This window comes from Alligator mississippiensis, chromosome 8 (assembly GCF_030867095.1).
Source record: "Alligator mississippiensis isolate rAllMis1 chromosome 8, rAllMis1, whole genome shotgun sequence".
NCBI classification, from domain to species: Eukaryota; Metazoa; Chordata; order Crocodylia; family Alligatoridae; genus Alligator; species Alligator mississippiensis.
Window position 1 is genome coordinate 58,781,788 of NC_081831.1, and position 72,089 is coordinate 58,853,876.

The 72,089-nt window shown below is 42.1% G+C and overlaps 1 protein-coding gene across 1 annotated transcript; it reads right to left on the minus strand.

Annotated features, from left to right (window-relative positions):
- Nucleotides 1-8,669: 8,669 nt before the first annotated feature.
- TENT5D (terminal nucleotidyltransferase 5D) lies at nt 8,670-35,690 on the minus strand. Its single transcript, XM_059732753.1, has 3 exons — nt 35,566-35,690; nt 27,822-27,944; nt 8,670-13,610 (listed from the first exon to the last, which is right to left on the minus strand). Exon 3 carries the CDS (start codon nt 13,589-13,591, stop codon nt 12,416-12,418), a length of 1,176 nt encoding a protein of 391 aa, XP_059588736.1. The 5' UTR covers nt 13,592-13,610; nt 27,822-27,944; nt 35,566-35,690; the 3' UTR covers nt 8,670-12,415.
- Between the last annotated feature and the right edge of the window lie 36,399 nt (nt 35,691-72,089).

The following is a 72,089-nucleotide window of genomic DNA, read 5'->3' on the forward strand; positions in this document are numbered from 1 at the left end:
AGGCTATTGCAAAGTGCATCTGAATGGTTATTCTGGGATGGTGTAATTGAATAAATTGCAGAAAAGCAGCCAGGCATTCAGCTGTTTACTAATCCCCGATTAGAAGTGTGATGTGTGTACGCACTAATCCCAGGACATTTCTGTTCTGGGACAAACACAGGCACAACTTGTCCAGGGACAAATGCAATGTCTGTTCTTAGTCCTTGGGCTGTTCTTTTCTGGCCTTTAACTCAGTGCTGTAAATGTTAGAATTCCTCTCTTGCTTCCAAATGCAACTTTTCTAGTTGAACAGGGACTCCTTGTAGAACCAACTCCTGCAAACACTTTGGAACAGAGCACTACAGGGAGTTCCATGCATGAAGTTTAATAAAGCAGGCCTTCATTCTCCAATTCATTGGAAGAAGTTGAAATCAAAATTGGAGTAAAGGGGCACCTCCAAACTTGCGTGGATGTTTGGTTCCCCAGGGACAAGTAGCGGCGACGCTGTAATAAGCGGGCACCCCAGGGCTGGTCAGTTGTTGGCCCACCCACTTGTCTCTGGGCTAACTGCCCACCTTCCTCGCCTACCACATCTTGATGATAACGATTAAGAGATGTCAGGCAGAAGGCTGCCCATTTACTTGCCCTGTGACAAGGGCCTATGTGCACGGCTCCAAGCCTCCCCTTATACCATGCCTCATGCCTCGTAGATGGCATCCATGGCCTAACACCTGGCTTACTTGTCTGGCCTAACACCCAGCCACTCAATCACTTGGGCTCCCACTCCTTCACTGTTCCTCAGGCTCCCAGATTGGTTCTACTCCAGGCTCCCAGCCCCTACCAATTCAGGGCTCCCAGCTCCATCCCAGCTTGGGGCTCCAAGCCCCCACTCTCAACTCAGGACTCCAAGCCCCTACCCTTTGCTGGCACTCTGAGCCTGGCTCTGGACCATCCTGATTCCCTCATGCCCCACAGTGGGGCCTCATCCCCTGCCTTACATTGGGCTACAGCCCTTTATTCCCTCACCCCAGGAGCTTCACACATAGCTCTCCGTAGGCTCAGGGTCCCACCCACTGGAGCCTCACTCCCAGCTCCCTTAGTGTGCCTCAGTGCTCACTGTAAGCCTGGGTTGTCTCTGGCCCCTTCACCTGGCCAGGACCCTGCCTCAGCGTTCAGTAAGCCTGGGTCCTTGCTCTGTTCTTCAGGGCATGCTCCCCAAGCCTTTCCCCTCCACAGGGTCACCTGCAAGGCAGCAGGGGCTGAGGCTTCCTGGCACCCCATACTTGCCCTTCACTGGGGGGAGGCCCCAGGTGTTGCATTTCCTGGAGACTGCCCTGCACTGACAGTCCCACCACATCAACCAGTCATAGCAGGGTGTAGTTTTAGGTCATGCCCCAGAACCAGGAGCCTCCAGCCATCCTCATAGCTCCTGCCTTTACCTCCAAGGATGTTCCATGAGCAGCAGCACAGCTGGGTAGTGTACTCCTGGCTCCTAGAAGCAGACTGGTGACTTTGCTTTTCAGGGCCCTGCTCTTATACTGAACAGCTGGCACTTTTCCCAATCATGTAATTAGGCCTGATTGGGGAAAATAGCCAGCTGCAGGCTGCTTTGCTGCTGCCCATGCACATAGGAGTAACAGAGCATTCCCTGCTATCGCTTCTTGTCCCCGGGGAACACCCATGCCATATGCCCTTTGGTGCACAGCAAGTTGCCCCAGGTGATGTAGGGGAGCCTGGGTCCAGCACTGTGCTTTGGTCTTGGAGGCCTGGGGGCCTCTCAGGGGTGCAGCCATGGCAGTCCTGCCAGGCAGAGCCTGGCTGGCAGTTGCAGCATGGCTCTGAGTGGCCCGGCTCTGTTTTTTAGCAGCACATGCTTCCTGAACATGAGCTGCTTTGGAGGAGGGGGGGTCCTGCAGTTTTTTTTCTATCCCTGGATATCCAGGGGTCAAAAAAAGCTGCAGGGGAAAAAAAACCAGCAGTACACACTCAGGCAGCATGCCTTTGCAGTACAGAAAACTCTCGACTGTGCAGTTTGTGGTGCTGCAAATATGTTTGCAGTTCCACATACCACAGAACTGCGCTCGTCTGGACGCAGCCAAAACAATCCAGGTTAAAATAATATTGCTGAAGGGGCTAAATTCTTAAGTTGAAAGCATCTTTCAGTTTAACCTATGAAGTACCAATCCATTTGGGACTCAATTAGGTAAGATCACTTTTTTCTTTGTGCTGCACAAGTGCAGTAGAAGTGCTATGAATCTTTCAATTGTGTTGCAAATGGGAGGGAACCCACCAAACCAGTTTCCATAAAGGCCCTTGATTTCACAGTTCTTTGCCTGAAACATGGTCCCCCAAAGCCTGGATTTGTCAGCCTTCAAAGACTGAGGTTCTGCCACTCCAGGTTTGTGGGGAGCAGGTGGGTTAAATTGGTATATATGATGAGTGAATTATCCTTGAAGGATTACTTGACCATCTTGTGGTAATGCAGTAATGGCAGCTCAAAAGTCAATCTACGATCTTATTTGTGTGCGCTGAATATTATCACTTTAATGTATCAAAGGAGGATAGAAAATAAAGAAAACACCTTTAAAACCCAAATTAAAATATGCGCACAGGCACACATACAGACATGTGTATGATTTGTACCCTGTTCCCCAGAGGCTTATTTTATAATGCATAGGTAAATGTGCCGCTTCAAAATGTATTTATTATGATATTGAATTGCTTTCCATGGCAACTAATTGTGATTTTAGAAGCATGGATTCTGTAATAGTACAAGATGGAATGGAGCTGAATATTGAAGCAGCTAGAAAGAAGACAGTCACTTGCTTATGAAATAAGACTTAGTGGGCATGTCGCAGGAACAGGCTAGCATCTACACCGGCAGGCATTAAAGCGCAGTAATGCTGTGTATGGACTGACTTGGGACTAACGTTAGTCCCAAGTCAGTCCACACACACCGTGTTACTGCACAGTAAGATGTCTACATGTGCATTACTGCCCAGTAACTAATCAGGCCTAAATTTGATACCTGCATGATGCATTTATCAAATGTATGCTCATGTTGGCATAAGTTACCATATTTACTGTGCAGTATGGGCAGGCACGTGCAGACACACACCCGTACTGAGAAATAATTTCAGTTACTATGCAGTAAATGTACACGTGTAGATGTGCCTTTTGGGGAGAAATAATGGAAAATAGTGCAAAAAATAGCCCAAGTTCTATCCTTTAGTTACTTTTCTCATGACACCTGTAGCTCAGATGCGGCAAATTGGTTTCCTCAAAAAGGAAGTTTCTGGGAGGTAGTTTTTTAAACAAATAGCCCTTTTGTAGGCTGCTTTCCAGTTTTCCTAATGCTGTTCTAAATGGTTTTAAACTTAGGGGCAAAGTGGAATGTGAGTAATTCTTAAGAATGGCTAAGATCACATTTGCTGAAGCTGTCCATTTCAAATTGTAGTAAAAAGTGGTTTAAAAACCGAAGTCATGAAATTTTCTTTCCAATTGCTGGCAAAGTATTTTACAATGATTTTTTTTATTTTTTTTTTTTTGATGCATGGCAACACTCCAACTGTACTATTTCTGATCTAACAGTGGGAGAGGAGAGCATTTTACAAAAGCTTTCCATTTTTCTGTTGAAAATAAATGTTTGAAAAAGTCTGATTATACATGTTAAAAATAATCCATGTGGATTTTGGGAAACTTTTACTCCTGTGGACAATGTACAGCTGTTTAAAGCTGAAGGAGTCTTGTGCAAACAATCAAGAGTAGAGTCTAACCCAGTGGACTGAAATTAGAAAATGACCATGAACCCACTTATGTATCTTATGGGAGTGTTGGAATGTTTCTATGCAGTTCACGGTGATTTTATCTGAAATTTCTTTCTGCTCCACAATGCAGTATTTCTAGTATTGACTCCACGCAATGCACAAAATACTTAAAATGAGAATACTAAAAAGATCTATTGTGGATGCTTTAGAAAACTCCAGGAGAGTTAACAACAGCCCAAATCAGGTTTGAAAAAAATGTTTCCACCCAAATGGCCCCTGCTCCTGTGCATATAACATTCCACTTTGTCTGCTAACAGTAAAATAACACTTTCCAAAATCTGAGTTTATTCAGGCCTAATCAAAATGAATGACAAGTATCAATGACAAAACATTAAGGACAATTTTAATGCAAGTTAGGAACAGCACTGAAGCAGGGAGAAGAGTAATATATTTTCCCAAAGAGAATGATCTGATTGGACTTTGGCTGATTTAGAATGTCTTAAAATTGCTGTTGCCAAAGTGGTGCTATGTCTGAATATATCCTCAGATTAGAAAGACAAATGGAAATGAGTCTGCCATAGGTCTAGTACCTGTTTCCAAAAATGGCATTTGTGTGGGATTTTGCATGGGCTTCCATTGTGTGTGGGATTTTGCATGGGCTTCCATTGTGTGCCAGACTGCAAAATAAAGACAGTCAGACACATGGCTTAGGGGCAAATCAGCTACAGTTTTCATTAAATAACTGGTTGAGTCAGATCAATCAGGCCTAAACAAGGCAGGAAGCCCTTGCTGTAGGTGAACCAGGTCAGTGTGCTGGTAAGAATGGAGAGCAAACAATGCAAATAAAACCCAGACTGGAATTTTGAGATCTTGCACTGGGGCCGTGACTTCATGTCATTTAAATTCCATCCCATTGCAAGCCAGCATGAAGCAGAGGAATTAGTAAACAGTTATATTGCCCTTCTGCTGATAACAAACTACTGCAAATGAAGTGTGGGTTCCTGTTCTGAAACTAGCAGGTTTTTCAAAAAATGAACAGTTCAGAGTCCCTGCCAAGCACTGCAGCCCAGTTTTTATCTTCTGCAGAATGGTAGGATAGACAAAAAAGTCAAGTGGAAGGGGCCTCTGAAGAGGCCTTTTTTTTTCCTGACCTGGGCTGTTGTGTTTTGAGCTGTCCCAAGAATAAACCAGGAAAAGGGAAATTTGCTCCGCACTTGCAGCATCTAGTGGCCACAAAACTCCTTGCAGGGGATTATTCCAGTTCATGGACTAAAATAGCTTCTGTGGAGAAGCCTACTTGTAGAGGGTATATGAAAGTCATCCTCCTACCCGAATAAAATTCCCCACACAAAACCTGTGAAGTGATTTTCAGATTAGTTAAATTAGATTGTGCAGTTCTTATGTAACACAGCTTCCAACTAGGTATTGAACTAAGGACCAAACCAAGGATTTATGAACCTAAAAGGACAAGCTTCTACAGGTGGAACAAAGCTGTCATGCTTGAAGCTGGTAATAGTCATCATAAATCTGTTTTTATGTTCCAGCCACTAGGAGGTAACAAAGGCACACTTACTGGCATGCAGACTGGGGTTTAGTCACTTGAGCAGTCCCATTCATGTATTTGCATGAGAAAGTGCTCACAACATGAGGGTTCTATGGTTGGCCCTTGATTTTTTTCAGCAATATCCAGCATTACCCTTTTGTACCATTAGGCCTGGCCAGGGCCTATCAGCAGAATCTCTGAATGCCACGAGCCAAAGATCTGGAAAAACACCCAAGGTCGCCATATTGTAGGCTGAGAATGAAACAACTGCATGCAGGACATGCTAATGGCAGAAATTAGCTTTCCAAGTGTTTTTCTGGAAAGCAACAATGTGCAAGAGGAAGGTACAGCAGCTTACTTCAAACTAATGATCTAATTACACTAAAAAAACAGTGTACAGAGATCAGTATTTTGTAACTCTTCTTGGTTGTACACGGCAATGCTTACAATCATCTTTCAATTCATTACATGGAAAGCCAGCAAGGACATCCAAAAATCAAATGATAGATAGCAAACTATTGCTTGTTTATCCGTATTCCTGCTAATCATTCTTAGCAGGAATGTACATCTGACTAAAAAACTGACATTCTGCTTTATAGCTTTCATGAATTTCATGTATATCAGGTGTGGCTTTAAAAATGCTGAGGATTGGTTTAATTTTTCTCATGTTGAAGTTGACAGGATTTTTTTGATTAGGAAGTCAATTAGGAATTCATTTTTTTTCAGTAGGAAGAGTTAGACCAATACTGAAAGCCTTAGAAAATTGTGCCTGTCGTTTTACAGCAGCTTAAAAAGGATAAACTGTCATGTTCTATAACAATTTCTTATTATAGGGCTTTTAGTCAATTCTTGCAAAGGAAATAATAGTACAATTGTATATTAGTGTAACTGACAACAGAAAACATTTAAGGCATATACATGTTCAGCTAAAGCAGGATTAAGTAGCATTTAGAAACCCAACCTGTTTTGCACTCCCTTTTTAACATCACTGGGAATTGCTACTTGTCTTTGACTGAAACATGACACGGGATACTATGAGCCATATTTCCAGAGGTTTTAACTCCATGGATCTTTTTTGAACCCTTCAGATTAGACTTTGCAGGAACTAGTTGTTTAGGTTCTAGGCCAGTATATTTTTAAATAAATTACTGTGCTTTGTACAAATGTATAGAAACTAAAACATTAAGATAATGGATACCAAAACAGAAAAAAAAATCAACACCCTTTTGCCAAATACTGCTGGACTTTCTCCAAAGCACTCCCAACATCCTCGAGAATGACACAGCCATTCTTTTGCTGGATAAAAGTCTGCAATTTCTGATAAGCCATGCAGCAAAAAATTGAGGCAGATGTAAGTTAAAACAAGGCTGAAATAAATACCAGAGCTAAGGGTGCCCTTTCCCAGTCTAGCAAGTGGTGTTATCTGGAGTGCCTTTGTGATCTGAGCTGCCATGGTATCATACCAGAAGAGATGAGACCTCTGACAGCAACTGTGCTGTCATTCTATGAAACCCAGGAAGACAGCCTTAAAAAATCTGGGAAGGGAATATTAGACCCATCAGAAAAACATAGAAGACTGGAAAGTAACCACCTAAAATAAGCTAAACCAGGAGCATGTCACAGTATGACTCCATTTCATGCATTTATGTGGAAGGAGTAAGGAAGTACTGTCTATTGTTGCCCTGGATTTGTTATAGGATATGACCAAGGGAAATTTATTTTATTTATAGTAAATGTTTGATGAATAAAGGTCCACAATTTGCCTCACATTTTACAATTTAAAAGAATATTGTAGTAGGAGTCCAGCATATGTTGTTGACTGTTCAGAAATTGGACAGATTTTTTGTGAGAGGCCAATATAAACCCAGAGACCTAAAATCCTACACACCTTACAGAAAAACTCATGAATTCTCTCATGGCTTCCAGTGGGATTTTAATTGAGTAAAAATTTAGGGCATGAATAAAGGGAATAAATAAAATAAATAAAAGATTAAAGAAAAATAAGGTTAAATAAAAAAAGGAAATTATGTGTGTTTCTTTTCTCAAGAATGCATATTGTATGTTGTAATGTACAATGAAGTCATGAGGAATTAAATAAGGATTGCTTCTCTGTCAGCACAAATTCAAGTGTCTTGGATAAATGTGTAGTTAAGTATATGTGAATAGGTATTCACAGTAGGTATGGTATCAATCCAAACATATCTGAAGTCAAATACATTATCCATTTAAGTATGTATTTTGACACACGTATCATTTACCCAATAGACAATCACATCTGGAATAGACTGCAGCCCGAGGTGGTTCAAGCACCTACTTTGAACACCATCAAGAGAAATGTGGACGTTTATCTTGCTGGGATCCTATGACCCCTCCTGACTTCCTGCCCCTGGGGCAGGGGGCTGGACTCGATGATCTTCCAAGATCCCTTCCAGCCCTAATGTCTATGAAATCTGTATAAGATAAATATTTATTTAGATACTTAAAATATGAATTGTTGACCTAAGATGTTTTGCATGAGTAGTATAAGGGTTGTTATAATTTAGCATAATTATCATACTTTAAGACCAACTCATTTTGCATGTGGAATTCCTTTAAATAACTATTAATTTTGACTGTGGATCAATGGCAAAATTCAATTTATGGTTTACTGATTTAACTAACCATACTATCCTCTTTAATTGTTCCTGCTACTATAACATGCCAATCTGGAAGTCATGCATCCACAGTATGTGGTCATCATGTTAAAAACAGCATTTTAACAAATAACAAATATATTTGAAGTAAACCAGGCATCTGGAATAACAAGAAGGTTATTTTAATTATTTTTCCCCAAGTACCCAAAGGCACTAGTCAACACTGCGGACTAATGACCTACAAATTTGTCTGGTTAATACAAAGTATTATCATTACAATATTATTTCAACAACTTCAGATGGCACATTAAGTAAAATACTTCCTTATCATAACAGATGTATTCCTGAATATTCATCATTTTTTAATAGAAAAACACACCAAACGGGAGAGGATAGGTAGGATTTCTTGCAATACTGAACTGCCTAAACTTCTTTTGCTGTTCTTTCCAAAAATATTTCTAAATACAAACATAATTTCCAATTCACCACTTTGCTATGCCAGTTTCATGTTGGTATAACTCCACCGACATCAGTAGAGCTACAAAGGTATAAAACTGGAGTAACTCTATGGTAAATCAGATCTATCAGTTTTACTTTTTATACATTTGTAGGATCAGTGTAACACAATAGACAGTATAACATCATGACAGAGGACAGTTTCACACCTTGGTTATCCATTGCAAAAACCTCGTAATGTATTGAGTATAAAGCTCACAAATTACAATTGAAACAAAATACCAGAAAGAATATGCTTCAAATGGACCTTTTACAATATAACACAAAATTCAAATGACATTTTTAAGAAAGCACTTGAAACTTTTACACTTACATCCTGACAACATTAGATTACTTTAAACTGTAAACTTTGAGAACTTTTGAATATGATTAAATAAAATTGGCATTACATTTCCCAATTGTTATAATTATTAAACAGATTGTAACAACAAGTTAATAATGTAAACATGAAGCTCAAGATACTGGTACCGAAAAATGTCTCAGAATTAATTCTTTGTAGAGATTTATATTTGCACATAGTAAAATAGATAAGGACTGGAGAAGAGGTTACAGTATCATATTTTACATGTTGATGTCAATGTTGTTCAAGCAGCAGTCTACATATATGTATATGTCACATCCCTGTCTCTAATATTAATTTACAGAATCAGTACTGTCTTTAAAAATCTCCAGGTTTGATACTGCTGCTAATTATTTATATGATCTGTTCAATGAAACGTTTAAAAAGTTATATTTTTAATTGTTTGTGTATGTATATATAATGTGTGTGTGTATGTGTGTGTATCAAATCATTACCCCCCCAATAGCCTTCATAATTGAATGACTACCTCTACCTAAGAAATACAAGACCTTTTTAATAAATTAAAAGGGTTTATTTATACCTGAGACATTTTTGCATATTGATGTCTTTTATACATTTACCTGTAGGTACTATAAATATGTCCTTTATGTTCCCTTACAATCAAATCCAAAGCCCACTTAAGCCAACTAGATTTATTCCAGTAACTTCAGTGACTTCTGGATCAGTCCCTCATTGTCTAACCTGGATTTAAACAGAGATGTGTCAAGTACTTAAAAAAATCCAGAAAAGAAAATCTGAGCAGTTGCTGTATGATAGCACTAGTTAGTTTATACATATCTGCAGCTATTTCACCATTAGCTGTACTTTTAAACAAGGATTTCTTCACTAACCAAATAAGCGTTATAGTCCTACTACACAGAAATGTTGCATTATGATACTACTACTTGTTAGTACAAACTGATAACATTCTTAAATGTTTCTCCAGTTACTGATGTGTTGGATGTGTAAGGGATGTAAGAAAACCCTCCATCTTTATGGATCTATGCTTTGATTCTTTAGGTCATCAAATTTCTCCACAAAATTCCCATCACAGCTAAGGAAGCTTTACATTTTTTTTTGGTTTCGGTTAGTATAAAATCACCATATCAGTACCCCCAAACCTGTAATCATTTATAATAGTGGGATTGGGATTTTTCAGAAGAACCCTGATCCCACTGACATTCCATGAGATTTGCTCAACTGTCCAGCTTAGGCTCCTTTGAAAATTAGTTGTGCATAACTTTAATAAATAGTCTCATGGAAGTCAATGAGATTGCAGATGCGCTGAAAATTAAGTACAATCATAAGTACCAGAAGAGGCATGGTATAAATGGCATTATGGAGCAGTATACAGCACTATTCCTTTTGGTGGAAAGCAGATGAAAATCACAGGTTCTATTGTTAGAAATGTACTGCACTGTGTATGTGGACCACTATTTTACTAGTGGAATTTTTTTGGAAGTGCTTCAGTTCCATACAGCAGTACAGTAACATAGAAATTAAAAGTGCCTATTTTATTAAGTACAATTGACACAAGTGGTAAGATCATAATCATACTGGTAAAATTGAACTAAATGTGCCCTGAGACATGCAATTGGACATATTTGATAAATCAATAAAAAACCAGATAATGTATTCATGAAAGACATTGCACTGTTCATTTGCCTCCAACTAGATTATTGCACCCTTATTCCTCTTACAATCATTTCATGTACATCATTCCATAGTATGGAGTGGTTTTATATTGCACTACATTATACTGAAAGGAATTCACTCAAGAGGGAAAAATCAACAAAACAGTCTTACAAACAGTTTTTTAATCTACTGGCGAGATCATAAGTGGGCCTCAGTAAAGTTACTTTTCATTGGCAAGCGGATAATTACAGACCATAGATCTTAGAAATATAAATTTGGAAATGTATGATTTAATGTACCAATACATACATTAACTCAAATAAAATGTAGTCAATACTTTGGTTTGCATAACATGATGTAAAATGATGCATCATTTTATCATTAGCTCTAAGGATAAGCAAGTGACATACGAAGCATCAGAACTAGCAATACCTCTTGCTGAATTTTTCAACTGGCTTACAGCTTATATTTTGAAACAAAATCTACTCTAATTATGTTTTTCATTAGTGAGCTTTTCCAATATCCGCTCCTTGCATTGGAGTCAATTGCTGAATTTGGCTTGTTTCAATGGGAGTAGGATTGTGGTGCTAACACATTGAAGTGAATGGTACAATTTCCATTGACTTCAGTGCTGCAGGACTGGACCACTTTTTAATAGAAGAGGATATTTTGTAAGCCAGAGATGGAGTTCCAACCACAATGTTTCAAGTACCCTCATTTCTCTTTCAGGAGCTATCTAGCATGACATATTCTAAAATACATTACACTTTTCATGGAACAACTGGCACAGGGAGGCACTTAAGTGACATGTTTGAAACTTATCTTTGGTAAACACACTAAAAAAAAACTAATGTTTTGTTTTTTTGTATTTCCTGATCATGAGAGAGATTTTGATTTGCTACTATTGTATGTGCACAGACGTCTAAGCATATACAGGACAATTCTAGTATAAAATAGTATATCAAATGCCCCTGCTAAGAACATGGTTTTAAAATCACTTAAAAATCACACAGTCCCTTTTTTTTCCTGATTACCATTTGGTATTCATTTAGCTTATTTTATTTCTGGTCACTATTAAATATCTACGGAAAAAAAAAATCCATGTGCAGAATAGGCACCTTCTCCCTCATGATTTTGGCTTACTTTTCATGACTATTTGAGCAGAATGACTAAATCACCTGCTTAAAAACTTCTATTGTGTGGAATTCAAACCAAGAGGCCAGCCTTGCATTCCTTGGCTACCCGTATCTCTCAATGAAATCAGGGGGAATTTTGGGTGGACCCAGATTGTAGAATTGGGCTACGGTGTTAATTAATCTTGTTAGGTGTTGAGCAGCACACAGGTGAGGAAACTATCCTCAAGTACTAATGTCTTTAATGGGAGTTGAGAGTTGTTTGGCATCTTGCTGGCTTGCACCCAGAAAGCAGAATTTAACCTATTGGGATATTTAACAATGTCAGTCGACCAGTGCAAATTCCAAAATGCACTGCAACTCCAACTGTATTTGAGTTGGGTACAGCTGACAAATTTGGTCCAGTTTGTTTACTATATCTTTAATGCCAATGTTTTTTTAAATCTGTTGACTTCAAAATCAGGTCTTTCTACTGAACAACCTTTTAGCATATTTTTCCAATTACACTGGTTAAATTATAGGGAAGAATTCTTTAGAACCACTGTCTATAGTACTTTGTAAAATTAGAACTGTTTATATCTTTCACTTTTTGGCTCAAAGGAATGTAAAACTCAGTCACAGAGTATTTCTGTTTTAGGAAAATATGAAGAGCATCATGAATTTGTAGAATAGTGACTAGCAATTATACATGTACATAACTTATCTGATGCCGTGTGTAACAATGATTTTACATACTGACTGATCAAGACCGATGGCAATCTGCAAGAAAGTCCTAAAATCAAAAGTGATAGTAAAACTTGCTTTAACGAGGCCTTTATTGTGGAAAGTATTGGAAGGGGGTGGGTGTGCAGTGAGAGGTTAATGTTTTTCTAAACCATGCCACTTTGCATTTGTATGTGAAATGGGTATGGCTGGTAGATGATAGGTGGCTGTCCATGAGCAATGTAGTAATTACTGAAGTTTCTATCACTGATATATGGAGCAGGCTGATAGTAGCATGTAACATTGGCTGCATTTGGGATGATATTTTGTTCTCCTAGTACTTTTAAAGCCAGAATTGTAATCATGTTCAGAGTTTGTCTTCGTTCATGTCCCATGAGACAGACTGTACTCTCATTTACAACTCCACGCAGCGTCATCAGGTAGTCATATTTACTCTTTTCTTCCCCAATGAAGTGGTTGCGCAGGTATGACTCAATTTTCCTTTGCTGCTCAGCCACATCAGGAAAATCAATGAAGAATCTGGAACACATGTAACGTTCCAAAGATTTGATTTCAGCCTCATCTGCTGGCTTAAAATCACGAACCAGGAGATTGCTGTATTTCAGAAGGCCTCCACCTCTGATTTCCTCAGGGTTCCTCGTGGAAATAAGTTTGTATTTTAAATGGTCCATTGCCTCTCTGAAGTCACCATACATGCTCTCTGCAACAACAGTAGGATGCGAGTCTTCTGTCAATTCACAGTCTGTGTCACTGTAAACATTTAATATGGAATCCAGGATAATTTGAAAAGAGTCCACGCTAAATTCAAACTGTCGTCTGAGCGAGTTTACAAATTTTAGTTCTACATTTTTGCCACTGTTGTTTGACAATGAGATAAGGCTCCAGCGATCATGATCAGTGGAGACTTTGACCATCTTCTGCACATATGCATCCTTCATAGTCTGAGCAGTGATTTTTTCTTTATTGACACATTTTGGTAAAAAGTCCAGTAGGCAATTCAGAACAGCCTCCTTAACAACCTGAAATTCATGTTCACTTGGAAGTTCAACACCAAAAATGATATCTAAATCCTTGTAGCTAGTTCCTTTTTGTTTTACAAGGATGTGGCTAGCTGTTGAACCATTCAGGCGGATGTCTCTAACACTGATTTCCTTCTCAATCAGTTGTTCCTTTACAACATGAATAATATCCTTTGGTTTTATTTCTAGTGTTGGAAAATTTCCTCTTCCATGAATAGGTATTACTTCAGTTAGTACTTGATCCAATATTCTAATCTGATCCCAAGTGAGGTTACTCAATCTGGAATCTAAGCCCTCAGTCATCGTGAAGTCAGTTGGTTAACTAAGAAAAAGAAAATAGTTAAGAGGAAAATGTTAGGATCTACTCCAACATTAGAAAGCCTGACATTTTCATACAAACTGACAAATACATCATAGCTATAGAAGGCAAATTTAGGTACAATGACAAATTAATGCATTTTACATGGAACTGTAACATGAGCTGGATATCTGACTAAACCACTGTAATTTCTTATCAAGCAATTTTAATTTATTCATGCTTTAATCCTACCAGGCAACAATTTATTACTGTATAGAGAGACAAAAGACAAAAGACATCTAAAGTCAATTTAGTAAGCCATACATGATTCAGTGCAAAACCACTCGAGATTAGCTGTGCGAGCATCCCAGTTGTTACAGTTAAATTCAATACAGTTTTCAACCTTCAGAATTAAATATTCAAGTTCAGACCTTTCGGTCTTGCAGCCAGATCTCCCATTGTGTTCACTGGGATTTAAATACATAGTACAGTTGGAGGGTCAGGAAATGATATACGAACAACAGAAATAAAGCATCATATTGATCTTGATCTTTAACATTTCTAGTACACCTATCACTTTAGTCTCTGAATGCCATCTAGGTATGCAGAGCATCTAATATTTTTCTTTGTCATTTAAGAGCTGGATACCTAAGAGTCTGTCAAATTGTTCTCATACCATCTCTGAAGCAAAATCTCTCTCTTCTGCCTAACCTAACAACAAGGTTTAGTCTTCAGGGATTGTGATAAACCTATGTCTGTTTACAATGAAGTTTGGCTTTCATGAAGTAAAAACTAGTCAGAAGTGCCTTGTCTCACCTCCACTACACGTGACTAGAAAACTGATATAAAAGGTATTGGGTAAAATTCTGGCTTTAGCACACCTGCATCTAAACTTTTGTTTTTACCTCATCACATTTAGCAGGCAGTTCAGCCATAATGTAGATTAATTGTTTTAATATTATAATCAGAAAAAACTGCAAAGGCCAAAATGTTGGGCTTACAATACTGCTAACTGAACATGTGCAAAACATTATCTTCATGAAGCTTCATAATGGATTTATGTAATTAAATGCTCTAATTTTGTAATTTTAAGTATGTACACTATGAGTATAATTAAAAACAATTATACAATTAGGTAATTAGGTGTAATTACAGTAATTGCATAAGTCACTAAGAATTGCATTCAAGAAGTTACACAAAGTGAAAAAAAATCACAGTCTAGCATTGGTTTCCATTGTGTAAGGAAAGAAGAATTAACTTAATATTACTTATTACTAATCTTTATTGTTGGTATTGAATGAAAAATGCTGTCCAAATTTCTAAACAGTTTTCCCAGAATCTGTTAATGTTCTTTAGTTATGATTCTCTCCTTACCTGCCTAAGCTTCCTCAACTCCTGCATTGCAGGGGATCACCAAATACAGGTTTCCCTCACTTCATGTGGGTTCTGTATGTGTGAATTGCAATGACCCTTTTTATATAAAAAATCTGTTATATGCGAGGTAAATTCACTCTTATGTGATCAGTGTGGTGGGAGCCCACAGTCAGCTGCTTTGTGCACTATATTGTGGGAGTGATGCGCACTCAAATATAGTCCCCTGTGTGGATCTGTGCTCCTCACTTGTAATCTGCAACGTGTTTCTGTAGTTGCCATCCCATTATGATAGTGCTCTGTGCTTGTGTGTACTGTCTGCTGTTGGTGAGTACCAAAATTGTCTTGTAAAAGGGGTAGAAACGGGTCTGGGTTTGGTACAGTGGAGGTCTTGGAACGCATTCCTATTTGTTACATTGTAAAGTGGGTTCCCTTTATGTGAATTCAACTTATGTGCTGTTTTCCAGGAACGCGTGTACAGCATAAAGCGAGGGAAACCTGTACTTAAGGAGTTTCATTGCTGAATCCTATTATAACATTTTCCATCACTCTTCTATAAGTTCCATCACAACAGATACTTTGATTTGTTAACTTTTCAATTAAGTTCAGTGCTTGGTTTCTGTGACTTATAGTGTTGAATGTGAAGCTAAGTTGAAAGGCTGTTTCTTGCTCTGAATGGCTATGTAATGAAAGGAGTGATTATGAAAATGCACGGGCCTTCTTTTTCAGCTCAAGAAGGGAAAAAGTCTCTAGTTAAAGTCATCTTGGAGACTACCAGAAATGTTCAGGAGTGAGCATTCCTCTGGATATGACAGGCTGTTATTTAGACATCTGATAGATACAGTTTTAGACAAGTATGGTACTAAAAATTGGCCTTTGTTAATTGAAAGGGTTGTATTTTCCTATATAAGCCTTATGATTTTTCCCTTTCCTTATTTTACATGAGTTCAAGTCTTATTTTTAGAATATACTTTTCTTGGTTTTGTGTATTAGCTTGTAGAAGTCTCAGTGGAACTAAAGATACTCTTATTTTGAAATTCTTCCTCAAATTGTTTATAAAGAGTGAAGGAGGATTTTTCATGTGATTGCTCTTGAAATGTGCTGTTACAACACTACAGAAGGATCAGGAGAACAGCCCCTAATATACCTGAATGCTGTGCATAGACAAAATGGGTGTTGTTTTGTGGCAGTATTATTTGTTTCTTATCTTCTCTAAAGTAAAATACAAAATTCCCTTGTCACAATGCCTTTTCAGTTAGGATTCCTGATTATAACATGGATGTTTTATTAAAAAGGTATATTAAGTTGCTAAAGGCTTAGAATAAAAAGTCTAGTATTCAGTGGCAGACAGGAAGAATTGAAAGTTTAATTATGAAAAGATTTATTTCGAAATAAAAAGTAAAAAATATATATTTTTTCCCCACCTTGTTATATGATATTCCAACTCAGCCATGATCATTTGGCTATATATAACTGGCACCCCTATTCTTCAGGTCTAATTAATCCCCAAATAAAAAAGCCTTAACTGAATTTAAGAATGTGAATTGTCCTATTTATTTAGTGGGACTACACACTTAAAGTATGAGTGTGTTTGCACAATCAGTTCTTCATTTCACAGAAGGAAACATTTAGGTCCTTTGCCTAGGAGAACTTTGTTTCTCAAATTCTATTTGATATAAAGAGGATCTTGACTGATTGGAGGGAAAAAAGGGACTGGTGGTCTAAAATTCATCATGTGGTTTGCACATGTGATAAAGCGTATATAACTAGCTCTGTAAAGGGAAGAAGTAGCTTTATCATGGTGTTGGACAATTGGATGAGAAAATAATGGATGGATCAAAAAATAAGTCTCTTCATGATATTAAAAAAAAGGAGTTGTGGGGCCATGACAGCAAAGAAAATGAAGTCTTCTCTTCAGGTATCAACAGATCGTAGTAATGTCTTTATAACCTTGTCTAGTTTTATTTTATGTTATAATACATAATAGAAGCATTTATGTGTCATCTCCCCCCCCCCTCCCCCTGCTGTCTTCATTTATATACTGGGGGAATGTGCAGGTGTTTGCTATACCTGATCACTTTAAGCTACATGATCATAGGTTGGAAGTGACTTGTGTGCATGATTGCCAGTGCTGGGAACCATGCTGGAAACCCAGTCTATCTAAGTCAAGGTGGGAAGAGGAGTGGGTGGGTTCAGAGGGGCTAACAGGTCCATGGGGGAATTTGGTGGGTTGAAGGTCTGCAAGAGGGATTGGTGGGTCCACATGGGGGGTTGCCCACCTTGGGTGGGGAGCTGGGGGGTGGGAGGGGCTTTAAATATAAAAAATATCTGTCAGATGGGTAGGAAGAATGTGGCCCTGGGGCTGAAACAGGCAGTTGGGTGTTCCCAGCATCAGGGCTGTGCTTTGACATTGTATAGAAGTTTGCTAGATTGAGCTAACCCATCCCCAGTCTAATTTAGTTCACCACCTTGGTGAACTAATTTAGATCAGGCTGGCCATTTTTTGCCCAGCTTAATCTCCCCAAACATCTGCACAGATGAGCACTTAGATCAGGGGTGGGCAACTATTTTGGCCAAAGGGCCACTTAACAAGTCATGGTGGGCCAGACACAAAATCTTTCAGAAGATATAATTTTAACAAATTAAAGATTTAAAAAAATTCATATACTAAAAATCAAACATCTACTATAACATTTTAAATTTATTTCAAATACTTTTTGTCCATTTTTATGGGGGGGTTTTAGTAGTATATATAGAGGTGATTGCATAATAGCTCAAAATAAAGTCTTACTCTTGTATATTGTGTGCTGGGGCAGAAGCCACTTGGCTGCAGCTTCTCCTCTGCCTGGCTGAGCAGTGGTGCCTGGTGCATGTCACCATGGCCACTGTCTCTTCCGGATACTACCTGCTATGTGGAGCAGTGTAGCGGGAGCTGGAGGAGATGCTGTAGGCAAGGGGAGCTGAGCAGTTCCCAGGGAGCAGCAGCAGTAGTCCCACTGAGAAGCTGGGTGCCCTAGCTGTGGCTGTGACTATGGCCAGGGCCAGGGCCAGGGCCAGGCACAGGTGGGAGCATGGTGAGGGCTGCCCCACGCTAGATACAATCAAGTGTTGGGCACCTGCCTGTGGGCCAGATTCAATCAGTCGGCAGGCCAGATTTGGCCTGTGGGCCATATTTTACCCACCCCTGACTTAGATTTAAATGTAATGACTGCATGTTGAGTGTGTGTTTGTGTGTGTTTGAATAGTCTCAAATATCTTGCAAACTTATAAACAGCTAGGATTGTTACATTTATTTTTAATGTTGAGGATCCAGCTTAACAAGCTATGTAACATACATAACTTTAAGTATATAAGTAGCTCTATAATAATCTATGGAACTAATCATGTCCTTTAAGTTAAACACATGCTTAAATACCTTTCTAAATCATAACCTCAATTCATTTTTAACTGCTGCTAACAAAGTATTTTCAGCAACTTAAGTTTGGTATATTTTCACATTCAGTATATACTCTCATATTCAGCTTATACACTTACATGAATTTACGATGCATATTTATTATATTTGACATGAAAGCAAAACAAATCATTGTTCTTCAGATTCATTCTCCACATGGCTGTCATTGTATGTATATAGTATTTACAAAAAACTACTAAATAAAAAACTGTTATTGCTCCACTACTATAGGTTCATAGATGTTAGGGTTGGAAGGGACCTCAGTAGATCATCGAGTCCGACCCCCAACTATCTTTCTGAAATCCAAGGGGCTAGGGATGGATTTCAGTGGAGTGACTTAGAAATTTCTCACACCACTTGTGAAAAATATTTAAGATGAAAAAACTTGTTTCATCTGGGAAATACAAAAGAGTCTGGTGAATTACTATCATGATGAGGGCTTCCAACTCTAATAGTATATTTACTGAGACTGTAAGTTTGAGAAAGTAGGACACAAAGCCAGAAGAATCCACAAACCCCAAACTACTTTACCTCTGCTCTGCCGTATCAGGGCAAAGATTTTAATTTTGTACAAAGTTCAGTATGAATATCTGAAAGTATCTGTTTCTTGTTCACTGTTTTCCCATTTAAAAGCTCTCAAACGGGTAAATAAAGAGCTAAACAAAGTTAGAAGCATAAAGCTAACAAAAACAAGTTGCCCTGGAAAATTTGTTTTGGAAGTGTTTAATATTTCTCTCAACAGTATTAACAATTCATCTATATCTTTCCTACCAAGATATCTTGGGTCTTCATTTGTGCAACTCTTGAATGTTTATGGAATTTGCAATGTTACCAAATATAGTTGTCAACAGTGAATCCTAAATTCAGTCCTGTCAAATAAAGAAACTAAGGAAAATAGTATTTAGGGCTTTTTTCTTAATTTACTGATTAGCGCTTCACATCCTTGAGTGAATGGGTTCTGCTTAAATTGCCACATGCTGCAACTCCTGCAACATAACACATCAATTCCTTGATTCAAGTTCTGATCTTGAATAGAGTAAATAAGTCATACCAGGTGGTAAAGTGGTTTGTGATGTGGACAAAAAGTTTACTGTGGGTGGAAACTGTAACCACACATTTTTCTAGGTGTATATGCAAGACCTGATCCAAAGTCCATTGAACTCAGTGGACAGATTCCTGTTGACTGAAATGGTCTTTGAACTACACCCTCATTGTAGGTTTGAATTCAGTTTTACCATGGTTAGAGGTTAGTTCACAAATTCTCTGCACTGGGTAGTCCTCTGATACATGTAAATTTCACTGTAAACAATTATGGGATTTATACTTTCAAAGTCAATTCTCAACAAGGAGTGTATTTAATATTACTACAGCTTCCATGGAAACCCAGACATGTAGAATTTAGAAGCCATTCTGGTCTAATGTAGGTCGTATTTTGACCATAAACTATTTAACGTTCTCTTTTCTTATTTTCTTTATCTTGCATTTTGAAAATAGTTTCAAAAGATTCACAATATGCTGTCACTTTCAAACAGAACACATCTAAAACCATTCTGTGCAGATGCTGGCTCTGTTCTGTACTGCTAGCTTTCATTTGCACTCAGATGTTTGTTTTACAAAAAGTAACTGAATATTTTGATGCTCCGATTGTTTTTACTTTTAACTGCATCTGAAACAAGTCACTGTGGAATCTTTCATATATCATATTAAAATGTCTCATAAACTATGTCAATTAGCCCTGTTCCATTTTCTAATTTGAGGATAGACTCCTAAGATGCTCAAGGTAACTCTTCAGCTTCCCCCCCCGCCCCACTGCATTTTTGTTTGCTGTACATGAGTTATGTCCATTGCTAATGATTTCTGTGCTGTGTTTGTGTAAATTTTAATCTAATTTAAAAGAAAATTCTCCACTAGGCATGAAAAATTTTAAGTACATTTTAGATTCAATTAATTCATTACTCCAAAGAGATTGGTAATAGTGACTAATTATCCATGAGCATCTAATAAATTCAGGGACCCTGGTTTTCTCTGTTTAAAAATCACAAATTCTCTTATTAAAAATTTCACAGATTCTCTGATTAAAACCCCCAAATCTACTTTTTTCTGCAATAAAAATGAAATCCCACTATATATATATACATATATATATATATATAGGTATCAGTTGAACCCAATGTTTTATTGATACGTTTACAATTTTAAAGCAATTTGGAAGACTACCAGTGCCTCGATCATTATAAAATAAATTCCAAATACCTACATTTTTTGGCATTTGTTTTTGGTTTTTTATATCATGGAAAATCAGAACTCACCCTGCCCCCTTCATTCACCAGGATGCAGGTCCTGCTCTGGCTGTCATCCCTCGCCCTCCCACTTCTCCCACTTTGTGGCACTGAGCAGCCCTGATATGCCAATGCCCAGCCCATTAGGGCTGTGAGACGCTTCGGCCCCTGATTCAATTCAACAGAGATTTGGCCCAATTCACTGGCCAAATCTCTGAATCCGAATCGATCAGAGGACCCTTTAATTTCTTCAAATCGAATTGGAACCCTCCTAATCGACTCAGAGAGATTCAGAAAGATCCAGAAAGATTCAGAGATTCAGACATAGAGACAGCTTTAAATGTTTTTTCTACATACCTCTAGGTAGCAAGGGCTCATGAATGCTGCAATGCTGGGGTGCATGGAGTATCCCATATGAGCGCAGAGGGCTCCCCAGAGCGCTCAGCAGCAGAACCAGAAGTGGACCAGAAGCACTTCCGGTCCACTTCTGGGTCTGCTGGGGAGTATGCAGGGCCCCCCCCCCCACCCCCGTATCCCTCAGCTGGGTCCCCCTGTGGCCAATTGTGAAGCCGGGGGAGCGCAGGACAACCTCTTGCGCACTCCCCAGCAGACCCAGAAGTGGGCAAGAAGTACTTCTGGTCCACTTCTGGGTTTGCCACCGAGCACATGGAGGGTCCCCCCACGCTCCTGTGGGATGCTCCATCTGCCCCACCATTACAGTGTTCACAAGCATGTGGAGAGCCCCTCACACCCCTGTGGGATGCTCCATGTGCCCCAGCATCACAGCCATGATGAGCCACACCTGCTACCTCAAAGAATGTAGAAAATGTTTTTAAAGCTACGTCTATGCCTGAATCGCTGATTATCTGAATCAGCATCAAATCTTCAGATTCGGATTCAGCCGAATCGAATCAGTGACAGTGATCCAAATCAACTAATTGAATCACTGTCCTTGAATTGGACTGAATCTGAATTGAATAGGACCTACTTCACACACCCCTATTGACCCTCACTCCAGACCCACAGCCCCCCCAACCTTGCTGGTGCCTCACTCCTGACCCACAGGCCCCCACCCCTGCTGGTGCCCCTCACTCCCCATCCACAGCCTCGCCACAACCTAACCCTGCCAGAGGGGGGTTCCAGCTGCCAGAGCTACAGGGCCAGGGACCTGGGTCTGCAGCCCCCTGCCTCCTGCAACATCACTTGACCCCAGCTGCTGCCCATGGGAGGTGGTGGCAGCTGCTTCAGTGGAGCAGAGCACAGCTCTCCCTCCCCAACAGGCAGCACAGCCAGAGCAGAGCCCATCGGGGGGCAGGTGTGGGTGACCCACTGTGGGTGCAGGTTCCTTCCCATTGTCCTTCCACCGGGACCTTTGCAGCCCAGCAGTCAAGACCCAGTGCATCAGGGCAGAGTGGGGCAGAGTGGAACAATGAAACTCAGTGAGCTGCAAGCAAAACACTGCCCTGGTTGAAGTGTGTTCTGCCTGCCCAGCAGGAGCAGAGGTGCCAGCATGGAGTTGTGCTCCTTGCTGCTGCTGGGTAGGCAGGGGGAGCTTCACCATGGTGACTTGGGGCTCATGGCAATGGCACCAAGCTTCCCCACCTGGCCCTGCTCTCCCCTTCCATGCCAGGTTCCACCTGCTCAGCTGCAGAGGCTCCAAGGGGAGGGCAACGGGGAAGGGAGCCTGAGCCCACAGCAGGCAGCCCGCCTCTGCCCTGCACATAAATCTGGGGGGATGTGTCCCCCATTCCCCCCCAGAAGTGTGCACAGAGGTGGGAAGCCAACTCCCCTCCCCACCCCCCCAGATGAGCCACACGCAGCCCCATCCCATCCCCTGCCCAGGCCCTGCAGCTGCGCATTCCTGCCCTAAGCCCCAAGTCCCATATACAACCAAGCTCGGCAGCAGCCCCAGCTCTGACCAGCTCCCTCTCTCCCTCCCTTACTATGGGGGCCTCAATCCCCCGCTCCCCTGACTTACCTGCAGGGAGCTTTATGTACCTGTGTGAGCAAGCATATGCACATGGCGCCCCTGCCTGATTGCCCTTCTCCAGCTCCCCCCAGTCCCTTGCAGGCTGGAACTCTGCCAACTGGCAAGGGGAAACCCACCATTTCCCACAGCTTTTTCTCCTTTAAAAAAGAAAATCTAGGTTTTTTTCCTTAAAATGAGAAAATCCACATTTTTCTCCTTAAAATGAGAAAATCTGCATTTTACCACATTTTTCCATCACAAACAGAAAACCCAGATCCCTGAAAAGCTGAAGAAAAGTGGATGCTTTATTAACAATGGGTTGGCTTCACACATGCTATGGAGAATATAGGCCAGTGACTTTTAAGCCATCTAATTATCAGGAGTCAATTCCATTGAAATTCAATATCCCTCTCTATTTGGAAATGACTATGCATTGACATATGATGAATTTCCCAAAGTGTTTTATGTACAATTCAGTAGGATTCTGGCAGAGTCAGTGTACTGGCTAATTAAAACTAGTGATGAGTTATCCCAGTCTAGGGACAGACATTCAAAAAGCCTGAGCCTGAATTGATTCAATCTTTGCATGTTAGTCTAACCTGCAAAGCTTGAACCAATTTGGAGGTGGACAGACATTCCCTTTTCATTCCAGACATGCAGGCACATGCCTGCAGTGGCTCAGGCTAGAAGCTGGGGGGCACTAGAGCAGCCCTCCCTTCGCTTCTACAGGGCTGAGCTGAGGGGGTGTGGCCAGGCCCAGAAGGATGCTCTTATTATCCCCCACCCCCTTAAGCAGCCCAGCAGGGAATGTTTATAACCCCTAATTCAGTGTTTATCAACCCATTAAGAAAACAAAGTCTCTCTCCATTAACTAATGGAGCTCTTCTTAAACAGCTTTTCCAAGGAAGAACATTAAGCTACCTGTTGATTAACTCCAAAAAGCCTGCCTGCCCCACAGCACAGACCATAGTCAGCGTGTGGTCTGCTAGCTAATGCTGAGGTGTCTGCATTAAAGCAGAGGGGAGAGGGGAATAATCCCTGCTTAGAAGCGAGAAGCCAGGCAGATGCTCTGTGCCTGCAAGTCTCTGCAGAGCTGCAGCCAGGGAGCAGAGGGGAGGGGCCAGCCCTGCTGTGGGGCAGCCCCTCCCAGCACACAAAGCATGCTGGGATGCTGGGAGAGTCTGATTTATCTTAAACCACCAAGGGGTCTGGAACAGACATTACATAAACCAGTTTGACCCAAATTAGTTAAGTCTGATACTACATTAAACTAGGTTTATCTCAAACTGTTTTCAGCCATTTTCAAAGTGTTTTATGTGCATTGAACATCTGTCAGGTTACAGGTTTAAACCAGTTGATCACTTAAACCACTTTATGTGTAATGTCTGTCCCTAGCCCCAGTGATGGGTTAACCAGGTTTTGCTGTACTCTGCATGCTCATCAGCTTCGTAAACTTCAACCACCACTGGTTCTATAAGCAGAAATAGCAATTGTCCAAGGATTTCTGCTCACAGTTCTAGTGTGCAAGAAAGAAGTAGTGTTGGGGCAGAAGGCATCTGAATTAAGAAAATATTCTGACCAGCTAGAAAGATCTTGGTTTTCAAGACCCCCACATCAAGGGGAAGAAATAGATTTGAGGCTCCTGAGGCAACTCTCAGAGACCATAAAAGCTAAAGAGGCGGTAGTCATGGGGGACCTAAACTACCTGGACATCTGCTGGGAGTCACAGACAGCAAAGTCCCACCGCTCACGCAGGTTTCTAACCTGTGTACAGGACCTCCACCTGACACAGGAGGTACACGGTCCCATTAGGGGGAATGCCATACTGGATCTGGTATTGGCAATGGGGGATGACATGGTAGGGGACCTACAGATCGGTAGCCATCTGGGGGACAGTGATCACCTAATAATACAATTCACCATAAGACATCGAGTGGGTAAGGTAACTAGTAGGGTGAAAGTGCTAGACTTTAGGAAAGCTGATCTCAATGAACTCAGGCGATTAGTCAAGGACGCACTGCAGAGTAGGAGTTTTGAAGTGATGGGAGCCCAAGAAGGGTGGCTGTGCCTTAAGGAAACGACCCTTCGGGCACAAAGCAAGACGATCCCTGTGCGAGGTAAAAGAGGGAAAGGGGCCAGGAGGCTTCCCTGGCTGACCAGAGAAATCCAGGGCAGCCTAAAGGCCAAAAGGGGAGCACATAAAAAGTGGAAACAGGGAGAGATCACCAAAGACGAATATACCTCCTCTGCTCGTGCTTGTAGGGAGGCAGTTAAACGGGCCAAAGCTACCATGGAGCTGAGGATGGCAGCCCAAGTAAAAGACAACAAGAAATTGTTTTTTAGATATATAGGGAGTAAAAGGAAGGCCCAGGGAGGAATAGGACCCCTGCTAAATGGGCAGAAACAATTGGTGACGGACAGGGGGGACAAGGCTGAACTCCTCAACAAGTTTTTTGCCTCAGTGTTCCTAAGCGAGGGGCACGACAAGTCTCTCACTGGGGTTGTAGAGAGGCAGCAGCAAGGTGCCAGACTTCCATGCGTAGACCCTGAGATGGTGCAGAGTCACTTGGAAGAACTGGATGCCTTTAAGTCGGCAGGCCTGGATGAGCTCCATCCGAGGGTGCTGAAGGCACTGGCCGACATCATTGCAGAGCCACTGGCGGGAATATTTGAACGCTCGTGGCGCACGGGCCAAGTCCCGGAGGACTGGAAAAGGGCCAATGTGGTCCCCATTTTCAAGAAGGGGAGGAAGGAGGACCCGGGCAACTATAGGCCAGTCAGTCTCACCTCCATCCTTGCCAAAGTCTTTGAAAAAATTATCAAGGCTCACATTTGTGAGAGCCTGGCAGGACAAATTATGCTGAGGGGAAACCAGCACAGGTTCATGGCAGGCAGATCGTGCCTGACAAATCTAGTCTCTTTTTATGACCAGGTTATGAAACGCCTGGACACAGGAGGAGGGGTGGATGTCGTATACTTGGACTTCAGGAAGGCCTTCGATACGATATCCCACCCCATACTGCTGAACAAGTTAAGAGGCTGTGACTTGGATGACTACATAGTCCGGTGGGTGGCGAATTGGCTGGAGGGTCGCACCCAGAGTGTCGTGGTAGATGGGTTGGTTTCGACCTGGAAGGGTGTGGGCAGTGGGGTCCCGCAGGGCTCGGTCCTTGGACTGATACTCTTTAATGTCTTCATCAGTGACTTGGACGAGGGAGTGAAATGTACTCTGTCCAAGTTTGCAGATGACACAAAGCTATGGGGAGAAGTGGACACGCCGGAGGGCAGGGAACAGCTGCAAGCAGAGCTGGACAGGTTGGACAAATGGGCAGAAAACAACAGAATGCAATTCAACAAGGAGAAATGCAAAGTGCTGCACCTAGGGAGGAAAAATGTCCAGCACACCTACAGCCTAGTAAATGACCTGCTAGGTGGCACGGAAGTGGAAAGGGATCTTGGAGTCCTAGTGGACTCCAAGATGAACATGAGTCGGCAGTGTGACGAAGCCATCAGAAAAGCCAATGGCACTTTATCGTGCATCAGCAGATGCATGACAAATAGGTCCAAGGAGGTGATACTTCCCCTCTATCGGCCACTGGTCAGACCACAGTTGGAGTACTGCGTGCAGTTCTGGACACCACACTTCAAGAAGGATGTGGATAACCTGGAGAGGGTCGAGAGAAGGGCCACTCGTATGGTTAAGGGCCTGAAGACCAAGCCCTACGAGGAGAGACTAGAGAAACTGGACCTTTTCATCCTCCGCAAGAGAAGGTTGAGAGGCGACCTTGTGGCTGCCTATAAGTTCATCACGGGGGCACAGAAGGGAATAGGTGAGTATTTATTCACCAAGGTGCCCCTGGGGGTTACAAGAAATAATGGCCACAAGCTAGCAGAAAGCAGATTTAGATTGGACATTAGGAAGAACTTCTTCACAGTTCGAGTGGCCAAGGTCTGGAACGGGCTCCCAAGGGAGGTGGTGCTCTCCCCTACCCTGGGGGTCTTCAAGAGGAGGTTAGATGAGTATCTAGCTGGCGTCATCTAGACCCAGCACTCTTTCCTGCTTATGCAGGGGGTCGGACTCGATGATCTGTTGAGGTCCCTTCCGACCCTAGCATCTATGAATCTATGTTTCCCATTAAGCTAAGGTTTAATGCATACAGTTCAGCGATTATTTATTTACTTTGTTAACCTGAGATAATGCTTGATTTGCCATGAGTTGTCAGTACAGTTACCATCTAGTTACCTTGAAATAACAAATAGTAACTCCAGCCCATATGTTCTTTTGTGAGAAAAGACTGCCTGCAATGTGTGCAAATAAATCTAAGCAGAAAGCAAATGGTTTGGACTCTCCTAGCACACGTCATCCCTCAGGACAGGACAAGTAAGTATTCAAAGAAAAGCAGGGTCATGGTCAGAGAAAACATGTTATGTCTTTTCCCCCAGCTAAACCAGAGCCATGGAGAAAAAGCAGCACTGTCACAAACTAACCACACATCAGTTTGCATAACTGGGAAAAATGCAAGCAGCCATAATATTCCATCATGCACAGCTGTGGATTTGAGAAAGAAACCCAAAAGTATATAATATTAGCATAATTTTTAGCCTCTAACAAAACAGATGAACTGGTAGCTTTCAGAGGGGTAGGATGCAGAGGAGTTCATATTTAAGCAGCTAGCTTTATATGTGCAGTACTACACATAATTCATCATACAGCCCATTCTTTTTACCCTCTAAATCTTTCCACTAAGTCTCAGAATTATACCATGTTTCAGATGCTTGTGGAGCCATCACATGGCAACTACTTTTCAGGCCCATATATTGCAGGACATTATACCAAGCAATCTCCTTCATGTAACACATGGAGTTTTACTATTTATCTTTTTCCATATCAATACAGGCAGTACACAAAACATAATGTCCCATGTAAATAACAAGGCTCTCACAATATTTCATTTTGCAAAATAACATCCACGGCTCTAAAAGATTGTTATAAATGTTAAAAAATAGAGTGAAATGCACAATATGTGATCTACTTTTGACTGTTGCCATTTGTATTAATTTACTACATTTTGCAAAGAAAAATGCTTTTACACTTGAATGCATACTACATTTTACTAATTCCTAAATTATATTTCCAGGGAGAATAAAAAAATATAGATTACCGTGGTAGGAGTGTTGCCAAGCATGTATTTCAGTAGAGTTAATAAGATGACTCACTGGATCTTTTGGTAAGAATATGAATTGTCATCTTGTCACTGATACAAACATGCACCTCCCAGGGAAAGCTGCAGGAAAAAACAAACAATTACATTCTTTTTGAGATAAATGTTAACTACCAGTCACCTGCTGTACATAATAAATCATACATTATGGCTTGGCAGTGCTACAATCATGACAATAGCCTTTTTAATCAGAAATGATAAGGTGAGAGCTATGAATGGGAAGACAGCAGTACTTAAAAAGAATCTTGGCTTCAGGTCATAGTTTTCTGCCAATGTACTTGGAAGATGTTAATGTCTTGCTAGATCTTTAAGGGATTAAAGCATTTTTAATACTTTTAGATAAGTAAATTAGCAAGACTGTAGTAGAATTGTGCAAGAGAAAAATTAGAATAAGAACCCAGCAAAAATTAAATATTAACTTTACATAAATGCAAAGATGGTCTTGCACTTTCCAAAACCGTCTTGCTTTAGCAAGTTAGGCAATTCTCAAATTAATTTATGATAATTATAGATGGTGCAAAGAGTGTATAAATCGAATGGGTCTTTGACCAGCTATGCATAAATTATAAGGATTTTTTTATTAATATTACACACATACGTTGTCACACCAGTCTTCATTTCTATGCCGTATTCAGTTCAAAGGTCTGCTGACAATCAGAAAAGCTATTTTCATCTTCCCTCTAGCATTAAATTACCCCTGCCTCAATGTGTGGCGATTCTAAAAGCAAGGACCCTTAAAACATCACAAGCAGGGGCCCATATTTATTTGTAACCACAGAATTTACTCTTTGCTGCAGAACTGCATTCCATAGTCTCTTCCTTTATGTTTCAACTATTTATGTTTCTGGTCTTTGTGGTTGCAAGGTATAAGCTTAAAAATACAACGTGTCTGATATCTACATACAGTGAGTCTGCAGAGTCCCTAAAACAGCTCTGTGAGGTGTGAACTGTTTTATTCATTTCCATTAGGACCTTGTGACTTTTTTCAAAATGCCACAGGATTCACATTTTTGTAGCAAAATATTCCATTTTTCTACAGCCAGGAGCCTGATATTTTATTTGCTGTCTCTGCCCTGCCAGGACCTGTCTGCAGCTGTCTTTTGCTTAGCTCTTCACAATGAACAGCTAATTGGATTACAGCGCATGCTCCCTGCATTGTTCTGTGGAACCAAGCAGCAGGGGTTCAGGAGCCAGTGTTGAAGTCCATTTTGCAACCAGAGAATGGAGGAAGAATGTTTAGGCTGGGAGTGGCTGAGGCCTGGGGAACCTTCTAGGTGAGATGCAGCTCAAAAGGGTTTTGTGGATGGTTTGGCAGGAAAAAGAGGTTCTGGAGCTCCAGAGTTTGAAAATGATGTCAGATCATTTGGAGAGCATAGAAAGTAAAATAAAACAAAAATACTTAAGTAATTATTCTCAAACCAAAAAAAATCATAAGTTTTACATTGTGTGGGTTTTTATTAACAGTGAGCTGTAGCTGTGTATGTTTGTGAGGGTGGGGGATGATGGCTATTAAGTATTTCATGGTGATGGAATAAATTAACATGGCAACAACATTTATGGTTTGTCCTTGTGACATTTAGGGAAGGAGAGGGAATCTGTATTTTTTCTAGGAAAAAATACCTATTATTATGTAGCAAGCTCATAAAACAGCATTAGAGACTGATTAAATGCTTCAGCTGTTCTTTGGATATTAATCTCAGTGGTTGTACTTTGTTGATTCATAACTTACAGAGAAAGATAGTGTATCTCAATTACTCTATACTCAGATTGTATCCAATTTTTTTTCAATTTGAAATAAAACATGAATTTAAAACCTCTTATGGTTTATATTTTTATTTCTTAAGAGAATATTTTGGCTGTGCCTATTTTGGAATAGAAATATATGCGTATTAGAGCAAATTCCAGTCATATTGGTGTTGTTACATATAATGACTGATAGTAGGGGGCAAACCTGTTTGGCAGACATATCACAAATTAGCCTTCAGCCTCCCCAAGGCCCATTCCAATCGCCTTCCCCTGCCCAATCTACTCCTCTGCTTTCTGCTCCCCACCCTGCATTCCCTATCTGATCTACTGCTCTGCTTTCTGTCCTATCCGCTGCTATGTTGCCTGTCCCCTCCCTGATCTTCTGTGTGCCACACACCAAGGCTGATCATGCCACTTGTGATATCCATACAGCTGGTTGGCTACCCCTGCTCTAGGACATGGGTTGGATTAGTAACGCTCTACCTATGACTCACACAGATTGTCAAAAGCAGCTGCTGTTTTGAGATGTCTCCATTTCTGGTTGTCTGACTTGAGGCATTTTGGGGCTGATATTCAGAACTGCTGTGCACTAGCAGCAGTTGGGCACTTCAGAACTTCAGGCCCAAAACTTGCAGCATCTCAAAATCAGTGGCCCCTTCTGAAAATGCTGGATTTTACGTTTCTATCCCTGTTTCTAAATGCAACTTATTATTATTTATCACTGTATTTACTTATTTTAATGGAAAGTCAAACTTACCCCTTCATCTAAGCATCCATGACAACTTTAAAATCAAACATGAAAAATCCCCATCATTATAGCTGAACTGCAGAAAGAGCAGGCAAGCTAAAGACTGAAACAATCCTCTTTTTCTATCTTTTGTCATCCTCATACTTATCTCTGTTTTTTGGGTTCATGCAGAAAAAAGAGGAGCTTCATAGTGTACTATGAAGGTCATTGAATGTGGGCTATTTCAGATCAAGGATGGAGAGAGTTATGAAGTCAGGGGGCACCTACTGAGAACACCCTGCCAGCTGCTCATTTATTCCATCTTGAGTGTCTATGCTGATCACAAACTTTGGCAGGATGGCTCAAAGAGACAAACAACCACCCACATAGTTTGGTATTATGCAGTGAAAATACCATGGCTTGAACTGGCTTGCAGTTATAGTTCCATTTTTTGAGATTGTAGTACATCACATAAGGTGAACTGAATTGGATGGATTTTGTGCTTGCATAAGTGAACTCTGATGAATACCTGTGTGCTATAGGAGGTTGTATCTCATGATTCAGTAGGTAGTACACTTTTTCCTGAATAAGGAGTGAACTAATAAGTCAGATTCTGTTAGGATGTATGCTTCCTTTGGAAGCTTCTCCTTTGTCTGGGATCTAAAGTTAAGGATACACCTGCTTGCTATCCCTAAAAATGTCTTGATATTATTTGTAAGAGTGGTGTTTTTTAAATGGGTGGCTCTGGCTAACTTCCAGTTTAGGAAATGCTGTACTGTACTCTATTTAATTTTTAGTGGCATGAAATCTAGCCTTATTCCACGTTTATGGGTTAACTGGGCTAAGCATTCGGTATATGTAAGTAGGTGCCTGGTTCTTTGAGTTGGGGGTGTCAAAGGCAGCCAGAAGCTACTGTCTCATGTGCCACTGGCTACAGAAGCTGGTGCACTTTTAACCACATTAGCCTGTTGGGCCACTTTGTCTGAAGTAAGCTCTGAGCTTTTATGTCAAAGACTTGCATAACTGATTACATATACCTGAGATGTTTGTTCATGAATGACTTTTCCTTTAATCTGTAATAATATTAAGCTAGTATTAAGTAGTGATTTTTAAAAAATTCAAAATTAAAATAAGTATTCCAATGACTGAAAAATATACTAATGAACTTTCATTTTTTGGGATATATTTATTTTAGTTTATAAAATAGATTTTGGGCTATTTTATTTTATACTTATTTTATGAGCTACATTTTTTAAGTTGGGGAAATGTACGAAATATTTACTAATTTAAGTACCAGCTTAGTAAGAGTCTTAATTTTCTTCAGGAAGACTTAGAGTTCCTCTAGAGCAGGGGTGGCCAACCTGCCACAAGTGGCACAGGTAGCCCTTGTGTGTGGCAGATCAAGTAGGGGGCAGGCAGCACAGCAATGGGCAGTACAGGAAGCAGTGTAGTGGATCAGGCAGGGAGGGCAGGGCAGAAAGCAGAGCATCAGATTGGTCCAGGATCACAGGGCAGGAGGCAGATCAGCAGAGGAAGGGGACTGGAGTGGTACTCAGAGGGTTGGAAACTTATTTGTGGCACACTTGCCAATAAGGTTAGTCCCCATTGATCTAGAGCACTTCCGCAAACATAGTTTTTGTGTAATTAAAAAGATTTCCTTCAGAATTTGACCAAATATTTTTAGGGTCCTGTGATAAAGCAAGCTGCCTTATTTTACTTAAGATGTATTAGTAAGAAAGCGACCTCAGTATTGCTATTGTTCATCCATATTGAAAGTAGAATGAAATGTCACTGCCGGTATTGCCACGCAGTTGAAAGAAAGTAAAACAATGATGAAGCAAGGCAAAGTGTGAGACCTAGCACAGATGTCTGTATTCATGGCTTTCCCATTGCCATCAATAATGCATGTCAAATGGCATGTGGTTAATGACACTAACTGCTAAGATGGCTTTAGTCAAACTTTTAATCACCCAAAGCTGTGAAAAGAGATTTATCACCATGGCATTTGGATATCAAAAAACTAAATGCTGCCAGACAAGTAAAGATATAGAAAAAGGGAATTAATGAGAAGATCAGCACACAGACAAAAGCAATGCCCGATATGGAGATCTACAGTGTTGCATGGAAAAAAGGCCATCCGTTTGTTGGTATTTGCTGGAGACCACAGCAATAGCAGCAAATCCTAATGTATCGGTGCAACACAATTATCTTGATAGTTCAATATGCAGACATCTTCATTTTACAGTTGTGGCTACATTCTCATGTTATATGCTACAACATTCTAATTTTGTACATCAGTAGCTCATGTGTAAATTGCTGACATCCTGTGCTAGTGCTGATCCTTGGCCTAGTTTTCTTTGTAGTTATGGACCCACACAAGCTAAAGAAGAGAAGTCAGTTAAGTGCTGAGTATGAACAGTGAGGCAGTATGATCTTTAAAAGGATAGATTTTTATTTTCTGAACCCAAGAAGATAAATTCTATACTGGCTTATCCCCATGGCACTTTTTTGATGTCAGAGGGATTGCCTAATTGTAAATTAACAGAATTTCACCATACTTGGACAAATTCTGTTCTCATGTATACTGTGTGAATTTTGATGAAACCAGGTATGTCAGGTTGCCCCTCATGTAATGGCTAAAGTTGTCCATATGTAGTTCTAGATTTTGTAAATGCTCAGTGAGCTTGGTGTTGTACCATTAAAATCCATGCAGGTTATTTTATTGATTTCAGTGGAAGCAATATCCAACCCCATATGCAGTACTCCCAGTGAAATTAATGAGTTCCACACACATAAGGATGTCTAGACCAAACACTGGAATTGTTTTAGGAGAAAACAGAAACAAAAAAATTATAGTACTAGCATTAATTTGCCACAAGTCCAATCCTGTAATCATGATATAGACGTTGATTCTGCAAAAGTCAACGAGAGGGGTTTTATTTTCAAGTCAAAGCTATGAAAATAGGTCCGGTCTTTTTTGTTATCATGTGTTATAGAAATATGCCTGAAATTAATGTTTTCTGAAAGCTGCTGAATTGTTTGGCTTCTGTGTACATTGCGTTTAAAGGGCAAACTTGTAAGCACCCTGAAACTGGACTCACAAAGGAACCTAACTAGGCCACCCTTTTGTGTGCTGGGTATTACTGACTTCTGCAAATAGTGCCAATGGAATCACTGGGATATGCAAAGAAAGGGGCTACTCAACATTTAGTAGTAGTGCAGTATGGCACACAGTATTTGTCAGTTCTCTTAATACACAGCACCTCCTTTTACCTGAACACTTTTACCCATGAGCCCAAATTCATCCCCCAGTTGCATTAGGGCAGCTTCCTTTACTGCAGGCCTATAAGTATAGCTAAGGAGAGAACTGGACTGTCTGCTCAGAGATTTACAAGCTGGTGATGGATTTACACCACTTTACCTGAAGAAAGAGTATGATACTGATTCCCTTAGTGATAAGGGAATTAAGCCTTATTGTGGATCAGGTTTAGAGAATCATTTAAACCAGCTGCTCTGAATGATCTTTCCTTACTCACAAAAAAAAAAGCAATTTTAATATGATTGCTCATGTATTTTAATCCACTTTACCCCCTCTAGTGGCTGGTCCTTAAAGTACCTGAGGCCAATACAGTTACAGGTTAGAGGTGTAGGTGTTTATGCTTTTAGTGCTGGAAGTGCTAGGGTCAGCTCTGAATTATAATTACAGCTCATACAGTACTTATATCATGTTGTATGACTTATGTTACTAAGAGACAGTGGGACAAATCCATTCTAAAGTTGTTTTCAGGTACAGAGCTGAGCAAAGATAGTTGGTAAGTTATACCATGCCACAACTCTCTCTGTGCAGCTTTTGGAGACCCATGTTTCTCCAAGGCCCAATTCCTTTTCCTGCTGTCAGAGGTTCTACAGCAGTATTAGTTATAGCCACCCTAATGTGCTGGACGTAGCATGGTGGGGTAGGTCACCATGGCTCAACCCGTTCCCTACCTTTCTGTACTAACTCCTTACCTATTTTGGTTCAGACTCCGTGTGCACTCCACACATTTTGGTAGCTATCCAGACCTAGAGGTGTGGTAGGAGTCCCCATCTAGTTCTAAAGCTTAGGGAGACGGACAGTTTAAACAGTGGACAGGGAAGTCCACTACCAAGTCTTTCAGTCATTCCTCAACGTTTGCTTTTAACAGTGGTCCACCTCCCTACTGACATCTTCATTGGTCCTTTCCAAATGGGGCATTGCAAGGACTATCCCTGGGCATAAAACACACAGGCAGCATCATGAATAGCCCTGGTTAGTCAGCCATGTTCTTTTGGATGCAATTAGTTCGTTTAGTTGAGAAATTTTCAATGGTTTGAAAACTGTACTAGAGAGAGACGTGGGTGGGGCAGAGAAGGGGCTGTGAAGAAATCACACAGTCTTTTTTTCCTCTCCTTCCCTCGTTGACAAGTTGTTTGGGAGCCGGTGCTGATTTCCAGAAATGCCTTCATTGTTTGCAAGTCATCACTAAAGGATGCGTTGCCCTTTATCTGCCCGTCTACAAGCTCCATTCACTTTGGGGGGGGGGGGGGGGGGAGCCCGTGTCTGGAAAGGCCAGCCGTGCTCGGGCTCCCCCGGACAGGACTTGCCACTTCAACTGTTCGCAGCTCGGTTTTGGCGGAGGCTGATTTGTCCTCGGAGCCACGTGGCCCCGTTTTACTCCCCGGCAGGAGGGAGAGCGAGCGAGCGAGCTCCCAGGGAGAAGCGCTCCTTCGCCCTCAAACGCCCCAAACTCCCGCCCGGGCACTTGTGCCGGCGCCCAGCCCAGCCCAGCGCCGTCCTTCCCGGCCGTGCCGGCCCTCGTGCGGGGGGAGGCCGGGGAGGCTGTCGGGGATCCCCCGAGCAGCGGCTTTCCCGCCGCGGCGCCCGCGAGCAACAACGGGCCGCGCCGTCCCGGCTGCTCCCGCCGGGGCTCCGGCACGGCCCTGAGCGCAGCGAGGGCAGGCGCCGGGGGGTCCCGCGGGCCGCGAAGCATGTCCCGGGGCGGCGGGGACCCCGAGCCGGGGCTGGCCGGGCTGTGCGAGCGCTTGCCGGGCGGCGCCGCCCGGGTCCTGGCGTCACAGTGAAGTTGGTGCCAAGTGCGGCCGCCCCCGCCCCCCAGCCGCGCCGCGCCGAGAGGGCACCGGCGGCCCCCGTGGCGCTGCCCCCCGCCCCGAGCCCCGCGCGGCCGCACTCACCGCCGGACTGGCGCGGGCGCCGCCTCCTCCCTGCCCTGCGGGCGGGCGCCGGGCGCGGCGGGTGTCTCGGAGCCGCAGGCAGCCGCCAGTGCCCCCGAGCCGCGGAGCCGGGGTGGCCGCTGCTGTCCGCGGCCAGGCGGGTGCTGAAATGGTCCCTCCCCGCGCCTCCCCCGCCAGCCCTTGTAGCGTAAACCCGTGGTCATGGCAACCCGGCGTCACACCGCTTAAGGTGGTGCCGCGCCCGCCGCGGGCTCCCGCGGCCGCCAGGCTGGGCGGCCCGCCTCGGCACCGAGGGGAAACAAGCCTTCCCCGGGCAGCCTGTGCCCCACCGCGGCACCCGCTCCCCCGACCTCTCCCTCAGCCGTAGCGGGCTCCCTTCCCTCCAGCGCCCTCGTGCCAGCCCCGCATGAAGCCACAGCTTTCTCCTCTCGCCCGCAGCTGTTCGCCTCCCTAAACCCCCTCCCTGCCCCCTGATCTCAAGAAGGTCCCATATTCCTCGTGCCCTGGGATCCCCCCCTCCGCAGGATCGAGGCGGGAGGGGGGAGCAGGCTGCAAAACAGTGAATGAAAAACCCTCCTCTGGCAGTCCTTCCTCAGCCCAAACCCCTTTTGGAGGCGGGAGAATAAAGGAGGACCGCTAGAGTTAGAGCCCCTTTCAAACCTGCTTCCGACAGATTTTATTTTTGCCCCAATCCAAAAACCAAATCAAGTTCTCGGCTAAGTTTCTCCATGCAGAATCATCTGGCATTATCCCACCTCTGTCCTGACCCCACGTAGGGGATGAGCGGGATGGGGAATCACCAATACAATTCTTGATCTGGTTTCTTATGTGGGGAGGGGGAAAAGGTCGGGGGGGGGGTGTCAAAAGAAAGGAGGAGAGCTTAAAACAGGTAAGTTTTCTTTGGCAGCTCTTGCAACTTTGATAGTCAAAGGACTTTCTAATTCCCCTGTTTTCTCAACATTAGCTCACTGTGTAATATTAATTTTTTTTAAATGAAATATTTGTCTCCTTAGCTGCCATTCGAGCACAGGGCCCTCACAATGCTTTTTGCATCACTCAAGGCCCCGTAGCTGTAAAAGCTGAGTACAGGTTTCCCTCGCTTTATGCTGTACATGCATTCCTGGGAAACTGTGTATATATAAACCAATTCACATTCACTTTACAATGTAACAAATAGGGATAGGTCCCAAGGTCCCAAGACCTCAACTGTACTGACCCCAGACCCATTTCTACCACTTTTACAAGGCAGTGTTGGTACTTCCCAACAGTAGATGGTACACACAAGCACAGGGCGCTCTCATAATGGGATGGCAACTACAGAAACGCATGTCACAGACAACAAGCGAGGAGCACAGATACACACAGGAGACTATATTTTGGTGCACATCACTCCCACAATGCTTTGTACAAAGCAGCTGACTGTGGGTTTCCACCACACCGATCACATAAGAGTGAATTTACCTTGCATATAGCAATTTTTTGGTATAAAAAGGGTCGTTGTATAAGAGCAAATTTGCACATATAGAACCTACATAAAGCGAGGGAAACCTATATACTAAAGGGGTGAATTTCAGTGTGTGCAATGGGCCAGCACAAGGACTGTGTGCCAAATAAGTCCCAGGGAAGTCTCACATACACCTGAAACAGGACTGACCTGTTTGTTCTCTGCACTGGGACTGATTTTTACATTTTCTTACCACAGTGCCCAGCACAAGCAATTACACCGAGCATTGGGAATCTTCCCAAAGGGAGGGGCAAAAGAATGCTACACAAGTCACAAAATGGGAGTCACTCAGTAGAGACATTTAACAGCAACTATTTCAGCCTGATGCCTTTAGTAGTAGCCTCAGTAGACTCAGTACCTAGCAGGTAGGAACGCAATGAAACATCCATTTGGTAGGGGATACTCCTGTCTTCTCTTGCCCATTCTTTGTCCTCGTCTCCCTGCACAATGCCATTCACAGCTCCCAAGGCCTTAAGATGTGCTCACTGTGCAGACAGGTTCAAAGTTTGTTTTTTATTATGTAGCATCTAGAAGCTCCAACCAGAGTCAGAGCCCCACTCGGCTAGTTATTGGGCATACACATAGCAAGGGAGTGATTGTCTCAGATAGAAAACAGACAGCAAGTTGGAAAAAGGAAATACTGTTATCGCCATTTTGCAGATGGAGAACAGATTAGTGTCACACAGATTAAGTGACATGTCCAAGAAATTCTGTGGCAGAGTCAAGAACTGAATGCAGGTCTCCTGAGTCTCAATGCAGTGACTGACACACAAGACAATCCTTTCTCTCAAAGAAGAGATGTTCACCTTCCTGGGCTTCAAAATCTTACTCCCTAGGTTGTACTGGATTTTTGCCCACTTTAACTTCACTGTAATATGGCCCCTTTATGTAGGAAGCGCATGCTCCATAATGTATCATTATCATATGTGATTTCACTTGTTTGGCTTCAGTTTTAAATGGTAAATTATAAAAATCAGCCTTCCTGCTGTGAGCTTTAAGATTGTATTATTATCGATCAATTACTTAATCGACTGGATGGAATAACAGCTACACAGTATGTGAGCTTTTTTAGTCATCTGCATTTGCCATTGTAATATTAAATGCTTTAATATAGTTGTTTTATATTTTAGTTTGCTTGTTGAACTACAGGCAGCTAAAATGGGAAATAGCTTATTTAGATTTAGTACTGCAATGACTCATGAATGAGTATATTTTGAAGAAAACATTACATCAATATTTTAAACTAGATTTTACCATACCTATTTAAAATAAATCTATTTAAAATAGATTAAATCAATCTAATAAATCTATCTAAATAAATAAATATCTATCTAAACAAATCTATTTAAAATACATCTGTGATATATATTGGACTACATATATATTGATAGACCCTCTATCCACTCTTTGGCTGGATCTTAGTATATTCACTTAGTTTCATTTTACATTTCAGGAACTCTACAGTCCATTGCAATGGTTTTTGGCATGTTATTCATAAAATCTCCACATCAGCTGCTTACTCTTTAGAACCCTTAACAAAAAGGATCATTGTCTCCTTCCTCTTAAGAAACAATATTGCTCATCTAGTGATAAGTGCTGTTGTAACAGTTCTTCAGAAGAGTTCAGCTATTTTAAACTCCTCAGTGATTCTTTAAATTAATTTTTAGCTATTCCAAGTAAGTAATAAATACCTCAGTTTACATTTTGGAATCATCCCAATAAAGGCAAGTTAGAATGGAGATTCTTTTATTATTACCTGCAGATATTCTTAAAAGTGAAAATGAAAATAATTTTCAATTTTAACAACTTTATTTTCCAATGTAATGGGTCTCTAGTATAACTGATCTGTATTAGCCTGTTGTGGCCTATTGTTGGAAGAAAGCAGGGTAGATTTGAACTCATCGACTGACTTAATTAGAGATGTGTAGCATGAGCTTCCGTGAGCCGAGCTTACTTCGTCTGATGCTGTGAAAGCTTTCCGTGACTTGAGACTAACACAGCTAACTACCTCTCACTCTTGTTGGAAGCCAAGTATCCCTAAATCAGTGATTCTCAACCAGATAGGGTGCCTTGATGGGGATGATTCAAGGTGCATGCAATATTAGCACTATTATGTGTGCAAACATGATTCACAAGATAAACCCAGAGAATTCAAACAGGAATCCAAAGTATTAAAAACACATTGTGGTCTTTCTGAGGTCTTTACAACAAAAGAATTGCTCTTTTATTTTTCTGTAGTCCAAAAATGAGTGAAAAGTAAGAGTTGGTCATTTCTGAGGGGTACCTCAACTCTAATGAAGGGTGCCGCAAGCTGAATGAGGAATGTCTTGAATCTAAAAAAGTCGAGAATCACTTTCTTAAATAAACAAAACATTTCAGTACTGATGAATACCTCTGTAGTTCTCTCACATACCTCCTTGAAATCCAACCCTTAGAGTAAAGCCTGTAGCGCCAAATAAACCAGCTGTTTTACAGAGCAATCAAGTAATTAATCAAGCAGATTAATCAGCTAATAGTTTTACTGCAGATGGAAATAAGGAAGTGTTAAGTGCTATTATTTATTTTATGCCTGTATTTATTTATTATTTAAATATCATTAGGCAATTGCCAGAAATGTCAGATGGCTACAATGGAGAGCTCCATTCAGTGCAGAGAAGTAAACATTGTCTTGGATGCCTGGGCAGTTGTAATTATAAGATCAGTCAGGGAGATCTGTAAGTCTTGGAAATACACCTCTATCTCTTTAAGCATTTTAGAAGAGGCAGGTATACTGCCATGCAACTTTGATGTCACCATGAATGGACTCTGTCAGGTAGGCAGCAGAGATTTTCAGAAGAACGACAGCAGGAAACATACCTGTATTTTTTTAATAAATTTAAAAAATCCACTGGAAGTATGAAATTAAGGGAAACACACCCATATAACGAAATCCTGGAACCACTGAAGATAGTGAAGTTTTGTTAAAGATTTGAATGGAGCCAGAATTTCACCCATAATGTTTTATGTCTGTTTTGGAAATGAGGCTTTTAAATACAGTTCCTCATATGTATGTCAAATGTATCCCCTTTTGCATGGGCGATTGGTGCCTCCTGAGTCAGGGGGGGCACTTGTTCTCCCAGCAGCCAGTCAGCGACCAGGGTGGGGGAATCCCCTGCAGCTGAGCGCGCCAACCAGGGGGGAGTCCCCCCAGCTGGTCATGCACACCAACCCGGAAGTGCCAGCAGTGTACCCACAAGGGCCACAAGCGTGCCCAGAAGTGCCAGCGGCGCTTCTCTTGGTGCTCCCCACTCTCTGGCCAGTTGTCTCAGGGGGGGCACCAGCACTCCCACCTGCCCCCCTGCCCATCACCTAAGCGAGCAACGTTGGCTGTCAGGTGGTGCACCAGTGCTTTAAGGGGGTGCACGTGCACCCCCATGTACCCCTTACACATCACCACTACCCTTTTGCAACAATATTCAGCACCACATTGCTGAATAGTGTAATGAGAAAGAAATGTGATTTTAGATCAGATGTTTTATATTCTCTCACTTTGTCCCTGATTTTGGAAAAGAATTAGCATGTGCTTAAATCCATTTCTATTCAGTGTAATGTTGAGGAGATACTCAGGTTTAAGCATGTGCTTAACTCCAAATGACTTGAGCTTAAGAGGGGGATGATTTAGCTCTAAATCCTTATTGTTTATATCAGTTATTGCAACCCTAGCTTAGTCATCATTTGGCCAAATGACACAGTGCTGTTAATTTCTTGCTGAATAAAATGTTGGGTACATAGCCAATTTCTCTCAAAATCCTGGACCTGTGCCTTTTAACTGCTTTTATAAACACACTCAAAGCCTATAACATATTAAAGATATTATCTTTACTGAAATAATAGCATGTCATGTTGTGCTAAAGACATTCCCTTGCTGCCAAGTTTGGATCTAGTTCTAAATTTTGACAAATTTCATGGATAGTCAGATGTAGAGATTTGCTTTGATTGCTGCAGAGATGGGGTCCTCTTGTCAAACAATAAAGATATAAATGGTTAGAGAAAGGACTCAGTTATAAAGTTCAGATCCTAATCTGGACTTTCCTGGTGCTTGGGTATCTTTAGATGCTCATTACAATACAAGCCTGTCTTTGAATGATGCATAACTAGAGTGGAAGAAAATAGTTAATCTAGTTAACTTTTAAAAATTCCATCCCAGGAGGAGCAGAATCTTATTCAAGCACTCCAGTGCTCAGCGTAATATGATCCATAAACTGCACCAAAGGTAGTCATAAAAGAAAATAAACTATGACCTAAATGCTAAGTAAGTATTTTTTAGATGACATAAAGAAAAATCAAGTATCCTTTCCAAACTGCAATTTTAGACGTAAACTTTGCTGCTGCACAAAATACTGTCAAGCAGAAGTCCAGGAGCTCTTCCTGCTTGACTACCACTGCGATGCTGCCATCAGCACATTTCCATGTTTCCCTGTTGCCATGGGCCCTGTTGAATTCCAAAGGAGAATGCTCACTGCCCTGCCCTGCTCTGCTGAAGACCTGTCCTTCCCTTCAGTAGTAATTGTGCAATAATCACATCTCGCCGAGGAACAGATAGTGGCAAGGGAACAGATGAATGTGCACACCACTCTGAAACAGGAAGAAGCGCTATTAGGTTTAGGACGTTTATAGTTCCTCTTCCTTGGTTGGATTTATGTGAGGAATTGCTCTAAATGTAGATAAGAGGGGATTTGGGATTTACTTATTTAAAGTTTGGCATTTATTTATTGTAAAGGCTTCAGGTGGGAGAAGGGGTAGATTAGGTTTATTTTTCAGTTTGTTTTAAAAACATGGTTTTTTAAAAATTGTATTCAGGTTGCATTTTTTCCTGTTGCTGATGTCCAGAACAATAAAAAGCATGAGGAATATAAGTTCAAACAGCAGAAATTTAAGATATCAAAGTGTGTTAAACTTTTTTAGACTCAAGGCACCCTTTGGAAAATGCCAGCTCTTAGCTTTCACTCTTTTTTTTTTTCTTTTTCTTTTACTATGGAAACAGAGCAATTTTTCTATTACAAAGAAAATCCACAACAAGTCAGAATGTTTTTGACACTATGGATTCCTACTTGAAATCCTTTGGTTTTTCTTTGCACACCTGGTTTGGTGCTGTGGCACCCTGGTTAAGAATCACTGTGCTAAAGAAAAAAAAAATCAGTCATTATACCTTTTTCCTCAGGAAATTATGGTTAAACGTTGATGTAATTTGTGATGGTAACAATTTCAGTTTGAAATGTCTTCTTAATTATAAGAAAGGGAGGCAATATAGCTATAGCCATCTAGACAGCAGGTTTTGCAGATATGATGGACAATATGCTCCAAGACAATATTAAAGGACATATCTGTAAGGTTTAATTTGGTAGACTTATCAGGGAAAACATTAATGCGTTATGCTCCTCTTCGAAGATGTGCTTTATTCAGTCTTCTCCAATTTAAAAATCAGTGAAATCCTGAAAAATACTGTTTGAAAAGGGCAAAGTGCTCACAGTGTGCAACTAGAAATGATTCCCCAAGACCTCATTATTCCAAAAATAAATGAACAACATGGTATAAGTACTTCCATACTATACTTGAAATGAGGAAACCGAGATGAAGGAAAGCTTCTGGGATATTTAGCTCACTCTGTCCCAGCTCCTTTTTCATAGAAGCCCACATAATAGCCTTTAAGTCTTTAACAGTAGGTCTGTTTTGTAGCTGCATGGTATTGAGAATCAGCTTAGTCTTATTACTGTGTAGACTCTAGGAAAGTGAAAGGAAGCTTATAATTCAGAGCACAGTGGTCAAAGTGAATTCAGGTCTGCCTCATCCACGCTCGGAAGGCTTAAGAAACAGGGAGAATGCTGGGGTCATGAATATGATTACGTGGTCATAAACATAATTATTCTAAATATAGGTCATAGCAACATTAGTACTGAAAGCACACGTAATTCAGTGCAATGTGGAACACAGCATCTTGACCTAATTATATGAGTACATGCCAAAAGAATATCCTGAGTCATGTTTGATTAAACTATTGTGATGAGTCAGCAAATTACCGGTTTGCTTCCTCACATTTCAATAGTGCTGAAATGTGAAGCAATTTACATTAACCTGACTGACTGTCTAAATAGAAGAAAGACAAGGTTCTTTGGGTAAATCTGATATATTTATTAGACCAACTAAAATAGTTGGAAAAATTCTTCTTTACAAGCTTACAGGTACAAACACCCTTCTTCAGGCAGAGGGAGCATCTGCAGTTCCGTCTGCCTGGAAAAGGGTGTTTGTACCCAAAAGTTTGCAAATAAGAATTTTTCCAACTGTTTTAGTTGGTCTTATAAAACAAAAGAACCTGGTCTGCCTATGTCCGTATACCAACATGACTACAAACAACGTATCTAAATAGAATGCATGCTGAATGGCTGAGTTTGGGTTCAGTGAAGTCTATTGCTCACTTCTGATGAGACAATTGGAGAACTACGGGCAAACTTCTGCTTCCTGGTTGTGCTATCAGAGGCAAAGATTAGAAATGTGTGTTTAGCAGGGGTGCTTAACTCTTGGCCCGCAGGCCAGATCTGGCCCACAGAGCCTTATCTGCCCTGCAGGACTCCCCAAGGTTCTGGAAATTTGGCAGCAGTGGAAGCACTAAGAGCTTCTCCCCTCCTGCCAAATTTCCAGACTCATGGGGAGTCTCATGGACTGGATAACAAGCACCTATGCACCAGATTGCACCGGTGTGACCAGATCCAGCAGGCAGCCATTGCATGGCCAGACTGGGCAGGCATGCAGCTGGATCAGAGCAGCAGACAGCATGGGGCCAGATCAGGGCGGCTCAGGACCCAGCCCATGGACCAAACCTGCGCCAGTTATCCAGGCCACAGGGCCAAAAGTTTGGCCACTCCTGCTCTAAATTATGCCAGGAAGGGGACTGGCCTAGAAATGGATTCTTTAATTTTGTGATAAACACAACTCAGCCAAACTAGGGAAGCTGGTAGATTTGTACAGTTTCCCTTGCTATACCTTTGCTTCTCAGCAGTGCCCTCTCTTCCATTCTTGCTTTCCCCTCTCCCTATTTGTGGTATTTAAATTACTGTATTCCTTTCAATTCAATGCCCCTGCTTGCTATAAATCCATACCTAGCATGTGAGGAATGATGCTTTTCTGAACGAGTTAGTCTCCAAGGTGCCAACCTGCCCTGCTTTCTGTCTGACTTTAAACTAAAACGACTAACTTCCTCTCCTTGGTACGCTAAAAACTTGCAAATTATTAATAATCCTGAATTTTCTTTTAAAAGTATTAAACATTAGGGTGAAAAAATTAAACCAAATGGCCTTATTTTGGAGAGAGACACTTCACTTATGACATTGTGCTTATTAAGGGCTTTGATTTGGTCTTATTCATTTGCTTCGTAGTGTAAATTTTAAGCAGATATTGACTTCTGTCGAAGAAAACATCAAGATTTGTTGACCTGAGAGATATTGACCAAGGTTAAATGGAAGTCAGTGTTTACCTTGGGAAACAAATCGTGTTGTCCACTGAAATACAATGTCAGTATAGGCAGTCCTCGGACTTACAACACAGTTGGTTCCTGAAAACCGCATCTTAAGTAAAAAACTTGTAACTCAGAACCAATTTTCTCATAAGAAACAAGGTTATAAATGGGGGACTGGTTCCTGAACCAAGACCCAATACCCTATTTTCACCAAAAATACCCCAGAATTTTGTACTTGATCAATTATAGATGGGTAGTATAGCTACATTAATGTATTTATATTGTAAATAGCAATCAAATTGATTTGGAAGGACTTCTCTGTGGTGACTTTGCTGGACTTTTTGAAAGGCTCTCATTTGGGCTTTTTGAAGGGTTCTTGGCTGGAGTCTTCTCAGGAGTCTTGGCTGCAGGTTTTTCTGGAGTCTTGTCTGCTTTCTTAAAGAAAGTGTCCAAGGAAGTTTGGACAGATGTTCTCTAGGGAGATGAGTGACGCAGCGAACTTGTTCACTGATGTGGTGTCGCATCGGATCAAGCGCTGTAAGTCAAAACTAACATCATAAAGTTGGAACAGGGTGTCAATTTATAAATGTTGTAAGTGCGAACCGTTGTAACTCGAAACATTGTAAGTCGAGGACTGCCTGTATCCGGTATTTAGTTGTATGTGCAAAAATTCTGAGGGACAAATGTTTCTTAGTCATACACAGAAATCTTTATAAATCAGCCAGAATAGATAGGTATACATGAGGAAAAAATTTGGTCTGAAATACATTTCCAATAGTGATATCAGTTAAAAAGTGTCGAAGCCTCCCAGAAATCATTAAGAGGTATGGCCAGAAGGGACCTCAGGAGTTCATTGTGTCCATCCATGTGCTTTAAGGTATGCTGAGTCAACCTACACCACTCCTGTCAGATGTTCTTAAAAAATTCTGAAGAAAGAGATTTCAAAGCCTTCCTGGGTAACATGCTTAATTGTTCCTGTAGCTGTATAGAATCATCATCATCTTCAAAAGTACGGTTTACAAATTGGAGGACTGCCTGCTGTCATGTTCCCCGTTGGTTTTCCCTTTGCTAAACTAAACAAACACTGTTCCTTCAGTGTCTCCTCTCAGCCCATGTTCTGAATCATTCTTGTCTCTTTTCTGGACTCTGTTTACAAATTGGCCCATGATTTTGTTGGTGTGGTGCCCAAAATGGCCATCAGGGCTCCAGCTGAGGCCTCCCAACAGCCAAGCAGAACAATTACATCTTTTATCTTATGTACACAGCCCAGAATGAGCTTAGCCTTTTTTTTTTTACATAACAGCAACATATTCCTGACTTGTATACAGGTTGTTGTCCATTATAACCTCCAGGTTCTTTTCTGCGGTAGAGCTGCCTAGTTAATCTGTTGATTTCAGACCATTCCTCCAGTTTTTTAAGATCATTTTGAATTCTCACCCTGTCCTCCAAAGTGTTGGTAACCCCTCCCAGCTTGGTGCCAACCACAAATTCTGTAAGTGTTCTCTGTATTCTGTCATCCAACTTGTTAAGGAAAAGATTGAATAAAACTTGGCCTCCACATTGCCTCATTTGAAATGTTCTCCTTGTTTGACAGCAAATCTTTAATAATTACTCATGGAGAGTGTTTTTTTCAACCAGTTGTGCACCTGGCTTATAGTGATTTAATCTAAACCATATTTTCTGAGTGTGCCTACGGGAATCTCATGTGGGACAATGTCAAAAGCCTTGCTCAAGTCAAGAAATAACACATGGCTTCCCCTTCATCCACTAGGCTATTTAAACTGTCAAAAAGGGAAATTATATTTTGACATGTTTTTTTTCCCCCTTGACAAATCTATGTTGGCTGTTTTTGTTACCTTATTAACCTCCAAATGCCAATATATTCATTACTAGCCAAAGTACCCAGCTTTGCACAGGTTGCAGTAATCAAATTTTAATTTTTTATAAATAAAATATTTTCATTCTATCTTATTTCCCTCTACTAATAAGCTGTGTGTATGTGTTTAGTATTATACCCTATTTTACTTGTGTGATGCAGCTTGACACTGTGAGCTTTTGGTCATACCAAAAACCTATAAAAGTTGAACATTTAAATGTATTAAACAACTGAATTGTGAGGTAGAATTATTTATTTACTTTGTAAGACTTTAGCATAGCACTGAGGATTTCACATCACATTTTTCTATCCCAGTTTATGACAGTGTTTGACACTTTTTTATCCATGTAGAGCTTCAGGATAGACAATGTCGCACATTTTGCCATCTGGTGCCAAGATGAAAAGTTTTTTGCCATTGCCAACTCTGGAACAATCAACATAGAGTTGACCATGAGAAAAGCATGGGCTTTGCAGGTTGAGGCCAACAACTTCAATTTTGGCATGCATGTCCACAGCAAGTTGGTGGAAGAGATCTTTGCATTGCAAGATGTGATTGAAACTTCTAGCTTGCAGCATTATCCTGTAGGCATAAAAGTCCATGGCAGAAATTTTTTGAGTTGGCAGCCCCGTTGCTGGGTTTGTTTGCCGCAGTTCAAAATGGTAGCCATCATCACCCTGCCAGAAAATTAGTGGATACTGAAGTGCATCATATGATTGGTGTGTCTCAGCAATTCTCTGGAGGGAGTTGTTCCTGAGTTGCAACACAATGTCTTAATTGCCATGTTGTTCACCAGCCAGAATGACAGTCGCTTCTGATGTTGTGGGTGCATTGAAGCACCGCTCATGCTCAACAGCTGGAGTTTTGTCTGCATGAATGACAACATTATACTCTGGAGTCATCTTCTCCATGGCACACTTGAAACTGTGAACATAGTTGTTTTCCTTGTGGAGCATGTCTTGCAATTGCAACACCACCTGCAGGTTGGTTTGAATGACATTGTTGCAACGCTGTTCAGCCTGCTTTGTATTGTCACCCATGAAGTAAATCTGCAGGAATTTGGATTCTTCATTTGGGAGTGGCATCAGACTGCCAATCTGATGATAAACCTGGCCCTGCACTTTAAATGTGGGCAGGTAGCCAGATTCTCTGATGTCTTTTGTGGTGCCAAAATATGTCATTTGGAAGCATGAGTTGTATCTTCTAATGTTGCTTTGGAAATGACGTGCATCTGAAGTGTTGCCTGTCACCAATGTATGAAGGGGTTCAGGAGGATCATTCATTTGGGGCATTTGAACCTTGCCACTGTTGCACCATATCCCTGGAGCTTCTCCTTTCCATCTCATTGCAAGGCAGTAGGCGCAAAAAGTTGCCATTGAGCCAATTGCAACTAATGGATCAGAACCGTAATCCAAGGCTGGATTGTAGAAGATTGCAGAGTTTTCTTTTTCCCTCCAGGGCCGGTTCCTGGCTGCAGCCATTGCTGCTCTGTTTGCAACTTGCTGTGCAGGAGTCTCAGTTGCTCTGGCTGCAGCTTTTGCAAGTTGATTTTTGGCAGGTTTGCTTCTTGTAAGTTGCCTTACAGGGAAGGCCTCTCATAAGCTCCTAATTAGTACCTGAGAAGGCCCGGTACGGTTTTCTCCCTGGACCTTCCTTAAGCCCTCACTTCGCCTGCGGGTGCTTCCAGGTCCTGTTAACCAGTCCCAACCACAGCCCTTAGGGGAATACTCCTAAATGTGGAGCCTTCTCCAGCTGTACCTGTTGACCTTGGCCAGGAGCTTTGAGCTTTTCTAAAGAATGTTTTGCATACGCAAATTTATTCTGCTTCCTGGAGCTGACCTGTCACAGGGGGTTATACAGTATAGATCAAAAAATAGGCAATTTTTTTTTAGCCAAATCAAAAAAATAGCACCCAGGTGCATGCCCCTGTGTCTCCTTAGTATGCATGCAACATTTCAGGTCTCTAGGTATCATGGTCTTGGAGCTATGGTGTTGACACACACAAAGACACACAGGCCCTTTTATTAATATAGATTTGTTCCAGTATGTTTCCACATATCAGAATTAGACTGACTACTCCTCAGGTTTTTCTTTTTTCTTCTTTTTAAAGGTAGCTACAGTACTTGCCCTTCTTTTGTCCTTTGGACCTCCTCTGTTCTCCATGAGTACCCAAAAACGATTGCTAATAGTTCAGAGATTGCTTCAGCTGGTTCCTTAAGTATTATAGGATGAGTTTATCAGGCCCTGCCAACTGGGACAGTCTAACTTTTCTAAATATTTTTTGACTTATTCCAGCATATACTCCTGTCCTTTTGTTACCCATCCTAAATATCCAGTCACGCTTAACTTTTTTATTTTTGTGAAGACAGAGGCACTTACTACTTCAATTTTCTCTCTGTTGTTCATTTCTTCTCTTTTTCCCAGTAGACAAAGGACCTATACTTTCTTTTGTTTTCCTCTTACTTTCAATACATTTCTAGAACATTTTCTTGTTGCCTTTTTCATCTCTTGCTAGTCATAACTCATTTTTTCCCTTGGCCCTCATGGCAGGGCTTATGCATTTTCTGAGGCAAATAATGAACAATTTTGAGAGCAGGCAGTAGAAATCCCTTTTCACTGCAATCACCTGCTTTTCAGGTGAAGGCATTGTATTTATATCCAAAATGTTAGTTGTCCTGAAGTTGTATGAATGCTAGGCTACTGTCATTTACTCACCGATCAAACAAAGCTTTGCTGTTTAGGATTGGGTTTGTACTGAAAAAATTATACACGGACCCAACACATGTGGCTCTTTTGCTCTAGTAATGCCCTTTGAGCCTGAGAATGTGATTTCATTCCTCCAAGATAACCATTTCACATTTAAAGTATCTTATGATGTATTACTGTAAAACCATTGATATGCTTTCCTTCCCTGGCTTCTGGAAAGTAGCTGCCAATGGTCCTGTAGCCATGATTTGACTTAAATGTCTGCCAAGATAAACACAACATATTTTATGAAAGCAAGATGCTTTAAAAGAGTATTGATGTTCCTGATCATTATAATAAATCAAATGCCATTTTATATATGTTGTGAAATCACATGTGTTTCATCAACTCAAAATTAAAGTTGTTAAATGACAGTAATAATATGTAACAATCCTGTAGTGCTTTTTCAGCCACAGATCTCAAATCACCTTCCAAAGGTGAGTAACTATTATTCTACCCACTTTCACAGGGAGAGAAGCTTGGGCACAGACTGCCTCAAAGTCACTAAATAAATTAGCAATTCTTGGTTCTAAGACCTTTGTCATACCCACTAGACCACAGAAGATCTATTAGGCAATCTAAGACATCACTTTGTCACACATTCTGTAGTATTAGGCCCAATCTATTTTAAATTAAAATAAATGCTTTACTTGCAGCTTGTCTACTCACAAAAACTAATTATTCCAGAATAATACAACTTCCTTACTGTAGGCTCAATAATATCAGTATAAAGATGCTTTATAACCATTTAGCTTGTTCCCATAAGGGAAGGGGAAGAAGACAAAATAATGGTCCTTCATACCAATAAAACTATATCCATGCAATGCCATAGCAACAAAGTTTGGCGCCCGGGGCAAACCCCGCAGCAGCAGCCTACCCTCGCCACGCGCACAGATCCAGAGGGCACATGTCCCACCATGCTTGCCTGAGAGTACTTGCAGCAGAGGGAGCCACCCGTCCCCCACCCTCCATGTCCCCCCAAACGAGCTGCTTGCAGCTCTGTCCTATGCCCTGCCCCAGCTGGGTAGCACCTGTTGGCACCCCTAAGCTTCAGTGCCCAGGGTGGTCACCCTGCTCACCCCCACTCTCCCTTGCTATGGCATTACATCCATGCTAATTATATAGGTGTGAAGGAGCATTATTTTGTCTTCTTCCCCTTCCCTTCTGGATAGAACTATATTGACATAAAAATCATACCCAGGACCAACATAGTTAGTTATACCAGGCAAAAACTGTGTGGGGACCAGACCTTCCTTCCTTATCATGGGCTATATTCTGTAATCCTTACACAAACAAAACTGCCACTGAAATTTGATGTTGACAAAATGTTTTTAAAATGTTCAAAATGATTAGACATTAAAGATTTTCAGTGACTGATGGGGACAAAACCAACAGTTCACCCAGCTGACAGAAACTGCCCTTCAGGCATCTCTCTTCTTTATACAGATGCAGCTCAGAGCAGATCTGTTCAGTCACACTGATACACACATTTGTTGTATAGCATGATGCACATCTATTCAGCATGGATAGGGAATGTCCCATAGTCACTGTCTGAGAACTAATCATCCTTTTAGTTGCTGGGTGAAAATATTTTGCAAAATACGTTGCATGTGTGTCATCATCAGAAAACACAATGTTTATTCAAATGTTTTATTGTGAGTTAGTTTTGCCATTAGTTATGTTTATTACCAGAGAGTTCACTGTAACCAAGTAACAGAAGGAAAAGGAAGGAGAACCCAGGCTGGCAGGTGAAATAACTCTGTGCATTCCTCTGTACCATTTTTCTCCTTCAGAAGTGATTGCGAGAGGGAAGATGGTGCAAGATAAGTTTTGGAAAGGAAGCAATCCCAAAGTTGTAAGACAAAGTCCTTGCTTATACACATCAAAAGAAGTGGGGGAAAGCTGCTTTTAGAAAACATTTTTAAAAAATTAAAGGACTTTTTAGAAGTGTTTATTTGGGAAAATTGGAAAAAAAGTAAAAAGAATTAATGCTTGACCTACTCTATGGCTGCATCTATACAATGCCCTTGACTGCAGAGTAGGCTAATTAGCTGTGGAGTAAAGCATCACTGTCTACACATGTGATGGTATTAGGCCGCAGTAAACTAATTAATGCTGCAGTAAGATAGTATCTTATGCTGGGGTAATTTACTGCAATTAAACACACACGTTTAATTGCAGTAAACATCACGGGTGTAAATTGTACTCACTCAGCCCAGCGAGCCGGGGGACCAGACTCCTGCCTGCCACCTAGCCACATGGATATATACTTTTAGTACCCTCATGCCCCTGCCTGCCCCTCCACTGCTCAATGTTGCCACCCAGAGCTGAGCAGCGCTGGCTCAAATTGCTGCTGTCCCAGGTGCATGCATAGGTGTTGCACCTGAGAGTAGTTTACTCTGGCTCAAACTGCTATGGAGTTTATTGTTTCAAATTAATTGCACCCTTTATTTCCCATTCTTTGACACAGATTTCTGAGTCCATACTTCCAAGAGAAGGATATTCTGATATCTCTGGAGATAAGGTTATTATACTAACTGATCTGAGAAAGGTTTTTCCTGTCAAGAAATTTCTTCTTACCTCACTGATAAAAATGCTGAAGATTCTGTCTTGAAAAGAGAACTGATCTCTTCTTTGCTTAAGAACTGGTCCACATTACTCATTAGAGGTTTTTAGATCCTTTATTCTCTAGCTGTGCTTGGGACCCATCCCTTCCTAGGTCTTCACTAAGCAAGAAGGAAAAATGGCCACATTTGGAAATAGATTGATAAACTCAACTGTCAGCACAGCTCCGCTGGTCCAAGCAATCTCTACTATAACAAAATAATAATAGTACGTAGTTCTTATGTAGTGTGTTTTTTATTGGTAGATCTCAAGGCATTTCACAAAGCAGGTCAATGTAATTGTTCTCATTTTACTTATCTGGCAAATCATGGAACAGGTAGAGAAGTGACTTCCCAAATTTACCGAGGAAAGCAATGGAAGGGCCAAGGAATTAATCCAGGTCTCCTGAGTGCCAGCCCAGTGCCTGATGTACATTAGGCCTTGATTTGCTTTATAAGCCACAGGTTTTCCAGTTTTATGTGTGAAAGAAGATGTGTAAGTAGTGCCCCTCAATTGTACCAGAGCGAACAGTATATTCTGCATTGCAGCCCCTTCTCACTGAACTGGAGAGGGACGTCAGGAAAGAAGCTTCCAGCTGACTTCCTCTTACAGCTCTGTGAATCAAGGCTTAAAGGAGTAGAGGGAGGCTGGTGGAGGTAGAGGTGAGATAGACAGAGACTAACAGGGTTTTCAGGTAGATGATAAGTGAAGAAAGAAATGAAACTGGCCTGATACATTTTTCACCTGAGGGAAAGGGAAAAGAATAAGTTGATTTAGCTCTGAAATGCTGGGTTCCTTCTGCTCCCTCCTCCTGTGCCCATTCTTCTGAATAGTATGTCAGACCAAGCAGGCTGTGCACATCCTGAAAACTCCAGATAGTTGACAGGGAGTTCTGCTCTTGCTCTCTCCAAAGCTTCTCCATGCACCTTGGTAGGAAGAAGAACTATGTCCTAAAATGGCAAAATAACTTGCCTGTTTGTCATGCATTTTGATGGTTTACATCACATTTGTAGGTTCCAGGGTTGGGAGAGATGAGTACAAAGCTTCAACTAGCTCCCCTCCTACTTCTGCATATACACAAATCCTAGTAGCCCTGAAATACCTTTCCAGGCTCTAGCAGTTCTCCATCTACTTGTGAGGTTTCAGATCTTCCCGAGACTTCCTATATGTGCACACAATATATGAGTGCCTGTAACATTTTGCCATCCCCAGTGGCTTTCTAGCAGTCTGTGAGGAACACCCTTGAAGTCCTTTAATGCCTCACTCCTGTGTTTTGTCCTGTATCCCGCCTTTGCTCGCCTGCCACATCTTGATGTAAATATTGTTTATTTGTTCTTACAAGCAGGAGACTACCTATCGTACACCCAATGGCTAGGGTTGTCCTTGCATGCTCTGACCACTTGTACGTGCCCCACACCTCACAGGTGTTGTCTGTACTTCTGTGTTGGGGTTCTCAGCCACCACGAGCTTCTCTGTCCCCTGACTTTCTGTAGCTAGGCCTACCAGCCTAAACATACCAGGTAGGGTTTGACTCTGAGGCTGTAGCTCCTTAATACTCTCTGGGCCCATGGCCCTCCTTTTGTGCTCGCTACAGCACCAGACCTTCTGGCCTCCCTTTCACGCTGTGCCCCTGAGCACTGAGTTGTTAGGTTTTCTGCCTCCTCAAGCTTGGGCCCTTTCTTATAGCTTGCGCTACTAGCCAAGATCCACCCACTAGTACCCTATTTTCCTGGTCCAGCTCTGGACCCCTGGCCCTGTACAGCTGCACCCACTAACACACTGGGCCCTTTGGCCTTTTATGATTGTACCCCAAGTCATTAATGAGGTCTCCTCCTTCCCTACAGCCTCAACCACAAACCACCGGTTCACCAGTCAAACACAAACAGTATACCCATGGGCTATAACCAAAATAAAGTTAAGGACAGCAGTTTGCCAGCTCACATTTTCCATGGCTCTGTGCTTCTGCTTCCCACCATCTGCTGTGCTTCTTTTTGTGGGGCTGCCACAGTTTCTCTGGGAGTCATTAGAAGTCCACACCCTCTGCAGTCAAAACCCGCTTTAGCCTGCTCAGCCCAGGGTTCTTATAGTCCTGGTCGGCTCCCTTCCGGTCACCTGACTAGCCAGCAAGGCTCAGCTTTTAACCCCTACCCTGCCAGCAGGCTGTGCCCGGAAAGGTCTGGTCTTAAAGGGGCTAGCCTGCTTTCTGGTAACAGGGCTAGGGTTCCCTATCCCAGTGCCCTACAAGTGTTTGAAGAAACACAGGAACATAAGAAATGCGAGACAACAGGTCAGACCTTAAGTATATCTAGTCCCATATCCTGTCTCTGACAGTGACCAGGATCATTTCCCTGAGAGAAAAGGGTAAGAAGCCCACAGTAGGTAGATATCAAACTTACTATGTCCTCCTTTCCCCCACACATAAAACTTGGGTTTTATCTTGCTGTCTAATGAGAGAACTACAGTAGGGTTAAATCAAATGATTTACCAGTAACATGAAGACAGGAAAACTGAAGATAAGGAAGTCACTCCTGTGAGGGATCCTGTGAACCAATTTCCTATACACAATATGGTACATGAGAGTCTGTTTTACAGCCAACTGTGAAGTGTTCTGTGGTCCAGCTTATATGTGCTATCTAAAAATAATTTGCAGTTCTTTTACAAGTCTGGAATGGAAAAAGAACAACTTACGTTCATTTATGAAATAGCTAAATCAAATTCACACATTTGGCTCAACCTAATGTTTGCAGGCACAAAGAGAAAGCCAAGAAGCAAATTTTTGTAAAGCTTAAGCATGAGGAATTCTTAGACTATGTGGTGTAATTGGCACCAGGGTGTACTCTAACTCATGAAACCACCACTAAAAACTCACGGTGGTTGGAGGAGGTTCTGGACAATTGGAACTGGGCAAATATAGAGCCCATCTTTAAGAAAGGGAAGAAGGAGGATCTGGGGAACTACAGACCAGTCAGCCTCACCTCAGTCCCTGGAAAAATCATGGAGCAGGTCCTCAAGGAATCCATTTCCAAGGACTTGGAGGAGAAGGTGATTAGTAGGGCCTGGTTTGCAATTTCACATTTTTCATGAAAATCACAAAATTAAGTGACTTTCACCAAAAATGTGATTTGCAATGAAATGCCACAATATGGCTGCTTGATAGGGAGTTCCCCAGCAAGTGGCCATATCATGACATCTTGTTGCAACAAGATGGAGTTGTACAACATGATGGAGTTGCAACAAGATGGAGTTGTGCACCACTGTGCAGGTACCCCCACAACTGCCCCCACTTACCCCAGCCAGTGGGAGTAGCGGCAGTACATTGCTGCGAGGGGGGAGGGGAGCAGTGGCTGGGAAGAGCCCCAGTGGGGCTCCTATGTGCCATGTGGAGTTGGGGCAAGGGGACAGGGGCAGAGGCAGGGTCAGCACTGGGTGAAACTGAGGAGCAGTGGCTGCTGCATATGAGTGGTGCCATGTCCAGCCCCTCCCTCCCATCACCCACCTTGCAACCTTTTGTTGTCTGCAGACTTCAGGCACTGCTGAGCTGTTGCCACCTAGATGCCAGGTAAATTCGGCTAGGTTGGGGTCTGCCAGGCACTGGGCATGCTGCCAGGTGAGTCTTCCCCACTCTGGCAGCCAGGTGGGTCCCCCCCACCCCTTCCAGTGCAGGGGCTCCATGCCTCAGGGGGAGATTTGGAGCATTCTGCCCAGAGGTTTTATTCCCTGTCCATCTCCACTCAACACTGCTGATCCCTGTCCGCAGCCTGGCACTGGGGGCTGGGCTCAGCCAGCCAGATGGCCCTAAACCTGCCCCCTCAGCCAATCAAAGGGCATGGGGGGGTGCCACAATTTGGGCTTGAAAATAGCAGCCCCTGCCATGATCAAGCCATGATATTAGCAAGCTGGGCCTGCAATTTAAACCAGGCTCTAATGATTAGGAACAGTCAGCATGGATTTACCAAGGGCAAGTCATTCCTGACCAACCTGATGATGGGATGACCAACCTGACCATCCTTCTATGATGAGATGACTGGCTTTGTGGCTGCAAGAAGAGCAGTGGAAATTATATACCTTAACTTTAGAAAGACTTTTCATATGGTCTTCCACAATATTCTCACAGGCAAGCTAAGGAAGTACAGGTAGGATGAATGGACTATAAGGCGGATGGAAACTTGGTCAGATTGTCAGGCTCAGAAGGTATTAGTCAATGGCTCAATGTCTAGTTGGAAGCTGGTGTCAAGTTGAGTGCCCCAGGGATCAGTCTCAGGGCTGGTTTTGTTCAATGTCTTCATCAACAACCTGGAAGGTGGCATAAAGTGCACCCTCAGCAAGTTTGTGGATGACACCAAGCTGGTGGGGAATAGCGGATAGACTGAAGGGTAGAGCTAGGATTTAGAGAGACCTTGAAAAATTGGAGGATTGGACCAAAAGAAAGCTCATGAGGTTCAATAAGAACAAGTGCAAAGTCCTGCATTTAAGATGGAATAATCCCATATACTGGTACAGGCTGGGGACTGACTGGTTAAGCAGCAGCTCTGCAAAAAAGGAATTGAGGGTTACAGTGGAAAATAAGTTGAATATGACACAACAGTGTGCCCTTGTTGCAAAGAAGACTACCAGCTTACTGGGCTACATTAGTAGGGGCGTTGCCAGAAGATCAACAGAAGTGATTATTCCCCTCTGTTCAGCACTGGTGAGGCCAGATCTGGAGTACTGTGTCCAGTTTTGGGCCCCCCACTACAGAAAGGATGTAGACAAATTGGAGAGAGTCCAGCAGAGGGAAAAGAAAATGATGAGGGGGCTGGGGCACATGACTTAAGAAGAGAGGCTGAGGGAACTAGACTTATTTAGTCTGGAGAGAAAAGTAAGGGAGGATTTAATAGCAACCTTCAACTACCTGCAGGGTGGTTCCAAAGAGGATGGAGCTAGACTGCTCTCAGTGGTGGCAGATGACAGAACAAGGGAAAATGGTCTCAAGTTGCTGCAAGGGAAGTGTAGGTTAGATATTAGGGGGAAAAATCTCTCACTAGAAGGGTAGTAAAGCACCAAAACAGGCTAGCTACAGAGTTGGTGGAATCTCCATTCTTAATGGTTTTTAAGACCCAGCTAGACAAAGCTTTCGAAATAGCCCTGCTTTGAGCCAGGAGTTGGACTAGATGACCTCCTGAGAACCCTTCCAACTCTCATTTTCTATTATTCTATTTTGTTTATTGGAGGCACATGCAGATGTGACATGTAGATCCCCTTCTTCACACAGCTTCCAGCAAAATATGGGTTATTCATAAAGTTATTGCAAAGCCTCAGTTTGTCAGATCTAATTTCCATCATTACTGACAGCTTCCAAGTCTTCCTCTAATAAAGTGACTTATGGCCAGGTTTTGGGTCCTTAGTATTGGTATACAGAGGAGAAGGCTGGTGCAGCAAGACCTCAACTTTTGGAACTTCATAGAATCTTTTTTTTTTTCTGGGAAGAAGGCATGAGAATTGTTTGAGTGATGAGGTGTGCTATAAACCTTCCTGGTTGGCTAAGCTAGGGTTGTATCAGGAGCAGAGGATTTAGTGAGCACATACTGCATCTCAGAACTGATATGTAATGTCCACAAAAACATTCTCTCTCTCTCTCAGTAGCCTGTGGCAGCATGACTCTAAGAAGGCTGGGTAGATATGCACCTTTATTGTTGGCAGCTGTCTGCCTTGCAAGATAATAGAATTGCACCAAGTGAGACATCAGTTCACTTAACATAAACCTTGTTTGAAAGATAAAATGAATCTGGAGTGACCTTTCCAGGGCACAAAAGCCAGGACAGTGTATATGGAGATACTGAGTTGCCCACACACCAGTGTCCACCTCTTGGCCTTGCTCGTTTAATCCAAAGAAAAGGCAGATGCCAGTACATTTGGAACCAACTTGGATGCAGAAGCTGCCAAAGGAAAGGAAAGCATCCATTTACCCATCTATCAGGGCTCCAATTCTAGACTGGCTACCAACCAGGGTTAAAGAGCACTGTTTACCCTATCATTGTGTGGCTTTGTGCAGAAGAGCACCCTAGAGGGGCATACCAGTTTTACCCCAGCAGAGGAAATGCCACCAAAAGGTTGTACTATATATACATAAATACAAAAGTGACACTTAAAAGTGTGTTCATGGAGTATCTTCATTAAAACTTGCAGCATATTCAAAAGAAACATAAACTGTATCAGTTGTGGCTGAAATCATTCTGTGGGTGCTACATGCAAATTACTGCAGCCATGTTTGTTTCAAGGTCAGTGTTTTCAAATTTGATCCTCACTTCTGTGTGGTCAGAGAAAGCAGGGTCTGACAGTAAGGAGAAGGGAAGAGGCTGCAAAGGGGAAGAAGTTGAGAGGAAGCAGTGAGCAAGGGGCTACCTGATTTATTTTCCCTGCTGTAGCAGTGAAGGGGGACAAATTCAAAGCAAGCCTCCAATAATTAGATTCTATATCTGAAAAAATATTTTAAAAATATAAATTTTCCATATACAGAATCGAATTATGCGGGGGGGGGGGGAAGTTATCTTACAATCAGAGTTGTTTTCTATTTTAATAAATACAGAAACAAATATGTTATTGCAACAAACCTCAAACCACGCTGCAAAGGCCTCGGATGAATGCAGTGTCTAGGTGCTTGTCGCCAGTGCGAGGGTAAATGTTGTTTTGCTGACCCCAGAGGGTAGAGGTGTTGCCACACTTTTGATTGTGAGAATTCAACAGAGTTAAGTGTTTTTTCAGCACTGAAACCATGGATGCTGGAGGCGCAGATGGTGCCTGGGATGGATACCCAGGCTTACTGCACTGCATTTGTTTGTGGCCTTCACACTGTAGTCCGGAAAGTGGGAAATAAAATTATTGAAAACACTGGGTCACATGTTCCTATGGCTTGTGCACTAAAAGCTGGGTATATTTACTAAAAACAACTTCTTCATGTTATGCACAAGCTGACCTCTCCAACTTAGGTTGCCATTCTAATTTATTTCGCAAAAATGGTTCCCAGACACAAAAATAGAAAACTCCAAAAAAAAAAAAGAAAAGGGGGTGCACAGTCTGCACTTATTAACGAAGAACCTCAGCAAATCCAAAGCACCAAATATGCCAAAACAAACATCAATTACTACAAAAAATGGTTACTGATATACCATTTTGAGCAACAATAGCTTTCTAAAAACGCCACAGAATCCAGGATGTCAGTGAGACCAAATAGAAAGACAGCAGTGGAGTTCAGAACTAAAAACACTCATAGGCTGCAGAATGGGGTGGGCCACCCGGGCCATGGCCCGACTGTTGCCCTGGGGGGTCGGGCCAACTCTCAGGATCTCAATATTGTGCTGTTAGACAGAAGGGTATGACACAATTATACATATACAAAACACACACAAATCAGTTAGGTGCATACACACACACTACCAGCTCAGGCACATACACATCCAAACCAGCCTAGGCACATGCATACCTATCACCAATTCAAGCACATACACTATACACCCCAAAAGTTAGACACCAATCACTAATTCGTATATCATGCACACAATGCCATTATAGATAGATAGATGTATACGTGTGTGTGTGTGTATACATACACACACACGTATACATATATATATATATATATATATATATACATACACGCACACACACACACTCACACTAGCAACTCAGAAACACACACGTTCAAAATAGCCAGTCTAGGTTCATGCACACCTATCACCAGTTTAAGCCCATACACGCTACACACACCAAATTTAGACAGAATTAGTTACCAGTTACCAACACCTGCACATCCAATACACATATGTGGATTATTAATTCATATACTACACACAAACACGTGCACACACACACACAATTATATCTATATATGTATATATATGGGTATTCACTAATTCACACGCATACCACCCACCTACACATGCACACAGGTGAGTTGCTAAGTTGGGTGTCGTGATGTGTATGCATGTATGTGCTTGGTGTACTTGGGATACCTGGGGAAAGGTTAAGGTAAGAAAGTAGAAGTGTAGGGAGTTAAAGTTACCAGGACCAGGATTAGAACTGGTAGACAGGGGCCTGGGCTGAAGAACTGAGGCTCGGGAGTAACTTTAGGTTAATTGATCTTAACTGATTAAAAGACAACGCCCAAAGCCTGCAGAACAGGGAAGCAAGCTGGCAGAGTTGGGACTGGAGCCAGAGCTATGGGGGAGCTGAAAAGGTAGGTAGGGAGAGGGAAAAATGGGACTAAGGGAAAGTGTGGGTGTTAAAAGAGGGGCTCTGGGTGTGGGGAGCAAGAGGATGGCTCTGGGGCAGCTAGAGAAGTTGCAGGGAGTGGCAGTAGGTGCTGGAAGCTGGAGCAAGGCTCCAGCTGCTGGAGCAAACTACAGGACAGTTAATAGGAACTGGGAAGTTGCAGGGGCGGGGGGGGGAGGATTACAGAAGGTGTGGGGAATGCCTAAAAACAGAGAGACGGACAGCAGAAAATCACAGGAAAAGCAGCAGGCAGCAGAGCAGCAGGAAAGCAAGGAGAGACTGAGAGGTGGCAGAAAAGGGGAGATGGAATTGGGAGGAGATCGGGAAACTAGCAGAGAGGGTGGGAGCTGGAGCTGAGAGAGAGAGAGAGAATGAGGCTGGAATTTAAGATAGGGAAGGGACTGGGATTCAGTAAGACATGACCCGACTTGGGGTTGCAAATGACAGTGGTTTTATTGAACAGGGGAGATGATGACACAATGCCAAATTGGTTCCCTTGCACCCACCCACCCACAATGGCAGCAGGGGTTAAAGAGGCTTGGTGCAGGGGCTGAAGTCCACTAAAGTCTGGGAGAAGAGAGACAGAGACAGAGAGAGAGAGATTCCAAATTGTAGGAGGAGGTGTGCAGGTAACCTATCCAGGCTGGAAGGGGTCCTTGTCCAGTAGGTGTTGTCCAGAGGGGGGTTGCCAGCAGGGCCTCTGGGTGGATAGGTGGTGTGGCATGGTGCTGGTCCAGATGGAAATGACATTTCCACTGGGTCTGTTTTCACTGCCCCTTTTTATAGGGGCAGACCTTGTGTGACCCTAGTGACAGGAGGCATGCCCAGGCAAGGGTCAGCCCCTGGCATACTGAGCGTGTGTGCTCCATGCAAGGATGTGCAGTTTCAGGTGTCTGTAATGGTGAGATTTGCTGGTTTTGCAGGGTCCTTTGTCTTTCAAATGCTGGTCTTGTCTCTGTTCCTGGGTGAGGTCCGTGGTTCCTAGGTGAATCAATGCGAGGTGATGGCCCAGTCATTACAGGCCATTCAGTAGAGGCCTGCTACCATTGTATTTCAATCATTCCCAATCACACTCATTCATCGGGGAACCAATTTACATGGGAGGGGTATGTGACTCATACAGTTGCAACATGGGATGCCCGGACAGAGGACAGAAGATGGAGGCTTGACATATAAAATGGAAACTTGACATGACTTCGGTTCACTTACAAACACAGGCCTAAACCATACAATATCCATATGAAACAATAAAGTCAATACGAAAATGATAATAATACAATATGCAACAGTAAAAATTAATACAAACCTAATAATAATACAATATAAAACAGAGGATATCCAAAACCAAAAACTTGCTACCAAAATAAAAATGTTTAAAGCTTATCCTAAGTCTGAGCTCACTTATATTTATCTATAGGGAATAGAGAGGGAGAGAAAAAGTCAGAAATGGTTGGGGAAAGCGGAGGGAATGCATTTTAAAATAAAATTAAAAGAAAGAAAAACTGGGGGTTTTGCTACACGACCAACTTTTAGCACATTAATTTAGCTAGCTATGCAGTTACAAAAATAGCTATGCAGTTTTAACCAGAATGACAATTGTGCATTTGTGGGTTATAGAAATTAATGTGCTAAAAGCTGGTCGGGCCATGGCCCAGGTAGCCCATCCCATTCCTCAGCCTATGAAAACACTTGTCTGCAAATAGGGTGTATTTATATTACTTGTCTCTTTGTAAAGAGTTAGAAAGGGTTCTCTTAATATGTTCTTAGAACACAGTTTATTACTACATACCTAGTATCTGCAGATTCCTTTCTATTTATTAAATTCACACCATATATTTTTAACTGAGGAACCCACTGAACACTGCATGGAACAAAACTTAAGCACATCTGAACTGTATTTGTGCACTCCTTGATTTTGTCCTCCGTATTCTTTTTGTGTTGTACTCTCCCTTATTTCAAATCTCTCCTCAATTAGACAGCTCTTTGCAGCAAGCTCCACAGCTATTTGCCAGTTCAGCACCTAGCTCACTGACAGTGCTGCATGAGGAAATAATGATTTTTAATCTCTCCAACCGGTGTTTGTAGTTTCTAGTTATTCTCACTACAGCTACTCCATTCTTTTATTTATTTATGTACTTTGAGGTTTAAATAGCAAGAGAAGCATTAGCTTAGGCAGCTCAATTTATTAGTAAATATTTGAGGATCATGCAAATTCCCATGGCTTGTTATTACAAAGAGGAGCCTACTGTTCTCTGTCATTAAACCGGGGTTTCAGGGTATGTGTTTTGTATAGTTGTGGCTTTATATAACCACAGCAGTGGTAAATGCAGACTGATCTGCTATAGTACACTGATGCAACAAGATACAGACACAACAGATTCCTCTCTTTATTTAAGAGGTGCTTTCAAAAACTTAGCTTTGAGAGTCTCTGTTGGGAGATTCCTTGAATACTGTGTAGCAAGCACTCCAGAAATTCTAAGATGAAGGATGTGTCTTTTTAAGATGTCAGGTATGGAACAGACATGAAAATCTGATAAGGAAGAGTTTTAGAAAAGTAACAGATACTGTCAAAAGAAACATTTAAGTCCTAAAGCCCTCTAGCCAAATTGGAGTTTCACCAGGATAAGTATTAGAAGTCCTTTTGGACAATAGCCCACTTGGCCCCAAACATGCCAGAGAATTACACCTGTTCTTTATAGACTAACTAAATAAAAGATATACAGAAAAAGAGCACTGGCCTTTGTGAACCCTATTTCATTTCATCAGATGGTGTGAAAGGACATGAAGAAAACAGAGAATAATAAGAAGAGAGAAATTAGAATACAAACGACAAGGTGCAGGGAGGAAGAGAGAGCGAGAGGGATAGGGAAGAGGGGGGCAGTGCTAGGAGATAAAAGCAAACAAGTTTGCCCTTTAAACAAGGAGCCGTTTAACAAGTTTGTTCAACATCTTCATTAATGATGTGGACATTGGAGTCAGAAGCGGACTGGCCAAGTTTGCCAATGATACCAAACTCTGGGGCAAAGCATCCACACCAGAAGACGGGGGCGATCCAGGCTGACCTGGACAGGCTCAGCAAATGGACAAAGGAGAACCTGATGGTGTTTAACACTGAAAAATGCAAGGTTCTCCACCTTGGGAGGAAAAACCTACAGCATCCTTATAGGCTCAGCACTGCTATGTTGGCTAGCACTACGAAAGAAAGAGACTGGGGGTCATGATTGACCACAAGATGAACATGAGTCTTCAATGTGATGCTGCGGCTAGTAAAGCAACCAAAATGCTGGCTTGTACCCATAGATGCTTCTCAAGCAAATCCTGGGACGTCATTCTCCCCCTGTACTCGGCCTTGGTGAGGTCACAGCTGGAGTACTGCGTCCAGTTTTGGGCCCCACAATTCAAAAAGGATATGGAGAAGCTTGAGAGAGTCCAGAGGAGAGTCATGCGCATGATCAGAGGTCAGGAAAACAGACCTTACGACAACAGGCTGAGAGCTATGAGGCTCTTTAGCCTGGAAAAGCGCAGGCTCAGGGGTGATCTGATGGCCACCTAAAAGTTTATCGGGGTGACCACCAGTATCTGGGGGAACGCTTGTTCACCAGAGCACCCCAAGGGATGACGAGGTCAAACGGTTATAAACTACTGCAAGACCATTTCAGGCAGGACATAAGGAAGAATTTCTTTACTATTCGAGCCCCCAAGGTCTGGAATAGCCTGCCATCGGAGGTGGTTCAAGCACCTACATTGAACACCTTCAAGAGTAAATTGAATGCTTATCTTGCTGGGATCCTATGACCCCAGCTGACTTCCTGCCCTTCGGGCGGGGGGCTGGACTCAATGATCTTCTGAGGTCCCTTCCAGCCCTAATGTCTATTAAATCTATGAAATCTATGAAGTAGTAAACTCATAAGAATAACTCTAGCCACATCACAGATGCAATACAGTTCATGCTAAACATGTTGCAATTTAACATTTAGTAATATTTTAAAGATTAATTTTAATTTCCACAGTTTTTAAATTCTGCTTCCAGAGTTCTTCAGGGTTTTTCAATAATATTTCTGGTACTAAGAATGACATCAATAGAAACAGGTGAGCAAATAATTTGAACCAAATAACTGATTTGACCACTTAGTACCCTTTTTTTCTTTATATGCAACTAGTTTATGATTTTTTTTAAAACTTATTTCCTAGAATTAAAGTCTGCAAACAATTTTCAGCATATAGGTTGTGAGCACTTCCCTGAAGTTGTTTAATTGTCAAACCTTAGCATTTGAGCTGCTGGTTCTAATCCTGGTACCAAATAGTTTGTTAAAAGTGATTTTTATTTAGAATTTCCCAACGCTTTTATTACAGAATTTGGTAGTACTAACATTCTCATAGCTTGAGAAAAATTAAAAATTACTTAAAAATTCAGAACTCAATCAGCAGGTTAGTTGAAATGTTCACAAGAATCTCATGCCTATATAAATTTCACACCAAGATCAGGTGAATTTTGGGTGTTTTCAAGTTTTACTTGCGGAGGTTTTTGAGTTTTGTGAGACTTAAACTCAGAATAAAATTCAGAGTATTATGATCCTGGGCAAAACAGAAGCCAAGAGACTCATACGAGCCCCAGAAAGTCAAACTACCCACATACTGAATTATCTCTTGGTTTACAAATAAATGGCAAAATACTTGACACTGGCTCTAGCAGTTAATGGTACTTGTTCTGGTTCCAAGTAAAAATATTCTGCTTCTTAGAATGGCCTAATAATCACTTCCCAAAATATGGTTTTAGTCTTTCTTTCTCGTTCATAAGAATAAGTAATAATTTTGGTAACATACATGAATTATTAATAGATGATTTTACATCTTGTCTATGCAATATGCTGTCTGATATACTGGAAGAGGACTATGTTGCTCTTCCTTTCATTTTGAAAGTAAGTTATCTTTGTCACTGGGTAGAAATGGTCATGGAGTTATTAGTGCCATGTGGTTACTTTCTCACTCAGATTGTTTGAGACTGCCAAAATGCTCATTGTATCATCCATCACATTCGTTACCTAGATTTTCATGAATGCATTCCACTATGTATCTAAGTGAGTTGGTGGAAAGGTCCACTTTCTTAGCATATCTGTTAGATTAAAAAAGAAAAAAAATGCTAAAACTGACAACTAAGCATTTAGGAAATGCCAGAATACAACCCAAGTTCAGCTTTTTTGTACAGAGCACAGTAGGTAAGCATAAGGGAGCCAAAATAACTTTTCATGGACAGCCTCAGTTCTGGCTTTTGTGTGCTGGATTTACACTGTTAACATTCCTTTAACATAGGAATTATTATTTACTGTTTTAATAATAGTAAATAGCAGTAAATATTTACTGTTTATTTGATTTTTAAATTTAAAAGGTTCATATGGAACATTTTGATCACCACATGTGATGTCTTGAGGGTTATCTGTAGGTCCACAGCACATTCCTCTACCACTAAAACTAACAGTGACTGGTAGCAGCAGAAGGTTATCCTCTTCTAGGCAGGTCTTTCACCAGATGGTTCCTCGGGCACACATTTTGTCAGTGGGTATCACAGCCATTTGCTAGACAGCAGTAGAATGGTGAAACTCTGTGTGCTGAGTTCAGTCCTAGGTTCTGAGTACAGTGAGTCCTCACAGTTACGGATCTTTCTGCCCTCTCCATTTCTGAGTCTTTCCCTGTTATCCCTCCAGTTCTTTTCTATGAACCCCTTTGACTTTAGGCTCTGTCCCCAGCCTATGTCTCCTTGTAGATTTCTTTTCCCCACAACTCCTGCTATTCTCTCTCTGTTCCTATCCTCCTCCAGCTTCCCTTTGCTCCTGCTCCTCTCTGTCCTTTGTTCCTAATTCCGTCTTCTTCTGCTACAGTCCGTGTCATAGAATCATAGAATTATAGAAAATGAGGGTTGGAAGGGACCTCATGAGGTCATTTAATCCAACCCCATGCTCAAAGCAGGACCATTCCCAACTATATCATCTCAGCCAAGGCTTTGTCTAGTTGGGTCTTAAAAAACACCAAGGATGGAGAGTCCACCACCTCTCTGGGTAACCTGTTCCAGTGCTTTGCTACCCTCCTAGTTAGAAAGTTTTTCCTAATATCTAACCTAAACTTCCTCACTTACCAGTTCTTTCTCCTAATCCCTCTGTTCCCTTACCCCCTATTCCTTACTTGTCTGCAGTCAAATCAAACTGTTTGTCCCTCCTCCACTCAACCTGCCTAGACATGAGGAAGCAGAGCTCCAGGAAGCAGGGAAATGGGAATTCAAAAAAGAAGTGAGTAGTAAGAAAGAGGGACCCAACATGAGAGTGGCCAGCTAGGGTGAACCATACTCATTCATTCTGTAGACGTAGCACATGCACACTCTGGATAGCGTGAAGGAGTTGGATGGCACATGCTCAGTGCAGACAGACTTTTTGAGAATTTCATCACCAAACTCTAGGGACATTCCTTTAAGTCATCCCTGTGAAGATTTACCCACATTTGGCCAAGCCTTTAGTGAGCAAGAGCTTTTTAATAACTTGGCCAAATGTGGGTAAATCATCACAGGGATGACTTAAAAGCATGGGCAGCGGGTGCTGCCTTAGTCAGGGGAGGCACATACCCCACCAACAACCAGTCAGTGACTGGGGGGAGGGTCCCCCTGCAGCCAATCTCACTGACTGACCGGAGGGGGGCTGTAACAGGGAACCTTAATCCTGTCACCAGAAAGCAGGTCCGCCCCTTCAACACTAGAAATTTCTGGGTACGGAGTGCTGGTGAGGAAGGGGTTAAATGCTGAGCCGGGCCAGCTAGTCAGCTGACCGGAAGGGACAGGACTATAAAAACCCTGGGCAGAACGGCAGTAAGGGGGACAGCAGCGCCTCTGAGAGCTCTACAGAGGAGCTGGGTGAGCAGTCCAAAGGCAGGAACTACGGAAGCCGTGGGGAGATGGCAGCCACACCACAGCAAGGACTGCAGCTGATGGAAGGGAGCTGAGGCACAAACCCTGCAGATATAAGCTGACCTGCTGCTTTGCTTGATCATATTGGTTGGTAACAGTTATTATTTGTTTTTTTCTTTTTCTTTGATTATTGAATAACTCCAGCGGTTTGAGTGAGGCTATTAGGGGAAGGAGGAGACCTCATTTTGGGAACCCACTATGGAGTGGGGACCCTGATACCAGCGAGGGTGCGGCTTTTGGAGGGCACAGACCCTGGCGCCTGAAGGCGTGAACTTAAAAATGCCAGGGAGGTCTGGTGCACCTGGGGTGCAATTTTATTTTGGTTTTTTTTTTTTTGGACTGAGAGGGTGCAAGTTCATGGTCGTCCCCTGGTTTTGAACTTGAAGCCCCTTGGCTGTTAGGCCGGCGCCTGGGCCTCTGGGCCAGGGGGGCCGGGCTCTAGAGTGGAGTAGGAAAGGGGACCACTAGCCTCAAGACACTGGAAAAGGCTACAGCCTCGGACTCAAACCCTGGTTAGTGGGTTTAGACAGGGAGGCCTAGCTAGAGAAAAATAGGGGTCAGGCCCACATAGGTGAAAGGCCCCAACATACACAATACAATAGGCAGTCTCTCACTCGCAAGAACATCATCATAACGATTTCCATCAAGACATGGCAGACGAGTATAGGGCAGGACATAAGAACCCCAGAGAAGGCTCCAAGGGCGCCCCATGTAAGGCGCGGATTACCAGGAAGATGGCACTGGGGAGGGCAACCTGTTACAGGGGCTCTGGAGCCAATCATGAGACAGCCAATCACTGTGGCCAATCACTGCTTCCAGGAGTGGCTGCAGCCATTTCTGGGAGCGCAACAGCACTCCACTCCCCGGCTGGTGCTTGCAGAGGGTGCACCGGTGCTCCTGCCTGCCCCCCCACCTGTTGCCTAAGCAGCGAGCGTGACCCCCATGCACCTGCTATGGAGCACCACTGTTTAAAGGAATATCCTTGATGCAAAAGTAACTCTTCCTGTGCCCCTCTCCCACCAAATTTCAAATCCTTTTTCAAAGAATACCTGATCTTATCAATGAAATGATAAGTTGGTTACAGTGTTTTGTATGAGCAAACTAATATACTTCTCCTAATCAGGTTCTGGGAGACAACTGAATATTTTAACTGAAACTTTCGTAAAAATTCTGCCTGAGGCAGACACTAGGCATAGAGAATTTCCTCCTAAATGATGGCTTTTCTAGAAATGCCTTCTGAGTGGTGATTTGAGCCCTTCTTGAAAGATTCTCAAACTATTTTCACAGGATGAGTCACCACCACTGGTAGCCTGTTGTCCTGCTGTTGTCAGCTTTGAATAGCATGTCACTGCTTTAATGGATAAACTGATAGCAACTGCCCATGCCTGGTTCTTATGTAGCACTTCCTATTACATCTTGAAGTGGTTTGCAAAGGTGGGAAGTATCATTAGTTTCATTTTATGGTGGGGAAACTGAAGCACAGCTAAGGGATTTCTCTCATAAGCCAGTGATAGACTACACTCTTTATGCATCAGAGAATCAGGCTCTCAAAATTAAACCACACTGAGAGAAGGGGGCTTTTAAAACTGTTCTGGAGAACAGATGGGTTATCATCATGAAGACGCCCATTTATTGGTCAAGATTTGATATGTGCAGCATGATTTTCTGGAACACTAAGAATGACCACACCTATCCTGAGAGCTTGATAGTAATTTTCCTTCAGCAGGGGAGAGAGAAAGAAGAAGGCATGAGACAAACTGATATTACTAGGAAAAGATAATAGTAAAACCAGAGGAGGGGCTTAGGAAGGGGAAGGGGAAGGGGAAGGGGAAGGGGAAGGGGTGTGATCTGTGAAGTACTGAATGATTAATAGCTGACTTTTAACTTTCATTTGGAACAGACATCTATAATAAAAGTTTCAGCTTTTCCCATCTAAATAATGCATGTGCTAACTACCATTTTGTAAGGAAAGAAAGAGAGCTAAGACAGCCCTTTACAAGAGACTCCATATAAGCAGCATGTAAGCCAGCCTCAGGGGAGCACATTTTACCCTGGTTCACCATCAGTACAGTTCCACTGGAGTCAATGATGTTGCACAGGATGTAAGTTCTGATAGAACTTGTACCTGGCTGACTCCATTTGTGATCAAATGGAAGATCAATATGACTTGACAGGTATGCAGCTGTGCTGCTCATATTGACTTCAGAGCTCATTTGCCTCTCCTACGTGTGACGTCAGCAGCTTATGAGTCATTCTGAGTAGACAGGAACAACATTAGTAGTTTCCACATTTACAAATTGGAGAACTGCTTAGAACAGATTTCCTGGTATTTTTAAGAAAGAAGGAGCTTAGAAAAAAATGAAGCACATACAACAGGTTTAGGCTCTTCGAGGGTAGCCAGGTGTTACACAATAATCATTTAAATAACTTTCCATGAAAAGTGTTATATTAGAACCGGATGTTAATTGCTATTATGTATTGTGCTATGCAGTGTTAAAGCAATCACAACTGATGAGAATATTCAAAACAGTGACAGAAATAGAGTAAAAGAGAATCCCTTACTGGATAAATCACTCTGATGCAGATTTATGGTAGGGACTGTGTGGAATTTTCTTTGGTCTTTTTTGAAAGAATCATTTTTCCATATCTTAAATGCTAGCAGGGAAGCATTTTAAATGTGGAAGGTTCTGGCTGGAGAATCTTTGTTGGCAGAAATTGTTTCTTGGTTCACAGAGCTGGTGGAACAGGAACAGAGGTGACAGTCTTAACTGGATAGCAGGAACCACCCTGTATTTTTAACCCTGGCCTCTGTGCTGTTACACACAACAAAAGGGTCAACTGTGGTGAGGGGTCTGATAAATTGAAATCACTAGCTCATTTCTAGAGCTGAGTGCAACTCTATCATTGTGACTGCAAAGGTTCCTGTCAGAGCTCTAAAGTCAAGAGCATCATACATTGCATCTCACCTCTGCCTTGCTGCACTGCTTTCTTCCCTATGGGGCCCAGAACTGGGACTGTCAGATGGCTGGAGGAAAGGACAGTCTTCCTGCTGCAGCCCTGCTAGGTTTCTTGCTTCTCTCTGCTGTTTCTCCTCTGAGAGCAGAGGGAGACCTGGGAAGAGGAACAGTGAGCTTGGAACAGATGTGAGATCCTTAGCTAGGGGAAAGAGTGGAGAAGGAAGACATGGCTGAATTGACACATTCCTTGTGGGAGGGACAAATAGATCCAGCTCTGGGGTTTTGGGCTGTGTCTGCCACCTCCTTCCCTTTCCCTTTTACAAATAAGTTGTTGACCTTACAGAAATACTGCACCCCTTGTTATCCAAATCTGTCTTCTCCCAGGAGGGGAAATGAGTAGGCAGCCCCAAAGACTCATAGTAACAGGGCCAATTCCTCCACCAGCCCCCTGGGAAGTAACATCAGCTCAAAGATCCAGAGCCCTGGCACAGAGTGCAACAATGCCACCAGCTTCAACACAAGGATACAGCTCTGTCAACTGCAGGGAGGAAGAGAAGCAGCCAGCATTATAGAGAGGGGCAGCTTGAATTAGCTGCATGTCACCTGCACAGCATGAGTTGTCTTGCTATATAAACTGTACAGAAGCAGCCTTTTTTCCCCCTCCCAACCTCTGGATTCTCTCCCTATGGTGCACCAAGAGAAACCTTCACAATGATTTCTTCACTAGCAAAGGCTGCAAAGTATGAAATAGTACATTTTACTGTGCATTATGTGAAAAACAATAGCTTTGTTTGTTTTTATTATCATTTTATGTTGGAAACCTCTTTCTAAATCTCTCTTCTACAGCAGCTGTGAGTAAAGTAAACCAGATTGGTAATCTGTAAACAGCCACCCCCATAGCCTGTTGTAATTAACTTTATACAAATTGCAACACTGGCTTACCTGATTTACATATTGAGAAAGCAGCATTAACATAGAAAGTATGTGTAAAGGTGTACCCTGTCAATAGTGGGGGCACATGGCAGAGCAGTTCAAGTGTGAGTTCAAACTTTGATCTCATCTTGTGCCAAAGACTGTCCACAGTTGATCCAACTGGAAATGGGGATCTGATCATTTGGCCTGCAAACAGTCAGATTATCATTCCTTTGTATGCTGTTGGCTACAGAAACTAATGTGTCTGTACTGTACCCCTCCAACCCTTATGTGCTCTTAGGCTTGGTAGAATCTTTGACCTGGTTGTGGCCCAGGTCTTACAGTTTTCGATGGTTTTCTTGCATGCAGACAGATTTTGAGGGGCCAGGAGGCTCATGTAAGTCTCTAGTTTTTGTGGGTTCAGAACTCTTGTTTTTTTCAAATTCAAACAAAATAATCTCCCTGAAAACTGAACTATGAAAACATTGATTTTTTTTTTGATTTTTTTTTTTTTAACAATCACAAACCAGTGAGGTTTATGACACTTCTGGCAAATGTGTCTCTGGTTTAAAATTTGTAACAAAAACAAGTGAGACACACACAACTTCAAGTTTTTTGCAATAAGAATTAGCAAAACTGTTCCTTTTGTGTGCACCACCAAATGAGAATAACCTTCATTCATTACTAAACAGGGATACATTTCAACTGGTAACATAATTGAACAGTTTTATTCTCCTGTTCACGGGCCCATCCAGTCCCCATTTTCTCTACTTTTGTTTAATTTCATGGGCCAGATTCACTGGTAGGTGTTGGTAGTTTTTCACTGCCAGAGCAATGGAAACTGGACATACTCTTTGGAAATGACCCTAAGACAACAGGAACGTAGATGGGAGAGAAGGAAGGTCAATTGCCTTGGGACACTATTTTCTCAGGGACTACAGAATAGCCAGTGGTTTTCCTGCATGCTACACTTACCACATGTGGGAAGAAACACCTCAAAATTTTACCCATCTCTACAAGAATCTTTCTATGCCACAGGTAAAGAGAGCATTGCCCTTCTGAAATAAAACTGGTGGAGCTGGCTTCCCAACCAAACTAACTACCTCTGACCTCAGTCTGCAAGAATGGTGTGTGGCAAAGCTCTGTTCCATTGACCTCCACTGGCCTCAGCTACCATAATTTGGACCAGGTTCACATCAACAAGCACTGATCCCCATATATACAATGTGATATTAGTATGTGG

What these genes read in the sequence shown, in the direction of transcription:
- TENT5D (XM_059732753.1), bottom strand. Translation starts at nt 13,591, where the DNA reads ATGACTGAGGGCTTAGATTCCAGATTGAGTAACCTCACTTGGGATCAG.